Source organism: Brachypodium distachyon, chromosome 4 (assembly GCF_000005505.3).
Source record: "Brachypodium distachyon strain Bd21 chromosome 4, Brachypodium_distachyon_v3.0, whole genome shotgun sequence".
NCBI lineage: Eukaryota > Viridiplantae > Streptophyta > Magnoliopsida > Poales > Poaceae > Brachypodium > Brachypodium distachyon.
In genome coordinates, this window is record NC_016134.3 from 27,827,784 (window position 1) to 27,899,872 (window position 72,089).

The window sequence follows — 72,089 nt, forward strand, 5'->3', positions numbered from 1 at the left end:
AACAATTATTAAGGTTTAAAACTGTAACGACATGACATGCCACTAAACCAGTAGCACGCAGATCCCCGACATATTACAAGTGACGTGAAGTTTCGCAAGTAATATACCGGTCAGAGTAGTAAACATAAACAATTGCAGTGGATTCGATATGCATAAATAATTGGAATTACCTTTACAAGTAAAATACAACCTAACAATTACAAGAAACACGGGAAGTTATGGCCTAACTGTCTCACTATTGTATAGACACTTGATGACATATTCCTGAAATGCATCTCCTTCGACGAGATACCTCGTCTCCATCTTGACGATCAGCGGAACATCTCTTATGTCTTAAAGAGTTAGTCACCTAAACAAAGGAGGTTTACATAGGGGATGAGTACAAAAGGTACTCAACAAGTCCAGGATAGCAACATATGTTTGAATGCACTATGATCTACTAGGACACTTGGTCCCCAAATAAGCAATGATTTTCGAAAACAATTCTGAGGAAAGAGTCAAGTTTTATTATAGAAATCTATGATCTCCTTGTCTCATGGGTTGTTAGAATCCCCTGTGGATTCCTTTCCCGCCGCGATCGCAGTTCCTACCCGGAACAGGGAGTGACAAGCCACGGTTCAATACACTTTGCAGAGGTGCGTTACTTTACCCACAGACGCCCATAGTCGTGCATCGAGGGGATCAGCCTTAGATAACACAACCATGAACACAAAGCCTTTTCACCCATCCCATCTGCCGTTACCTCAAAGCGTAGCTGGCCGGCGAACATAGACACCAGCTACCCACCATGACAAGCTGGTAGCCTACAGTAGAGGTCAAACTCCAACTGTCATTCATTCTATCGCAATTGGTCGCCTACAGTAGAGGTCGCCCCAACTGCTCCTAGGGAGGTAGGACATTAAGATGGCATTACTTCAGCTCAGCCCCGCCCATACAGGGTCATGTGGTCAACGCGGTCGCTACGGCGCTCGAGTACAAGTAGTCAATTGTTGATTAAGCCTTAAGGTGATATCCTTTGTAGTCGAACCCACCTTCCGCGGCATGAAAGCCAGGCTTGACAGCCTCCAAACAGGGTCCGAACTGCCAGCCATAATAGTTCACCGATGAGCAGTCGATCAACCAGATCCATGTCATATTATTTCAAAAATAAACTTTCTTTTGATGCAAGTGATACCAATAGAATACATTGCAAAGCTTTGATAGAAAATAATCATCAGATATGAACAAGAACTAGACTTGCCTGAGATACCTGGAAGATCAATTAGAAGACATCAAAGATTCGACTCAACAATAAGTCCAAGGCAGATTCAATCTGGGAAGGTACAAATGAAGTCCAATGAGGACTAACACCAAAATGCACATACCAAACAGGATGCAGAAGCTTTAAGCAAAGATACTTTACTCAATTCTATCAAGATTACTTAGTTATCCTGCATGTCATCATTTCAGGCAATATTGAAGAGATAAACAAGTTCTGGCAAGTTTATTCTACCCATTCAAGCAGGCTATCTAAGTCACATATTATTGAAGTACTAGATGGAGTTAATTTAACAGCAGGTTCACCAAGATTGCCTATTTCTTTATAAATTATGAAGCACCAATCAAAACATCACAAATACCCCTCAAGGATAAAGGATCCTCATGGACAACTTGCAGTTTCAAGGCTGGACCATGTTGGTGCCAGTGCGGCTTGCTAAAGCATAGGATTCAGTTTTGATGCACTCATGATGATCTAATTGGATTCTCAGCTATCAAGGATATTGTGCTGAAGGGTGGTGTTCTGGAGTCACTCACTCAATTGGCTAATGGATTGTTTTATGCCTCATGTGACAGCTTATACTGTACAATTGTAATTTTGGTGGGATTCGGAATCCGGGAGCTACTAATTCAATAGCACGGTCAACTTAGTGATGAAGTTCCAGAGATGTCAATTTATGACATGAGAAATTTTACTCCTATACTACTAGATATTTGAGCAACTAATGTATGAATCAGGATAATGTTGATTCTAATGGTTCTGGTGTGAGAAGATTCAGTCTAAAATATCCTGATTTTAGTTTCGTTATGGCCTTAAAGATTCAGCTAACTAAATAAATGTGTACTCATATAAGTAATGCTTCCTGGACCTCAGCTCTTCTCTCTACTTCCTGAATTCTGGTATAAATGTACATGTTACTACTTCTCTATGTACTAATGGTCAGGTGGCTGCCCATGGTGATCTTGATTCTTTAAAGGTACCATGTTTCAGTTTAGTTCCTAGGAATTGTATAATCAGGGTCATGTGTATTGACCAATTTATTTGGCTAAGCATGCACGCAGCGCTTTCATGTAAAGATTAATGCCATGACAGTTCTAAACTCCTAGTATTCGGTCTTCACTGTAATTACAGAGATAAACTACTGGGAGTAATCACACAAGCATGCTAATAGGCTTTTATTTATATAGCAATTAGAATATCAGTTTTTTAGTCTATCAATGATTTGGGGTTCAATTGTACTATCCAATTCAGAGATGGGTATGTATATTCCTATACATAGGATGACAAACTCTAAATCTGATAATAGGGGATGTACGAAGTGCCTAAGATATTAATGATTAGCTTAAATAGATGTTCCCCGTTTTCCATTCCATTTGCTAATTTGGTACTTCTACCTTCATTCAGCAGATTAGCACCCAAGCAATCAAGAAATTAGTTCTAGTCAGATTCTTCGGTGCCATGATGATTAACTCACACAGATGTTCCCCTTTTCCCCTCCTAAATGTCAATCTTTCTGACCATGAAAACAATTCAGCAGCAATCAAACAAAGATTTCTTCCCATGAAAAATCCTATTTGTGGTGCTCCTGAACATAAGACTTTACCTTGAATACTTGGGGACGCCTGAACCTGGCCGGTTACTGTTCGTGGCATCCTAGACTCCTGCTACTTCTATCTTATGGTCAGCTGATCTGCTAATCGTCTCCTTCCTCTTTGCGCTATCTCTCGTGGGCGCCGCCGCCGCTTCGATCCGATGCCCAGAATGGCGCCGGCTCAATCCTCCTCCCCGCCTCCATCAACTCTCAATCACGCGCCGTCTCTTTTCTAGTGAGGCTTGGCCTGGTGCTTATCTCCCTAGGAGAGATCAGAGCCATGGCGCAAGCTTGGTTTTGGTGAGAAAATGCTACAGTCCATGGGGAAAGATAAGGTCTTATAGAACTTCTCCTTCCTCTATTGTTCAGTCGGTTCCTCTGTTGATCTTTTTACTCAGGGCAGGAGTGGCTAGCCCTGCAACGGTGGCACTCGCCTGGCTCGCCAGCTCCTGCTGAAAACCCAGGTGAGGTGAGGTGTCTAGTTCGATATCTACTAGAGAAAAATGTTCTTTTCCTTCAGTTCTTTACTGCTGCTACGGTGAATGGTTACAGGAAAACCAGGTATTTAGATTTATAAAGCGGTATCCTTTTAACTGGTGATTAATTTCGTGAGCTAGACCTATGGCGATAAAATCACTTATGCTCTAAAAAGAATTCTAACTAATGTGTTTTCCTTGTTTAATTTAATTCCGAACACTTATGCATGTATGCCTCGAATGGTTGTAATATATGATGCACAATTTGTACACAGACATGAGTAAAAGTGAAATGCATAAGACCTAATCCACACATATATGATTATCACTATGACCGTGGTTCGACGGACACTGCTCCCCAGCCGGTGTGATCAAACCAGTAGTATGGTTAAACCTTAAAACACTAATATAAACCTTACAAAAATATAAACGAAATTTTCTCAGTCATCTTTTTGCTAACTAAATATATCTCGAGTACTTAACTCGATAATTTAACTTTGTAAAAATCCGGGACTTTACATCCTACCCCCTCTTAAGAAAAATTCCGTCCTCGAAATTTGATGTTAAGGAGGTACGAATGGGCATTTAGTAGTGCAGTCTATGATCAACTGATAAAGACTGATACTATAATTAGGTGGAGTAAAGCAGGTATAATGAATACTTGACAAGGTATGTCAAGGTGAGAACCTCAGATGATCTAATGATGAAACTTTTCAAATATAACCATTACTTGATTCTTGCTGATTATTTCTTTTAGTGGCTTATCTCAGAAATAAACTAGATCAGAATCATGTAAAAAGATTTCTTAAACCAGTGATACCTTCAAGGTTTAGTTATGCATCATTGATATTAGCATTTTCTCTTTGTTGCTCGAATAAAAACGCATTCATGTTTTGATTATAAACATTATTCGTTTCTCCCTTGTTGATGCAAAGCTCACCAACCTATACCTAGTGCTTACAGAAATTTAATTATACAAGGCAATTAAAATTCATATACTCCCTATAAATCCTCACAGTTCGGTTCTTTAAAGCACTTCCTAAAATTCAGGTTATCCTTCACAGTTGACAAGATTCAGAGACTATTGTTAGTTCGACAAGTACAATATTCAAGGGTACAATGTTTTTAAGGTATTTATTCTAAACTTGTACTGTAGAGATCATGAACAGCACATTAACTCATAGGTAATAGGGTACTGCATCTTTCTCTGAAGATTAAAGGTCAAAATACTGTTATCAATTAAGTTTCAGATGGCAGTTCTGCTTTTGTTTATTTCTTATACTAATCCTATCCAGTAAATGATGCTTGCTTTTGTTTATTTCTTATACTTGGGGTAGTTACGATTCTAGTGGTCAGTTCTCTTACAGTTGAAGCACTCAGTATCTGGATTAGGTCGCAGATCAATGCCTAGTTCATTAGGAATCAAAATTCCAAGATGACCTAGGAGTTCGGTGTACCCAGACATTTTGGGCACCTGCTCGCTAACGGAGCTGTTCTTCCATCTTACAGTCAAAGAACTTTTCGGAGACCTTATACCTCTCCGCACGGGTTGGATTTGAAATATCACTTTCAGTTCCCCAATCATATCAAATGCTGTGCAGTGCTCAAAACGCTTTTGGAGCTCAGGTTCCAAAATGCACAAAATGGCGCACTTTACTACAGAGTGGTCCTCAGCACGAGTCTGCCAGACGTTCCTAACATCTTCAGGCTCATCTGAGTGGGGTTGATCACCAAGTGCTGCATCAAGAACATAATCCTTCTGAGCAGTAGTGAGGATAATCCTCAGATGGCAGAACCATTCCCCAAAGTTGATTCCATTGGACTTCAGTTTATCTTTCTCTAGGAACGCATTAAAATTGAAACTAGTGCGAGTCATTGATCTACAGCATATTTGCAAAGACAATTAGACTATGTTCATACTAAAATCAACATCTCTCAGGTTGTTCAGTGACACATGATCCAAACCCACTACACCAAGTTCGGTCATCACGTGAGATGGAGTAGCTTCAATGGTGAACATCATCATGTTGATCATATCATTCATATGACTCATGTTTAACCTTTCGATCCCTTGTGTTCCGAGGCCATGTCTATACATGCTAGGGTCGTCAAGTTAACCAAAGTATTTCTGCATGTGTAAAACTGGCTTACACCCGTTGTATGCGAACGTAGAGTTTATAACACCCGATCATTACGTGGTGTTTCAAAAAGACGAACTTTCGCAATGGTGCATACTAAGGGAGAACACATTATTATCTTGATATTAATAATGAGGATCATCTTATAATGCTACCGTTGTCAACTAAGCAAAATAAGATGCATAAAAAGGATAAACATCACATGCATACATAATGTGACATGATATGATCTTTTCTTCATGTGCCTTTGATCTCCATCTCCAAAGCACGTGCATGATCTCCATCATCACCAGCCTGTCGCCTAGGTCCTCAGGTGACAAGTATAGTTTCCTCCACCAGCTATCGCTACTACCATCGATAAAGTAAAGCAATTACATGGAGATTAAAACGTTGACACGAAGGTCATACAATAATTAATGAGACAACCATACGGCTCCTGCCGGTTGCCAAATTCATCGACATGCAAGTCTTGAAATATTACAAAACATGATCATCTTATACATCAAATATATCATATCATATCTTGGCCATACCACATCACATGCCCCTGCAAAAACAAATTAGACGCTTCTACTTTGTTGTTGCATGTTTTATGTGGCTTTAGGGGCTGCACTAAAAGAACCATTCTTACTTACGCAAAAAGCCACAACGATGATATACGTGCTGCTTATTAACCGTATGGGCCTCTCGTTGCAAATCAGATTTCAACTATAGTCGGAGAGACAGACACTCGCCAACCGCATATGCAATACAAGTTGCATGTCAATTTGAGGAACCGGTCTCTTGTGCGATCACAAGTAAGGTTGGTCCGAGCTGCTTCATCCCACTATCCCGCAAAATCCGAAGTACACAAAATAGGTAGCAACATGAACATCAACGCCCACAACCAAGTTATGTTTTACTCGTACAAAACATCTACGGATAGATCTAGCTCTGATACCATTGATGGGTTTGTTGCATGGAAAACAAAAAATTTCCTCCGAGAAGTGCGGAAGAAACCCAAGATCATATCTACTACATGTAAGTAACGAGAGGGATTATGAGCATCATACCTTCGTAGACCACAAAGCGTTACGATCACGGGATCGTTATTGGTGTAGTGGAACTTTCGGTGAGATCCTCAGTGCAGAACCGACGGCACCTCCTTGGTATCCACACGTTCAGCTTCACATCGTTATGATCACCCAGTTACGAGATGACGGTTGATATCCACAAAGTATTCTTCCAGTACTAGTGAGTGGCATGATCTCATGGTCTAAGGAAATGATACTTGACATAATAAAAGCATTAGCAACTTAAACGTAAGTGACACGATCAAAACCTATGCTTAGGTTTGGGTCTGTCCATCACATCATTCTCCTAATGATATGACCTCGTTATTAAATGAAAACACATGTCTATGGTTACGAAACCTTGACCATCTTTTAATCCACGAGCTAATTTAGTAGAGGCGTATTAGGAACACGGTATTTGTTTATTTATCCGCACATGTATTTAGTTTCCTGTTAATACAATTATAGCATGGATAATAAACCTTTATCAAGAACAATGAAATATGAATAATAACAAATTTATTATTGCCTCTAGGGCATATTTCCAACACCTGGCTCGTCCTTGACGAGGCGCAAAGTCTGCAGCGTGTGTGTGCTGCCGAGGAAGATCGGGAGGAGGCGCAGGAGGAACTACCAGACCGCTTCAGCCAGCAGCTGTGTCTGACCGGCGCCGGCGGCGGGGGCTCAAGGTGGGGCACGTTGCCGGTGACGATATGAACCCTCACCACCGGCAGAGTGTCGCCCGGCTCTCACTAGAAAGTTCGCCGTCTGACGATGTTGTTCCTCGCCGCCGGGACCTGGCCACGGCCCTCGTCCCGGGCTAGGTTGGCGACACGCTCGTCCTTGAACCATTGTGCCTAGGCCCTGCCGGTGTGGCGGTCCCACTCCGGCAACGTCCGCTCCTCCTTCGCATAGCCAGCGAACTAGTAGTTCATGATGGCGACCTGGCGGCATGGACCCCATGGCACTGGCGGCGGGGGATGCCGCTGAGGCCGAGCACCCAGCCGGTCGGGAGGCGGCAGTTCGGTGGCGCGTGGTAATTCGCCCTGTGGAGGGCTTCGGCCTCCTCCAAGGCGAGCCAGCGGCGGCCCCAACCGCTCGCGGGGGCACCATCATCTTGGATAGATGTCAATGAGCGGGCGAGAGAGAAGAGGGGTGAGAGGAGAAGACTGGCGAGGGCAAGAATGGCGAGCACCGCTTGGTTGGTGCTGCTTTTATAGGCGGGCGGTGTGAACATGGCGAGAAACGGGCGTTGAGAATGCGCGAGGGCGCACCGCGTGGCATCCGACCGGACAGGGCGGTGGTTTGACCCGGTGACCGCCATTAATCGTCTTGGAAGCCGACGGGAATCCGGTGAATATGATTAATGGACACTAACAGGGCGTACCCATCGAAATAATGCGTGAAGCCGGCGCCCCGCTCGCTTCCCATGGGTTGGGTTCGGTCAGGGAGCGCCGGCTATTTTATTGGGCCGTGTCGACACAAAACTTCAATTGGAGAAGCCGACGTTTTTTTTAGAGAGGAATTGGGGAAGCAGTGTGTCGGGTTTTTTTGCGCCAGCGTCCCAAGCCCGTTTTGGGTCTTTATAGACCTGGGCTGGAGATGCTCTAAACGGGTTGGGCCCGAAATCCCGAGCTGGGCTCGGCCTCGGGCTCCGCTTCATCACCACCACCATAAAAGCCAGACCGAGATCGTCCTCCGAACGATGGCATAAACCCCGTCCGCCGCCGCGACACAAGCCCGTCCGCCGCCGCCTCGACACAAGCCCGTCTGCCGCCGCCGTGTTGCGTGCGGCCCGAGCCGTCTGCACCGTCGAAGTCCGCCGCTGGAATCGGCTGGATACCTCAACCCCTGATCCCCAGTTAAAAACACCACGAGCCGTCCGCCGCCGCCGCGCTCCGCCTCGATCCATCTACCGCCGCGCCGCGACACCGTTGCCCAGCGCTCCGCCAGAAAGGGTTTAGTTTTGAGGTAAAAGATTACACCTGTATTATGCTTACTCTTCTTTGGTCAGGTTTTGGTGTCAGGATCTGCTCTTGGTTAGAAGGGATTGTTTCCATCGAGTCCTCGACACTCAGGTTCAAACTTTCCACCTCTCTTATTCCTCTTCGTTTTGGAATTTTATTACCTTACCATGGAATGATCATTTTGTCGGCCCCATTTTCTCATACTGTTGGTCTTTGATTGGTTTTTTTCCTTGCTTGCATAGTAGTATGAACTCGAAATAGGTGAACTCTGTTCTATTTAATCCCGTTCAGTGTTCTTCATCGGTGAGTTGATGCTAAGTTACCTGTTTTCTTATCCTTTGTGGATTACTTGAAATACAAGAAATTGATAATTTTGTAGGCAAAAGACAGGACTATAGCTGGCCGGTGATATCTTTGAATCCAATCTTTCCTTTTAAATAATTTAATTGGTTAGCATAATATCTAACAAATAGAAAATCGAATAGTGGATAATCTGTTATGAAAGAAAGGAAACATTATTTGAAGAATCAAGATTTGTGATTAATCATTGTCTTGTTTGTTGGATTAGGTCTAACTTTCTTGACTAAATTGCGAGCGTGGAACTTTACGAGATGAAATAGGGAAAGACAGAAGATAGAACTTCAAAGGATAATTGAAGCGACTCGTTTTCGAAAAAGGAATAAAAATAAAGTAAATTCAAGGAAGAGCTTTCTTTTTTATAAGGGCCCTTCAGGGGATAGTGGAATGCTTATCTTCTCCTCTTATTCCATATGGAATACAATCAGTTAAAATAAGAAGGAATAGCGGGAAATTCCACCTTTCACTCAAAAAAGAGGGTTAAATCCTAAAGAAATAATCCAAAATAGGAAGAAGTTTTTTTTTTCAAATTCAATTGTTTATTTCTTTTTTATTCCAAAATTCCCCTGAAAATCCAATTGAATTTTTCAACTGGCCGGTGATACTCCTTTTATGCTTCTATTTTTGGCATCCTCAAAAGGAGGATCATGGATTAGCTGGTCGACAAAGATGTCAAGTTTTCTTCTTTCAGATCAGCTTTCCGCTGGTTTAATGGCTTTCCTATTCTTTTTGTGGTGCGGTACATTAGCAGCTTGAGTGAGCATGTCATTCTCCATTCTACAAGCGGCAGGGAGTGAAAAACAAATAAGATAGAAATAGCACGTGTGCATTTGATGATGATTATGCAATGGTTTACTTCAGTTAGATAAACCTCTCACAATCTTGGTGAAGGTACTAAACAATGTTTCCTTACACAGGTAAAAATGCCTACATAGGTCTTTACATGGTTATTTGTGCATGTCATGTGCAGACTTCTCTTCATTTTGTTAGGTTGATTTTTGCATAACATAATATGGAGTTGAAGGTCTTCTTCTGGTACTTTCAATAAAGACGGGTGGGAAATTCTATAAACGCTCAATTGTTCATGAATTAACATGAGTTTTCTGGTCATTAAATCTGCCGGAGAGAAAATGTAACTGGGTGTTGATTTATGTTTTTCGGTCTGAACATTTCCATTGTGGAATGACATGTAAAAAGAGTAAACAAGTAATAAAACATCTTGTCTTCGTTCCACCTCTATCTACTGGTGAAAGGCACCATGCAGATTGTGCAAGAATGAACATGTGTATAACTTCACCTATTTTGGGAACACTTTCCTGATTCTTCTGTTGCAATCTTTCAATATTTTTTTGGCTTGCCATCAGTTATAGTGTTTGATAATACCTTTCTGTAATTCTTCTCTAACTGAATTATGCTTTGACAAATATATGAGTTATAGTGCTTGCGCCATTTGGAATTCTCAAGGGGAATGATGCTTTCAGAGCTTTGTGAGAGCACTCTCATTGTACTTTCTTGCTCATCATGTAAGAATTCGACATTAATTTGAACACAAAAAGCATGATCACCGTCTAATTGCGGTGAATATTCTTGTATTTTCTGTGATTAGTTATGACATATGACGGACAATAACCAGATACACTTTTCACGTGTTGTACCATGAAATCTGCAAGACTGACAGTTGCTTTGGTGCCTTGCCAAATCAGTTAACCAATGTATTGATATTACTTGTGCAAGAGTCTTATTGGAGATTAAAAGAAGTTGATCTTCGGGAAGGAAAACCGCGACCCTCTTTGTGAAAAATCTCAAGTTAAATATGGAGATCACGAAGATACAAAGTTCCATAGTTTACATCCATAAGACCTCGACTACACCACCTATTATCTTCAGCAAGCTGAAGAATGAAGCTCGCTATTGGGCGCTCGTGGGTGATAAGCTTCTGAGGAGTATTATGCCGGGATAGTAGGCCTTTGTTATTGTCCTTTTCTTTTCCTTTTCCTTTTCAACCTTGTTTGAACTCCTTATTTAATGAGATGAGGCAAAGCCTTTGCTTCCGTTTTAAAAAAATAAATAGTTTACACGGTGGAAAGTTCAAGTGCAAAAAATGTCTCTGCTGAACAAGGTAGTTATGCTCTGTCTATTATAGAATAATGCTTGGAAAAATATATGTCCGGTGCGCCAAGGACAAGACTTCCGTTGAATTAACACTGAGTTATAGTTAGACGAATTCTTCTTGTTTGTGACCTGGCTAGACTTTCACTGAATTTGCACTTAATTAAAGTTCAGCAATTAATAATTCTTAGGGAACAATATCTTCTTGTTGCTTGAGTATATTAAAATACATTTATCCACGTTTCTGATTCAACTAGACCGAATTAAACGCCTTAGAAAAAGATTAGTTCGACATGAACTTTGAAATCTTAGCCGTGTTGCTTTGTCCCCTCGGGAATTGCTTGTCTGTACATTCTCATTCTCTCGAATCGACCGTCTTTTCCTCGAAAAAAAATCTTAGCTGTGTAAAGTGTAAACTCCTTGTTGATCTTGATTCTGATTGAAAGCCCATGATATTAGATTATAATACTTTGATGGACAGATGATGGCGTTGCATTTTTTATATTGTTTTTAATTTATTTGAACCATCTACTTTTTCTTCCGTTGTAGAGTTATGGTGGATTTTGTACTATTAAATGTTTTTGTTTTACTCCAGAAGACATGAAATCAATACTTTTGATTAGCTGGGTTGCACCATTAGGCATACTCACAAGAATGATATTTTTGGTGCTTTGTGGCAGCGCTCTTATTGTACTTTCTTGCTTATCAGTTCAGAATTCGAACACAGACGACATGATCATGTTCCCATTGTGGTGAATATTCTTGCATACCTGTGATAGTTATGACATGACGTACAATAATCAGATATTATTATTGGATACTATTTACATTTTAGTGCTCTTTTCACGTCTTGCACCACAAAATCTGCAACACTGACGACAGTTACTTTGGTGCCTTGCCAAATCAGTTAATCACTGAATTGATATTACGTGTGCAGAGTCTTATTTGGAGATTAAAAGAAGTGTCTCTTCACGAAGGTAAACCATGTCCTCGATCTCTGTTAGACAACTGTTAAATTTGGAGATCATGAACATATGAAGTCCCATAGTTTACATGCATTCTGGAAAGTTTAATCCAAAAAATGTCTCTGCCGAACAAGGTAGTTATGCTTTGTCTATTATATAATAATGCTTTGAAAAATAAATGTCCAGTATGCCAAGGGCAGCACTTTCGTTGAATTAATTCTGAGTTATAGTTAACGAATCGGATTGAAGCATATTGTTTCTTACGTTTGTGCTTACATTAGATTTTGGTAAGATCTATGTAAATATATTAGTGCCATTTTCCATATAGGTTCTATTTTAGACTACACTTAATTCGTATTTACATTGAAAGTTTAATTATTTATCGATATCTTAACATGTGGGCAGATATGCATGTCTATGAGTTTATACATAGTATCCATTGAATAGCAAAATTAATAGACACCAAGTTTGGTTTCAAAATTTATAGTGCATGCTTCTCTATATATGATTATATTACTAAATCCACACTAACATCAGAGAAAATTAATGCATTCCACATATTTTTTCTGAATGTAACATGCCTGCTAATTCACCACAAGAAATCCGTCGGTCCATGACGGTTCACTCTCGACGGTCTCAAGATCGTCACCGACGGTACGAATCTGAAAACTAGAGGTTGAATATTTTCTGACTCACCCATACTTTGTCCAGTATATCATCACAAGGGATATGGTATATCGTGCCCGTGTTTGGCAAATTAAAGACTCCTGTATTCAATGAGTGGGTTGCGGTTATTGATATAGATGCGCTGGCTTCAGTCCTCCAACACTCACCAATTTTTGAAATCCTCACCCTTCAGCTTCATCAGAGTGAGGTTTGTATTCTGTATATACAATGCTAGTATTAGTATATCTTTAAATGTATGTTCAATTGATTTCACTGAAGTACTTTGTGTCCAATAGGACCTCGTAACCATGATAGTAGCTGAAGAAAACTATGATCCAAGAGAACAGCCATTTGCATGCACACACCTTGTGGTAGTCAACATTGAATGTCAATAGGCCGATGGGAAGGTTTGCAAAATTTTGAAGTTCTTCAGTACATGTGGCATACTCGCTGAGAAAACTAGCATCAAGAAGACCATAGGATTGTGGTCAGATTTTAAGCTAACTGTTAGTCACTTCATGCTTCATGTCTTGTGCAATGCAATTTCTGAGTTGTTTTCTTTCTGAGACAAAGAACTTCTGACTTCTACATTCTCAGATGTCAACATCAACTAGGGTGTATGACACACACCCTTTACCAATCCATACATATTGAACGTCCATTACCCTTTAATAGAGTTGGATTCCAACATGATGGAGTTCTTCTAGTTAATCTGTAGTTGCTGGTGACACTACAAGTCTATAACAGCTGGCGTAAATTGTCATTGACTCACGGTGCCTATAAAGCTGTAGTCATCCATGCAAAACCATTTGGTGGGTTTGATTCCCCTTTTTTCTTTAATTACTGGTCAAAATTATAACTGTTCTCATCTTCAATCGCAGTTTTTTTCTCCCATTTCTTTTACTCGAAATCTCCAATTATCGTGCTTTTTTTCTGTTTTAGTAATTTGAACTTTAGACCCTGGTGAGAGATTAATAAAATGTATCACTTCTCATCAATCCAGGAAGGATATAATGGTCCTGCACTTCTTTCTAGATAATGGTGCCTCATTATTTTGCTCTTCTCAACAGGGTTTGATAGCCATCCTAGCATCTCCCCTACTGACTAAAGCCTGAAACACACTTGATGCTTGGCTTCCAGAAAGAGTGATATATTTGGGCATCATCTGCTAATATTTTGAGAGGGTGTGGTTTATTTGCAATCTTTCTGAAGTTTTTAGGAAGTTCAGATCATTCGGGATTGCTTCCTAAAAAACAAAAGATCATTCGGGATTGGTATGCGTACACTTGACTCCACTTAGTCAAAAACAGGAACGTTAAGCAATAAACTGATAACAAAACTTCTTAAGATGGCGGTATGAGGCAGAGGCATCGCCGGACACCCGACAGAAAACACAAACGTCAGGGTTGATGTACTCGTAGATAATAGAATTACATTTTAAGATAGCAAAAGGCGACGAAAGCATTTTTCGGGGTGCGGAGCTAGAGGCGAAGCTGGATTCTTCATGTTTCTGTTTTCACCTATGAATGTCTATGATTCTCAAATGGTGTCGTGTCTCATCTTTGATAGTGAACAGAAAATGATTATTCAGTTCTTCATTTTTTGTGGAAAATTACATCTACTCTTTTGTGTAAACGGTTTTGTTACATCCAGGATATTAAACTAATTTTCTTTATCGTGCATGTACTAAATGTAAATAATACTTTTGATGGAGCCTGCCTCCCAATGTGCTAATAATCACATCACTTTAGGATAAAATACGAGCTACCATCGAATTAAACAGGAAGGTTATTCTGCATGTTCCTGATAGGTATTCTTTTTGAAAAAAATGCATTTCTGAGCTCATGGATCAAATGGACTGTGTCATACACTAATAGTGGTAGCATGTTTCCCCGAAATTGTTTGCTTGGTTGAGTTGCTAATTTCAGATTGGAATACTAATTATCTTGTCAAACGTGAAGCATACAACGAAGGGTTGGGCGTCATCATTGCTTAAGGTGTGGAAGCATTGAAAAATCTGGTAAAGGGCATGAAAGAGGTTTGTTGCAAATGCATATATAGATTTCTAATTGTGGATTCAATTCACATTATCTTCTTGTTATATTAGTTTGAAGCTGCAATTATTTACTTAAACTTAACTGTTTGGCGTCATTAATTGTAGATCTAAAAGATTTCATGTATGAACTGCATAGTGCATAAGCAGGTACCCTTGATGGATGATAGGTTTGATTCATTTTATTAGAATTGAAATGCATGTTACTATCATATCCGTAGCAAAAATTTCTTTTTATTAGTGTTTGCAAATTCATGTTTCCCTCCAATCCGTATCCGGATCAAAAAGAGGTTCCATACTTTTGATGCTATAAAGGGCCATGGAGGGGAATGAACTAGATGTTAGTTAAAGGAACTCCCCTCCCAACCACTCCCAACCCTAACCGAACTCCAAAGTGGTTTTCTTCCTTAACTGATGTGATCCCCTCTCACCTCTGCCGCTGGGATCTGATGTCGCCGGTCATTGCGTCTTGGAGAAACTCTCATTTTCCTCCACCACCTAGCTCAGGTTGTTCGCCTTCTTGGTGTCCAGTCGTAGTTGCTGTGTTGTCATCCAAGTTGGGAAATCCTTTATGTTTTAAGGAAAAAATGTTAAATGAAAACTAATTGAAAGCCTGTTCAGGACCTGTTTGATTCAAAGGATTTCCAAAGAATCCTTTGGATTTTTCCTATCTGCATCCTTTGGACAAAGGATTGCAAACCATAGAAAATTCCTTAGGATTTATTTCCATTTGATTACATAGGAAATTTTTCATCCACTCCAACGTCTTGGAAAGAATCTTATGTTTTTCCTATACACAATCAAACTGTTGGAACACACACTCAAGAACACAAGGAGACACAAGAGTGAGTTTGGCGTCAGGCTGCCTCACGCAGCACAACATTTCATCTCATCTTTTTCTCGTTAACTCTTAAACAAACCGGTTACAATGCTTTAAATAGACCACACGCACACACCTAGCCTGACCAACTAACTTCCTAGTTTTATGCCACTCAGGCATGCACCAATGACGCACTAACAAACTAACTAACCATGACCTCTTCTTTCTCCTAGAATCACTCTAGGATCAACACGTCCAGCCCACACATGCAGCTAGCACTCGAGATGGCCGGGCTTGTTCAGCAGCTTCACGTGACCGGCCGCATCGCACGGTACGACGGCATGTCGCCTTCGTGTTGCATCGCACAACACCTCTCGGCATCTCACCTTCACGCTCATCTAGCTAAAACTTCGCCGGACTCGTACGCATCGCACGTCGCTCGCCGGACGCCTAACTACATGCATAAACGAAAACTAAACATGCAAATACAAGAATCAAGATCATTGCTTTACACAAACATCATTTGGATCTTGCAGTATTCAAGATAGCATGACACTAGCTTTGTCCTGCATTTTCTTGTTCCCAAGAATCAAAAAGGCCCTAAGAAGGCCATCACATTTGATGAGGCCATATATCAACTCTTTTTCACACTAGTCAGTTGTGCAATTGGAGTAGTCTTTTGTCTGCCCACAGCTTCCGGTAGGCGAAGTTGTTGACTTCATTGTTTGTCGGAAACTCTGAATTTTCTTAAGACTCTACGAGTTTTCCTCTCCTTTCTTTGCTTGGTCATCTCATGACTCTCCTCTCCTTCATGTAGATACTCCATGCATGTTCGACATGATGGCTAAGGGGTGTAAGAACAAAACAGGAGCCCCGTGGAGTGGTAAGGACTGCATCTGCGTGCTTTGTCCTGACGAACTCTTGCATCAAGTGCTCTCCTTGTTGCCGGCAGATGAGGCCATGAGGACATTCATGCTCTCCCACCAGTGGCGCTACCTCTAGAGGTTCACGCCCAGCCTCCTCCTTAGATACGTCGGACCGGGGACATGGTTCAAGAGCCTAGAGAAATACAACAAGTGCGTCAATAACCTGATCTTTTTTTGTGAACTCTCACCTCTTATCGACTGCGAATTCAATCCGTATCCAGATGTGTCTCGTGAGTCATACCCATACATGGACGTGTGGATTCACTATACGTAATGTGCCAGGTTCAGGTGCTTGAAATCAATTGTTACAATGCTAGCGTTGACCGAATAAACATTGACATGCCTTTGCTGCCAAACATTTGAGGATATTAAAATAATCTTACTTTGTGAATTTCTCTATGGATTTCTCCAACTTGCCAGTATTGGAGGATCTAAATATGAAAGAATGCGGCATTTGGATGCAGGAGATGTCATCTATATCACTGCAGCGTATGAGCATTTCTACATGTTACGTAGATGATGAGATCCGCATTTTGATTTTTGCACCATGTCTTACTTCACTTCTTAGCCATTTTCAAAGCAGGCTTTCTTTGCTTGAAAATGTGCATTGCTAGAAACATCTTACGTTAGGCTGGACGTCGACAGTTTGGTTCATAGCCTTATGTAAGTTGTTTCTAGTAATGGCATTTTTTCAAGCAACGGAGTCCTTCCATGAAAATTGTCAAGCAGAAGTAAAGTAATATATGATGCAGAAATCAAAACGCGGATATCGTCATCTACATGACATGTAAAAATGCTCAGAGATGTAGCGATATGGATGACATCTCCTGCGTCCAAATGGATCCACCAATACCGGCAAGTCGGAGATATCCACAGAGAAATCAACAAACTGTAGAAAGATCCTCAAATGTTGGGACAAGAGAGGCATATCGAATTTTATTTTGTCACCAATACCATTGTAATAAATGATTTCAAGCAACTGAACATGTCTCATTACAAAGTATTGAATCCATATGTCCATGTGTGGGTATGCATCATGGGCCTCATTTGGATATGGAGTGATTTCGTAGTTCACAAGAGGTGAGAGCTCGCGAAGGAAGATCAGCTTGTTGACGAACTTGTTGTATTTCTCTAAACTCTTGAACCATGTTCTCGGTCCAGTGTAGTAGAGGATAGCACCATGTCTTACTTCACTTCTTCTTGACCATTTTTCAAGGCAGGTTTCCTTTGCTTGAAAACATGTCATGTATAGAAACATCTTACGTGAGGCTGAACAGGACGTCGACAGTTTAGTTTACAACCTAACATAAGTTGTTTCTAGCAATGGCATGTTTTCAAGCAAGGGAGTCTTGCCATGAAATCTTCAAGAAGTAAAGTAATACATGGTGTAGAAATCAAAAAGCGGATCTCATAATCTAGGTGACAGGTAGAAATGCTCAGCCAAAGTATTGATATGGATGACATCTCCTGCTTCCAAATGACGCATTCTTCTTGGGTCCAAACACGGATCTCATCATCTATGTGATCATTTAAAATGTGAAGTAAGACATGGTGCAGAAATCAATACCGGCAAGTTGAAGATATTCTCCTGACATGAGAAACATGAGAAGACCCAGTGAAAAAATGGAGAGTACATCCTGTTGGGACCAGAATTTTCAGACCACGGAGTGAAGGAAGTCAACAACTCCAACAGCCTGCGGGGCAGATGAAAGACTAAGTTGGTGGCTCAACTGACTGCCTGAAAAAGTCTCAATATATGGGCTAATAAAATCTCACTGACCTTGATAGACTTTTGACTCACATGATTCTTAAAACCCAGGAACAGGAAAAACAATTAGGATCAACGAGTCATATATGTCATCTTGAATACTACAAAATTCAAATTGTGTTTTATTGCACATAAGAAAAACATAATTCTGAAGTGGTTCGAATGGATGGAATTTTTCATATGAAATCTTGTGCAGATGAACCCTAAGGAAAAATTATATGTTTTGCAATCTTATGAATCAAAGGATGCATGTAGGAGAAAACTTGGAGGATTAGAATCGTCCATAAATCCTTTGGATCAAAGAGGCCCTAAATGGTTTCCGATTTCATTCCACTTAACATTTTTTTTCTTAAAACATAATAGCATGCAGAAGGGGTAACACCGTGGCAGCCGTGACAGGATGCCAATGACAGATGCCTTAGGTGGAGTGATCTCAGCCGGATCTCAGACAAAGTGCACGGGTGATGGAGGCAAAGCCGAGTCTGGCCAAAGTAGCGGCAATCGGTGACATGCAAATCCCAGCAAAGGCGAGAGAGGAGACCCTCCAATGAAGGAAGAAAACCTCTCGGAAATTCGGCGGTTAGGGTCGGGAGTGCTTGGTAGGGGAGTTCACTAAGGTCTAGGGAGGGGGTGTCTAGATTGACGGTCTTCGTGCGGAAGCCTGTGGCAGATGCCAGGTTATTTTTGGGGAAGATTGGCTGATGGTAAAAGAAAGAGGGTTGTTGGATCTAGATGGCAGGTCAATAAAACTGGTTGGAAAGGAAAAACTGTCTTGCGCATTATAGGTTATTTCTTTGTTTATCTATGCTACCAAAATGAGAAACTAGTACAAAGTACAATCTATAATAATAATGAGGACACTCTCCGCACAACGTACCTATAACGCACGTGACTGTTTTTTCTTTCCAATCAATTTCGTACCTTAAGTTTGATAAACAAGAGAGAGGTTTCCAATTTTGGTAGCATCTGAAAACTTAGGAACAACCTATTATGCACATGTCTTTTCATTCCAATCAAGTTTGTTCACCTTTGCATCTAGATCCAACAATCCTCCAATTTCTTTTACCCTCAACCAATCTTCCACATCTTCCCCAAGTATAACCTTGCATCTAAAGGTGCCTTCGGGACGAAGACCTTCAATCTAAACACCCCCTCTTGGACCTAACATCCGAGAGGTTATCTTCCTTGGTATGCTCTCCTCTCTCCCATCATTCGGGATCTGCATGTTGCAGGTCGCCGCGACTTGGGCCGGAGTCACATTTGCCACCACCACCATGCACGCATCCTCCGTGGATCCGCCTCAGATCCCTCCACCCGAGACTTTTTTGCTTGGCGTCCCATCGCGGCTGACATTGTTACCCCTCAAGGTCTGGCACTCAATTATATTTTCAGAAAAAATTGATGAGTGAAAACAAATTGGAAACCCGTTCCGGGCCTCTATGATCCAAAGGATTTTTGTTCGATTCTAGTCCTTTGAATTTTTCATAAGTGCATCGTTTGATTTATAAGATTGCAAACCATCGTTTGGTTCATCTGCAGGAAAAGTTCCATCCGTTCCGACCTCTTGGAAAGAATCCAACGTTTTTCTTATGCACAGCCAAACATCATTTGAATTTTGAAGCATTGACATGACACCTTGATCCTGCATTCTTTCTTTTCCTACGTTTCAAGAATCCTGCGAATGAAATGGCCCCCCTTAAAGGCCAGATAGCTTCTAGCTACCAGAGCTGTTATTGTGTTCACTTTGTGGTTCTGGATATTCTTAGAATCAATGGGGCCTCTCCTCCTTTTTTTCCGCTTGTTCTTCTCATGTTTCTCCTCTCTTGCATGGAGATCCTCCCTATTCGACCGAATGCATAAGGGTGTAACAACAAGAGAGGAGCTTAGTAGAGTGGCGAGGACCGCATTAGCACCCTTCCCAATGAGCTGAAGCAGAAGTTGCTCTCCTTGTTGCCCCCAAATGGTGTTGTGTGGAACTATATGTATTGTCCCGCCGGTGGTGCCACCTATGGAGGTCCACGCCCAGCCTTCTCTCTTACACCAGACCCAGGACATGGTTGAAGAGCCTTGAAAAATAAAAGAAGTTCCTCAACCATCTGATTTTCCATCGCGAACTGTCACCTCTTGTGCACTGCCAAATCAGTCCTTATCCAGATGCCGCCTGTCACGCATATCCATACATGGAAATGTTGATTTAGTTGCTTGAAATCAAAGTCTACAACGGTATTGGTGACAGAATAAAAGTAGACATGCCTCTAATGTCCCAACATTTGAGGATCTTAGATATTCATTTTGTTGATTTCTTTGTGGATATATACGTCCGATTTTCCTGTACTAAAAGATCTAAATTTGGAAGAATGTGGCATTTGTGACGTAGGACATGTTATACAAATCGCTACAGTGTTTGAGCATTTCTATGCCACGTAGATGATGAGATTCGGGTTTTGGTTCTTGCACCATGATATGTCCTATTACACTTCTATTTGACGAGTTTCTTGAAAACATGCCATTGCTAGAAACAGCTTACGTCCGGCTAGACATCAACAGTTCAGACCATGGATATTGTACGGACGAAAGCTGTGTTGGTTGTCCTGTTGGCGATTATCAAAGTGTGCTTCCCAATGGCTTGTCCAATGCTCCCTACAACCCATGTTACTTGTCTAAAATTTGCCCAAATATGGATGTATCTATGTTTAAAAAGCGTTTAGGTATATGTAATATTTCAACAAGTAATATGGGTCGTAGGGAGTAGCATATTTACTATTGTTTCCACTCCTATCATTGTTTGCTATTCACGGGTTAATTTTGTTTGTTGTTTGTATCACCATCCATTCCTAGAGATGCATAAACACATACTTTATTAAGTTTAGGGATTATAATAATAAATCGTTCTTAACATGTGGTTTGTACTTTTCAGACTTCTGAACGTCGTGTAATTTGAGAATTTAGGATTGATCAGTTACTATTAATTTCATCTAGGATTGGTGTGCGGTTGTGGACTTACATGTACGCACTAATTTCCATTCTCCAATAATGTCCTATCTTTGAGGAGCTCACACTTCAGTTTTATTATGTTGAGGTATATATGTTATGCGTGTGATGTTCTTCATATATCAATAATGGCACAATATATGCATGATTATGTTGATGACACTACATATTTAACCAGATCTTGGGCTCTTCGATCGCTGCATAATAACCAGTCCGCCGCCCATCAAATCTGTGGCTTTGCTCCCCACGACTGGATTTCTGTTGGACATGCAGATGCATCTGCACACGCACTGCGGACCAGAGCTTGGACGACGACCAGATCAACCACCTGTGTTTTTTCTCTGATCGATGAATCAATTTCCTCTTAACGGCATGCATGGATCAATCAGATGAATCATACGCGTCTGCACGGAAGAGCGGGGAAGATTTCAGACCAAGAGAAAAACGTACGTGGTGAAAAAAAGTCGATTGCATCTACTAAATTGTAAGTTGATTCTTTTCTAGGAATAACAATTTATTTTAGAAGAGCTATTGCATGTTCTATATCAGTGTTTTGGGTCAGAAATTACTATGTCAAAGATTGGCCTGTCAAAATAAATATACCTACTGTATGTGATCCACTACATGAAAAATCCAGCTATCAAATATTATTATCTTCACAACAAACCCTTGACAAATTTGATCGATTAGAAAGTGTGGAGTAGCAAGAAATTTGTGCAGCTGTGAATCCATCGATCCATGACTAATCATGGACATATATAAATTGAGCATGTGTCAATTATACATCAAAAGCACAATACGGAGCACTTTCAAGGCACGCCATGTTAATTAATTTGTTTCATCAAAATTATTCACAATTCCACGTATAAATTATGGCTAAAATTTAGCAAGAAATCAATAACACATATCCTGGGTCTTATCTATTGATGGAGTCTGGAATCTGTTGAACATGAAAGCAAAACCGAAAGTACATCAGACTCACATTTGTTATCTACTAGTCCTGGAGCAAACAAAAACACGGTGCCCAACATATATGGGATATGTTTATAGGAGCAGATGGAAGGTTTTCCTTAGTAATATGGCTATGTGTAACGTTGAGACCAATTTGCTAATACACAAATTTGTCCGCATGGTTAATTATCTTCCAGCTGGTGAAGGCAAGATTTATGCAGCCACCAGACATGTTAGAATCATCTCACATAAGCAAAAGCTTTTGTTTGTCACTTGTGATTAATTATTTTGTCTAATTGATAATCAAAGTTCCGTGATAGTTGAAGAAATTTTTCGTCTCATATATTGCGAAATGAACATTGTCAAGAACAGTTTTAAATAATTGCATTTCTATTCACCATGTCCATGAGAAAGAACAACAAGCAAAGTCTCGCGATGATATGGATAAAATAATTTACATTTGTTGCAGAGTGGATGTATCACATGGAGTACGGTTGGGGCTATCTTTATAGTTTTTCCTTAAATTTGGGAGTGCTTTTACTTCTACGGTGGTATTTAGATTTGTGGATAAAAAGTCATACCAGAAAGTTCCTTTTTATCAGTTTGTAACACTTAAACTATCACAGTAGAGTTAAGTTCACGGTTAGCTTAACCAAATCACCCGTCATAAAAAGAGTACTCATCCATTACAAAATAGTACTCATATAACACACAATTAGTGCCAAGCAAAAGAGGGAGATCAGGTGACTACATTGAGGTGGAGTCTCAGTGGCTGGCGGTTAATCAGTTACAAATCTGCTTGCACAAGGGAGAATGGTGACACATTTTGGCAAAAAACATGATGTTATGGACATATTGGTCAAACATCGGCATACTTTGACAACTAATAGGATAAATAATTATATTGTCAAGGTTTTAAAACTTAGACCACCGATAGTTTTGCAAAGGTTTGATTGGCTGTGTCAAAATCATATGGATAGATTTCTCAAATGCACTAATATACCAATTTAGTTTTTTATAACTATATTGTAGTCCCTTCATTCCAAATTACGAGGCATCATCATATCTCTTGATTTAACTATGATCGAGTCATCAAATAGACAAATAATATATGAGTTATTGACCATAAAAATTATACCATCGGATACTTCTTTTGAATCAATGGTCTGACATATAACCAATATTATTTTATTAGTCAAACTGAATATTCAAATGCATAAGTGTTTTATCGTTTGGAAACGAGATAGTAGCACAAACAGGGAGTCTATGTTTTCAGAACAGTTTGAACTCATTCGGTTTGAAGGATTCTCAAAGGATTTTTATAGTACATCAACACTTAAGATTTTTTTTTTCTCATGTGTTTCATAAGAATAGAGATGCTAGATTCGTAAGGATTGCGTTCAAACTGAGTTAATTCATATGGATTCCAAGCATTAGGCGAGACCTCATTGAAAAATCTTAAAGATTGAAATGTATGTGACATTACAGTCTTCTACTTTTCCTATTTCTATGATTTCCAAATCATGTGAACGTCCTAATAAGCCTTTTGTGTCCAGGCCCTGTTTGTGGCGGTATAGTTTTTATTCTATATCTCACATTGAAGATAAATCCCGAATTACATGGATGCTCACTAAACGTGGACTAAAAGATTATGTATTAACAAACACTTTTAGTCCATGCCCTCGCATTTGCGATGGCCACGGTGCTAGTTCCTTAAAAAAAATATTCTACTCTCTATCCAGACCACTAGCTAGCTCCTCTGTTTCTTTTTATGCTTGACGAATCGGAGCACTACCACAGCTCGACACAATTTAATACGTTAACATATTTGCTTCCTAGCTCGGTTCTGGCATTGTGCCTCCGCATGACATACGTCAATGACCGCTGGGGATGGAAAGGCAACGCGAGGAAAACCAAATCATGAGCTGAGAACGAGCCAGTGGCAGTTGCAATCTAGTCCTCAAGGATGTATGTTGGTGGTTATTCGCAACACACTTTTGAGATGCTTAGATCACTCTGCAACACTTGCACTTCATTCTTCCCGGTGTCTCCAATTCATACAGAATTATCCTCATCTAGTAGTGATTAGTGATAATTTAAATTTACTGGTTAAGTGCCCGTGCGTTGCAACGGACAAATAAGAAGAATGATGAAAGGATTAATGTGTAATCACTATTTATCACATAAAAAGTCATCGCTCTTATGTACATGTACACATTCCAATTCCTTGAGACAAGCTGGGAGAAAAACAAATAATACAATCAACATGAACAATCTAGGTATATGGATCTAACTTCGTAGGGCATGACCTGTTGCATGCTTGAAACTGCAATTTCCTCGACTTTTTGCTCGAATATAACTTGTTCGTGATGAGCGGGTTCCTGTAAAATCTTGGAAATGCTCTGCAATATACTGAGAAATCAAACTTTTATGCATATTAAAAAAATCAAATATGAGACTACACCAAAAAATGATATCAAAGCAAAAGCTAGCCTGCTGTCTTTCTAGCTTCAATGCTTAAAGGTACATGCACTCCCTTGAAACCTGCATCAGGGCTCTAGACCAAGGAACTCATATTCCAGCATGCTTGGCTACAATAAGCAAGTTGTAATAGCCACGGGTAACTATTTTCATGTTTTAATATACCTAATTTTTTGAACCAAATGCGCAGAGTTCTCGTGTTCAGAAGCTGCAGTATATTGCAGAGCTTGAGAGAGGTCCAACAACTACATGTGAGATCGTATTAACACATGTTTTTTTATTTCTGCCCAGCAAATCACTTTTGGCTGATCTGATATCTCCAAAATCTTCAGATCTTCAGGGAATGCCATTTAGAACGTGCGTGGTTTTAATTTCTTAGTGTCAATGCAGGTAAAGATGAGATAAAATATCATAAATGAACACTATCTTATTGGCAAGCTGATTGGATCAGACCTGGCATGGAAGAATGCATTCACCGGACAGAGTTAGCTAAATTTGACACTTTCAAGCAGAGAGATGCACCAACCTTCATCGATGTCCTTGTCATTACTGGCTCAATAGCAAAAACTGGAATACACCAACAGCCTCACAAGCACATGTCTTATCTGAACCTCAACAAATATCTACAACTGCATTGTCAGGTCCAAGGTCTAGCTTACACTTACATCTATAAGTAGTTCAACAGGCAGATTCTCCAACAGATGACAAGGACACAATGCAAACACCAGCGAAAATAATAGTTTGGGATATAAGTTTGTGTTATACCTGATTTGTCACAAAGTCTTTCATCATCTCCACAAAATCCAAGCTAATCTCAATATGAAATATTATATCTTCATTCATGTTGTTTTCCTGCATTTACAAAGAAGGTTATTTCCGGGAAGCCTCACATAATCCATGCCAAGAAACAAATTATAAACTTAATAATCAACATCAGAGCTATGTCCCTGGTGTCAAAAATCGAACATATGGTTTGATAACTTCTCGTGATCGATGTGACACGAACAGAGCAGCAACGGTATTACCATAAAATGTTGTAGGTATGAAAAGGACATCAAAGTGATCAACAACCGGGCCCATTGAACAACCAACAGGCTCTGGAGCGCTGAAACATATTGACAGAAGCATAATGATATTTTCTAGAAGTTTTCAAAATTATTGGCCTTGCAGCTTGCATGAGTAAAGTAACTAAAACAAATGCAAACTGCATAAGGTAAAGGGTGGTTATGATATACTACCTAGTTCATTAAATACACTACAAATATTGCATTTACGAACAAAAATAAAGGATTATATATAAAGGGTGCTGGGAAGGTAGCATTCCTTCGAAAATAAATCACACGTGAAATGAGAGGGCTACATCGTACTTTCTAAGGAGGAACAAACCTCAGTTGCTGCATACATAGATTGTTGAGACTTAAATCCAACGAAGTCATAGCAAAACCCATCAAACTGCATGAATAAGTCAGCAATCATATGATGCATGGAAACTAAAGCCATTTTTAACGGAAATCAAACGATCTGAACTCACACACAACCATTTTTAACAGTTGGCATTGAAAGGCAAGTTCTTCATAAAAATTGAATACCCTTGATATGCAGAAAAATGGTTTTGTTATACTATAATCTATTAAATTCAATAAAAAATTCAATTGTATAAATGTATTCAAGAAGAGACTATTGGCCCGAATATGATTCTGTAAGATGCAATAAAATAGCAAGTCATGTGACAACAACAGATTGGAGCATGCATACCATCGTATCAGGAAGCAAAGTACAGTCTAAAGAGATAAAAAAAATGTGGCGGAATAATTTTCTTTTGATCAGCAAGCTTAATTACCATATGAACTTAAAATGCTATGAGGGAGAATCACATTAAAGGTGATCAGTTTAGTTCAAAATCTTGAGGGAACAACTTTTAATAAAAACTTGATCAAATCTACTAAAATTGTCCATCAAATTCGAGCACAATTTATGTACAGTACACTAATACCAAATGAATAAACCTCAAATCCTTCTATGGTGTCCCTAAGGGTAAAAATTTGGACAAAACATAAATACTTGGTGATATTGTCCCTAAGAGTAGAACAATTTATGTGATATTGTGGTATGGTTTTATCACCGTTCACATGAAGCATCACTGTACAAAATAAAAATAAAAATGGAGTATCAAAGCTTGGATTTAACCATCCTACATATACAGAAGAATAGAAAATTAACACTCTCTAATATGCAATGCATATTGACTTGAAGAACTTACACGCCATATACAATATTTTCTCTGCATACATGCATTGTACATACATCCGTTCCGCTGTTAAAAAACATGATAGAAAATGATAGAAAATGTATTATTAGTAAGAGGCTCAGAGGAAAAATAAACTGAAAATTCAGATTACCCACAGGTTTGTGATAATAAAATCGTGGTGATATCTCCAATGCGGACATGGTTCAACCTTGCTATTCTCTATCTACACGACATCCCAGAAGCAGAAAAAACAGTCAGGTACTGCCGCTGTTGTCAAAGAAACCTTCAATCATTGCCGAGCCTACTCGCAGAAATCACAGGTTTACCTAATCCACCGATTGGCGGCCCGCGGCACTGGTATTGGCCGGAGTTCCCGCGGCGGGCGGTCCCTGACACGGACCATGGAGGCGGCTGATCCGGTCTCCGTGGCGGCTGGCGCAGGAGAGGAGAACGGCGGAGGCGGCCTTGGCGGGCGGAGGTGGCGGCCGCGGCGCGCAGGCTAAGGAGATTCGGGCGTTTGAGGTGCGTGAGAAAAGCTTTAGGTAGAGGTAATCACGGCAGGTGTAGGCGATCGGTATGATCTGGTGCAGGTAGAGGTAATCCCGGGACATTGTTCCGTGATAGCGGCCCGCAGAAATTCATTGATCGATGGATTTGTTGGGCGGCAATCCCAGTTTTTATTTTGGGCATGTGTGGTAGATAATTGCGGATTGATTGATTGGGTGGCAACGCGGGGTGGGAGGCAACGGACGGACGGTCGGACGGACGAACGTATGTACCAAACTCGAAATTAAATACTAGTAAAGATTTGTGTCATACTGTTGCGTGCACATGTCCCCCACCTATTTAACATAGTTAAATGTTGAAAACAAATAGTTGTGGCTTCAAAATGTGAAGTGTGGTGGATTAAGATGTGACCGAACTTATTTGATCGTCAACGGCGAGCTCGGCTCGTGTCCACCCTGGGAGTCAAGGTTTAGGAACGCCGATTATTTAAAGTTCGTGAGCCATCTGATCGTCCTCCGTGATCGCTGACCTCTCGTCCAATGCAAGATTGATCTCTATCCTTATGGAGGACTCGAAGAATACCCATACGTCCAAGCGGTCCAGATGTGGATCCATTACGCTCTAGCATGCCAGGTTCAGGTCCTCAATGTCACTGACGACTGTGGCCAGCAAAGATTGCTACTGAATGTGCCTTCCATCTCCCGGCACTTGACGACCTTACATCTTAAGAGTGTTAAGTTACAATGCTCTATGGATTTCACGAGCTGTCCAGAGATAGAGAACCTGGAGATGCAATTTTGCAGCATTTATGCGCCCAAGATGGCATCCAAATCACTAAAGCGTTTGTGCCTTGACAATTGTCGTTTCATGAATGAATTCCGCACTCGGATTTCTGTCCCCAGTCTTATTTCACCGCGACTAGATGACTGTGGCTACAGGACTCCTTTGCTTGAAAGTACACCATTACTAGAAACTGCATTTATTAGGCTGGACGATGAATGTGAGGATGAATGTGATTGTAGCTCCAACCTGATTTGTGGTCAACAAAGTTGTCACGGTTGTTATGGTTTTGGCGGTGATCAGTGTGTGCTTCTCAATGGTTTGTCCAATGCCACCAATTTGGAGATGATAGCTATACCTGAAAAGGTACACGACATACTGCCCTCTTTACTTACTGCTATCACTACTTGCATTATTATATGCTATCAACTATCTTTCCTGTAGCATTTCAGTCCATTGATTGATAGACATCCATAAACACATATGTTCACAAATTGTTTATTTCATTACCTACCACAGTTTGGTACTTCCTTTGTCATCGAATGTGGACCAACTGTCATGATATAGTTGGTGTGATGAATATGCTATGTTATCATTCTTACTACGCCATTATATGTCTGGAACATCTCAACCTGCAACTTGGAAATGTATCATTGAACTATACATGTTAGTTCTGCTGCAGTATTGAAAAAAACTTAACTTATATAACCAATATGTGGTAGTCTGCTTAAGAGCAGGCTGGCATGGCAGTTCCACATAGCCATGCTGAATGACTAGTTCTGTCAGCTAACAAGAAGCATGATGTTTGACGTGACACTTCCTTCTTGAGCTCGTGGAGAAGCAAGAAGATGGACCATGTCCACCTCCCACCAAATCAAGGAACGATGGCAGAAATACATCTATCGCCGATTGGAAAAGTAGGACACTTCGTTAAGTTGTTAGTGGAGGTGCTGCTTGTCAAATAATCTATTGGCGCTCAATAATTTTATAGGTTCAGCCTTAAGGTGTGGAAGTGACATTTGCCCACAGCGGAAGGTGTGTGGCAGTGTAGCAAATGTACATTGTAGACTTCTATGCAACAGAGTACACTGACAAATGAAAGCAACATAAGGTTACTGAAAGTTTGAAGCGAGGAACAGCGACGGCAAAAACAACTGAACAACACAAGTGGTGGTAACTTTTCTACACCCCCCAGGCTGGGGCTTCCTCCTTGGCACAAATGTGGTTGTGCGCCTTGGTTTGGACCATTTGTTCACCTACGTGCTGCCACCAAGCCACGGACCATCTAGCATGCAACCTCCCCTTCTCTCTTGTCACCGCCAGTAGGTGCACATATTGTTTCCGTTGCCAGTGCCATGTCCTTGACATAGGAATGAAAGACAGAAGTAACTATGGCAGTTGCCTATACTGGTGAATCACAAGGAGATAAGGCGAGGTAGTTTGATGTTTCAGTTAAAAAAATCGTAACAAATGGTCTTGATTCCACAAAATGAAATAATTCAGAGGCGTAAGGTGTGTTTTCCCCTTTCTTAATTACATTATACATTATAGTAGTATGTATAAAATATTTACCCAAAGGTCCTACTTACCGTGATTATTTCATCTTATAACCTGAAAATCTAGAGTTTGGCAATTTTTCCAGTTTATCTTCAGAAGGGATGTGGCATGGTGCCCCACATTTTGCAAGTTGAAGACTCTATTACTCAATGATTGGTGTGTGGCTTTTGACCTACATTCACTAGTTCGTGTTCTCAAATGCTCACCAGTTCTTGAGAAACTCACTCTTCAGCTTCTTAATGACAGGGTATGCGTTCTGCATGTATTTGCAGCTGTACTATTAAAGTTATAATGTTCGTCAATCTTACTAAGATGTTCTGTATCTTACAGGACGTTGTAAGCACAGTGGGAGTCGAAGGACACCATGATCCAGAACTATCATCTCTATGAGAAGGTTCACAAGGCTTGGAATATCTTGAGGACATGTGGCATAGTTCCAGAGAAAATCTGCATCAAAACTTGACAGTCAAGCTTGAACAAAAAGTTAACTATTGTCATTCTTCATGATTGGTATGTTTCTGCAGTGTGCAGTCCCCTATTCCTACTTGTTCTAATTCGAAGGAACCGTGTTCTAACATTTGTATTCTATAGCGTCTGTTGTAAGCACACATCAGCTAGACTGTGACACCCTTTTCATTACCCTTTAGTATAATGTAATTGCAAACTGGCTGACTGCAGAATGGCTGTTTTGTTTCACCAAAACTTATTTATACGTAGCCACACGGTGCCTATAAAGCTTTACCCATCCACGGCAAATCATCTGGCCGGGTTGTATATCCTAATAACCTTTTTACTGATTAAATCATTGATGAAAATAGTTGATCTTCTCATCTTCAAATCTACTTTAGCTCTGGTGTTGTAGTCCAATATGCTCAGGTTTCCATGTCTGTAAGAACCTATTGGTATGCATTTTTTTCTGTTGTAGTATGAACCCTAATGGATGATAGAATGCAGTCCTTCTAACCAGTCCATCAACGAGACGTTGGCTCTCTTATTATCTTTCTGGATACTTTCCTGTCTATGTTTTACTTTTGGAGTTTTGGTCGCAGCCCGTGATCAGTTTGCTGAGCAAGTCCTGTCCATATATATCAATGAGAATCTCAGAACAAAACTTGCTTTTCCTTTTTCATGCTTGTGCAGGCTTGAGATTTGGGAAGAATCCACGGTAGATGCTTCCGTCTAATGCGGAGATGCCACCATGCCTTCAGTTACTGATGGCGACTAAGCCATGCCTTTGGTTCGCATTGTTGCCTTAAGATTCTGTCTGTCTAAAGAACCTGAATGGCGGTGTGTTGAGCATTATCAGTACCTCTACTCTGGCTTTCGTATCCTTCTTTGATTATTACTGAAATTTAGGCTAAGTTTGCTGTTCGACACAACTGAGAACAACAATTGCTTTGATTTCAGTCAAGTGATAGTCGGATGGAAAATGTAACCATGACCCTATGTCAGTTCCATTTAATGGGATTAATGGACCTTAGAACTGTTAACAATAAGTAATTAGATATTGTTCTGCGTTATATATGTTGCAACTGAAGGCTCAGTTTGCTGTGTCTCTGTTGGGAAAAAAAACGAATTAAGTCCATGATTCGTTATGTTTCTATAATGTGTGGTCATATTTTTGCCAGAAACGGTTGAATCGGTACGTGGAACGACGGGGATTAATTTTCCGGTGTCGATTAGATTTGGAAAGAATTCGAAGAGACTGCGAGGGTTCATGGCTTCGCTGTGTCCATTCTTGATGAAGAACAGAGGAGAAAGCTGGTTTTAAATAGCACGCTATTTCCTCGCTATAGCGTCACTATGGCATATCTGAAGAGTGAAGACCCGGCGCTACGTTTAAGCAATTTTTCTCGCTATGATGTTATTCTCGCTATTAGCACGCTAAATGGCGCTAAACGCATTTGCTATAGCGTCGCTAAATAATTTAACGTCCAAAATCCAAATAGTATCATGCCGGCCTAAAGACTAGGGTCAAGATCTCTCGTCTCAGTCTCTCATACCTAAACGGCTCCACCATGAGGATGGAGACGGCAGATCCTACAGCTCGTGACTGGCAGCGGGGGCGACGACTCCTTTCTTCAGCTCGCAACAAGCCGCCTTTCTTCTAGCTCGTCACCAACGACGACATCTCTAGTGGTTCAATTATGCTTCAAATTTATGTTTATGTCATTGACTTGGTCTTGTAAATGATTGGAGAACTTTCTAATACGTTGTTGTGCTAAAATCTTTAATTTTGGTTATATTTGACTTTTATTTTTCTGCAAAACGTCATTTGAAATAGAGCGCGTTATACAGCGTCTGTAGCATCTGGAGGAGACCAGCGGTAAATGTCACAGCGCGCTATTTGAAACCATGAAACACGACGGCGCACGCAAGAATGGGCGAGGGAATAAGTCCAAGGTGAAAAGATCTTATTCCGCCTTCTGAAGGCAGAGCCGATGGAGGTTCGAGGAAGAGAATGCCGAGGATCTTCCTGTGCTGCTAGCGGCTTGCACATGAATGTTCTGTAAAGAAATAATCCTCATTAATCAAGGTCTTATTTGCCTGGGATTTGATTTCTTTCGTGAAGCACACGACCTCCAGAATAGATGCGATCATGCATTCATGCGAGTTAATGGAGGAAAGACAGGCAGCTATTGCATCGAGAGTGAGACAACAGCTACGGGGAGGGCTTGCTCTGCAAACACGGTGGGATCTCTCGTCCTCCGGCGCCACCCGCAGCTTCCGGCCTGCTCATAGCTGATGCTAGGTGGCATGATCCTCCGATCGTCAATCTTTTCACCTGGCTCTTTAGCTGAGCTTGATCTTCTCATATCGTGCCCTGCAGGTCCGGTGCCGGCTAACTGTTCGACGGAATGGCTGAGAGGACCGGAAACGAGGAATCAAAGGAAACATCTGAGGATCACATCAGCGCGCTCCCCGATGATCTCCTGCTGGATGTGCTGTCCTTGTTGACGGCGGACGAGGCCGTCCGGACGTGCGTGCTCGCCCGCGGTGGCGTGACCTCTGGATGCGCCTGCCCAGCTTGCGCCTTGTTGTAGAAAAGCCGTTTGCAGAGGCACCAACATTCAGGAGCACCGAGCGTTTCAACATCTTCGTGAACCGTCTCATCGAGCTCCGTGAGCCGTTGCCCCTCGTCGACTGCGAGATCGATCTTTGTCATGACGATACCGATGAGCTAAGCAGTGAGACATTCCCATATCCATATGTCATCCAATGGATCCAGTATGCTTTAGCAAGTCATGCTCGGTTGCTTCGAGTCATTGTCGACGAAGACTATTTTGACCAACAACTACGGCTCAATGTGCCTCTCGTCTCCCAGCACTTGATGACCTTACATCTTAACAGTGTTGACTTGCTCTGCTCCATGGATTTCTCGAGCTGTCCGGTGTTAGAGGATCTAAAGGTTTCCAACTGCGAGATTCACGCGCACGCGGTATCATCCAGATCACTCAAGCGTATGTGTTTCGACGGTTGCTGCTTCCCTACTGATTACCGCACTTTGTTATCTACACCAAGCCTTAATTCGTTGCAGCTTTATGATTGTGATGGCATGACTCCTTTGACTGAAAGCATGCCATTGCTAGAAACAGCATTTGTCAGGCTTGCATTTTCTTCCGATTGCTGTCCTACTCCAAAAACCTTGCAGTAGGGAATTGTGGTGATGAAAGCTGTGTTGGTTGTTTTGGTTACCCTGTCGGTGGTAATCAGAGTGTGCTTCTCAATGGTTTGTTCAACGCTATCAATTTGGTCTTGATAGCTAGACCTGAAGAGGTAAGCTTGCTATTTGTCATTTGGTAGCAATTAATTACTTCCATCTCTACTTGACATTTGTCACACGCGTTATTTCAATTTTAGTATGCATTTTTGAGCATGGATGCATATTCAACTTAAACAAGTTGCATATTTCAATTATGAAAGTTTGTGCCTTCGTCCTTGTTCACTGTGGACAGACCTTACCACTATAGTGACGTTTGTGATGATTGTGATATACTATTCACCATTTATACTTTTTGAACTTCTGAGGTCCAGCTAATCCAAAATGCAATTTTTTTTTCCTGCGGGAGGAGATATATCCAACCTGATGCAGAGAAGAGTTACAATTAGTTGATCACCTGACCAATTTCCTCCGGGTAGTTCCTTAGCCATCATGCAGTATGGGTAGAGGTAAACCCTTGGGTAGCAATTAAGTTGATGGCTTAGTAGAATGTTCTGATCACAAGTGTCATTCATAAACCTTAGTATCTCTCGCCCTCCAAGAAGTTCATGGATTCAACGGATCCGAGTCACAAAGCGTGATCTGTCTATGCAAGACTGAGCGTGAGCTTTTAAATTTCTTTAGGACTTAAGCTTGAGCCTGTATGCCTGATATACGTGGAATGCTTAGATGCAGAGAAACTTAGAAGAGAAAAACTATTAGATGGGTACCAACCTGATGACCTATCTTCTCTCTCGGTCTCTCCTTCTCTTCCTTTGTTGTTTACAGAGGAATGTTTCGAGCTTGCAAGGTAATAGCAAAGAGGAAGATGAACTCTACGCCTACGCCGCCCCCATTACCGTGCCTTGATCCTCTGGATAGTTCTGCCGTGGGGAAACAGCCTTGCTTAAGTAGTTGGCTCTCCTTGTGTTGCCAGCTGCTGGACCCAGTCCTGGCCGGCATACCTGCTCTTGGGCCCTTCGTGCGCGAGGCAGCCTTCCCGAGCGCACACTCTCTTCCATGTTGTTGACGTGTGGGTCCACCTTGTCAGGGATGTTGACATAATTTAGCCTGGCCAGGGTAGGGTGTCAGGGAGGGTAATGGCTGCACTGCCACCTATGTTTTGCTTTACCTTTTTAGAATTTGTAATCTCCAGGACGGTCCCTATTAATTTAAATTATTTAATCTTGTAATCTGCAAAACTAGAGTTTGAGTATTTTCTGACTCACCGGCTCACCCATAATTTTTCCAGTATATCTTCAGAAGGGATTTGGCATCATGCCCCGTGTTTAGCAAATTAAAGACTCTTGTACTCAATGGGTGGGTTGCGATTATTGATCTTGATGCACTAGCTTCAGTTCTCCAACACTCGCCAGTTCTTGAAATACTCACCCTAGAGCTCAAAGACAATGAGGTTTGTGTTCTATATGTACAATGCTAATATATATTTAAAGGTATGTTTAATTGATTTCACAGAAGTACTTTGTGTCCACTAGGACCTCGTAAGCGTGATAGGACCTGAAGAAAACTATGATCCAAGAGAACAACCATTTGCATGCACACACCTTAAGGTAGTCAACATTGAATGTGAACAGGACAATGAGATGGTTCGCAAAATTTTGAAGTTCTTGACTACATGTGGCATACTCGCTGAGCAAATTAGCGTCAAGAAGATCTTAGGGTTGTGGTTAAATTGTAAGTTAACTGTTTGCCATTCTTCATGCTTCATATGTCTGCAATTTCCCTGAGTTATTCTATTTCCGGAAGAAAGAACCATGTTCTAACTTCTACATTCTAAGATGTCTGCTGTAATTAACATCAACTATATAGGGTGTACGGCACCCTTTACGAATCCATACATATAGAAAGTCCATTATCCTTGAGTATAGATGGATTAATTACTGGTCAAAAATATAACTGTTCTCATCTTCACATGCAGTTTATTTCTCCCATTTCTTTTACTCGGAATCTCTAATTGTTGTGCTTTTGTCAGTTGTAGTAATTTGGTCTTCAGACCCTTGCTAGATATTAAAAAATGTATCACTTGTCATTCATCCAGTAAGGATATAATGACCATAATTCTTTCTAGATAATGGTGCCTCATTATTTTGCTCTTCTCAACAGGGTTTCATGCTGCCATCCCCCCCTGGCCCCCTACTGACCAAGCCTGAAACACACTTGATGCTTGGCTGTGAACATGCAATCAGAATTTTTGGCTTAACTCTGGGTTAGAAACTTTTGTCAAGATGCATGTTAAATACTACCAATATTTCATAATGCAAGCTGAAATTTCTGGTATCGACTAAACTTATTGTGACTTCTCATGTTCTTGAAGCTTCACTTTTGAGAGGTTTCCGAAGGAGCTGGTTTCATCTACGCCAGCGAGATGTCAAACCTTCAACCACTGATGGCGACTAAGATGTGTGCCTGGTCATGATATTGTTCCAAACCTCGTCTGGAGTCAGTGTCAATTATCTCTCTGTTTGGTTTTCAAACTTTCCTTTATTAGTTTTTCCGATAAACTCTGCAAACTAGTATCCCTTTTGCCGAACGAACGGCCAGGATACTGTAGCCGGTCAGAACGCTGTCATGGGTTCAATGATTTATGTTGCCACTTCTGGAGATTATCCAAGAAAAATCTAATCTACAATCCCAAAGGCTAGGAAGTGCGGCTGCACTTTTTCATTGAAGCGAGCGCACGCTCCACGCACCGTCCGAACGAGCGAACCGCCCGACCAGGCTGGCTTCCCTCCATCGAACCGCCTGCCCTGACCAGGTTCGTTTTCTCTCCCCCCGTAGGCGTGGGCCCCACCCCCCCGAGACACAAGTTTGAATCTCGGGGAACGAGCCGTTTCTCTCATCCCATTTTCTCTCTTCTCTCTTCTCTGCCTCGCCCTCTATCCCCAACCCCCACGCAAATCTCGCGTTCTACCTCCCATTTTCTTCGCGATTTCGCGTCCAGCAACCGCCGCGCGACCGGGGCGGAAGCGAGGGAGAGGGAGAGGGTTCCGCGGCAGGGCACTCCTCCTGTCCGTCGCCAGGGATTCCGCGGCGCGTCGGGGACCTGCGAGTTCGTGCGGAGGCACCGGCGGACTAAACCTAGCTGGCGACAAGCACCACACGGTTGGGAGGCGGCGGCGCTTCAACGGCGACCTGAGCGAGCGAGGTGTGACCCCCTCCTTCCCCATCCCCCTCCCTCCCCTTCCGTATGCATTCTCACGGGCATTGTCTGACCCCCCCAAAATGGCGACGGGTTTGAAGGTAGGCGCCGGGATGTGTGTGTGTGTTAGGCCGGCGTAGCGCCCGTGTAGTTCTCCCCCCCATAGTTGTCCCCGTTCATCGCCTCCCCCGCGCCATCCCGTTGTTATCCCCTAGCCCAGGAGGAGCTGAGCTGTTGGGGGGTTTTGGGGGCGCTCGCATGCAGCGGGATGCGGATTTTTGTCCTTTTTTTTAGCCCTTTTTTGAGATGAGATGGGTTGTTTTTGCATGAAGCAGCGTTGGGGCGTTTAGTTTGATGATTTTGCAAGGGGGGAGATCATCCATGGGGGCTTCGAATTGATTTTGGGTTGATTTTAGGTTGACTAGGTTGATTTTTGCAGGGTCGAATCGATTAGGTTGTCAAAAGGGCTTCGAAATTGCTAGCTTGACTTGGCAGCTTCGAATATGGTTGCTCAGATGGATTATGGGGGTTGCCTAGTTTTGTAGGTTAGTTGCAAAGTTTTATACGGGTTGCAAAATCCCCAATCCTAAGATGCTATATGTGGTTGCTCAATGTAACATAGAGTTGCCTAGTTTTGTAGGGTTAGTTGCAAAATAATTCTATATGGGTTGCAAAACACCCAATCATAAGATGATATATGTGGTTGCTTAGATTGAACATAAACTTGCCTAGTTTTGTAGGTTAGTTGCAAAATAGTTCTGTATGGGTTGCAAAATACTCAGCCCTAAGATGATATACATATTTGCTGAGATGGAACATAGAGTTACCTAGTCCTGTGGGTTAGTTGCAAATTTGTTCTGTATGGATTGCAAGACACCCAATCATAAGATGATATATGTGGTTGCTCAGATTGAACATAGACTTGCCTAGTTTTGTAGGTTAGTTGCAAAATAGTTCTGTATGGGTTGCAAAATACCCAGCCCTCAGATGACATACATAGTTGCTGAGATGGAACATAGAGTTGCCTAGTCCTGTGGGTTAGTTGCAAATTTGTTCTGTATGGGTTGCAAGAATAACCTAGCCCTAAATTGATATACATAGTTGCTCAGATGGATCATGGGGGGTTGCCTAGTTTTTGTGGGTTAGTTGCAAACAGTTATATATGGGTTGCAAGAATACCCAGTTCTAAGATGATATACATAGTTGCTCAGATGGATCATGGGGTGTTGCCTAGTTTTGTGGGCTAGTTGCAAAACAGTTCTATATGTGTTGCAAGAATACCCAGTCCTAAGATGATATACATAGTTGCCTAATAGTTGTGGAGGGTAGTTGCAAAAATAGTTCTGCATGGGGTTGCAAAATAGTACTAAGATGCTATATATGGTTGCTCAGATTGAACATAGAGTTGCAAAATAGCTCTGTATGGGTTGCCTAGTTTTGTGGGTTAGTTGCAAAATACCAGAGTTGCTATATGGTTTCTTTTTTTCTTCATCTGACATGTGAATCACACATTCATCCTGCTTATTTTTTTCCCATCAACGACAAGGATCTGTTCTGCACTGGAGGGGGGGGGGAGGATAGGTTATGTTCGAACATGTTATTGTGTTTTTCCTACAACCAATGGCTTCCGGTGACGACAACACGGACACTGTTGGCGAAAATGATGGCGGAGGGAGCCGCACTCAACCAGCTGTTGAGACTGCACAGGTACATTTTTTTTCTTGATCTAGCAACTTTCTTTTTGTGTTTTTTGAGCCAACAACTTTAATAGATAGATTGTTTTCATTTTCAGAACTGCAAGAACTAAACCAGCATTTTTGTCATTGTGCCATTTCCTTTTCCGGCAATCCTATCTGCAAATGCTAATTCTCTCAATTTTTTTTTGTCTTTTTTACAGCCCACGGCTCCCGGGGACGATAATATGGACACCGGCGGTGAAGGTGACGCTGGAGGCAGCAGAACCAAGCTGGCTGTGAAGACAGCACGTGCTCATGCTCGAAATCCGGTAAGCGCGGGTAGCAATTTCCACATTCTTAGGGTCAGGGGCTCTAGCTCTGGTTCCCTTCCCTTTTGCGGCTAACAAAAGATTGCAACTTCTCCACTCTAGAGTACACAGTTTTTTTTTCCTTTTATTGTGTGGTATGCAGTTCATGGTAAATAGCAGATGCCATACTTCTCCTTTTCATGTTCCCAGAACAGTGGGGGTTCATGATATATGGCACCTTTGCAAAAAAAGGTCAGGCCACTTGTGTTGCTATCTAGTTTGCATACATTTTTTCCCTTTTTTTCCTTGCAACTCTTAAATGTGACGCAGCAACTAGCCATTTGTGGAGTAGCAACTTCTCCACTATAGGTAGCCTCCCCCGCAACTTTCAATAGAGCTTGCAACATGATGCACTCTGATGGGTTTTTTTTTTTTCACGCAACTTTATTGAAGAACGCAGTAACTTAGCACAATACACTATGACTGGGAACTATCAACGTTAAGAGCGGGAACTTTCTTAGCAAACCCAAAAATTGAGCCCAAAATAGAGCTAGCTAGTATCTCTTTTTCTTGGGGGAACTTGATTTTTTTCTCATCCAGGCAACTAATCAGAACAGAGCTAGCAACCCACGAGACCAGACATGCAACTTCCTGCAACTTTACAAGATGGCAAACAAGAGGGGAGAAAACAAGATCGTGCTGCTTTGGGTAGGACAGAAGAAGGGACACACCTTTTACGGACAGTTTCTGCAGGTTTTTTAGCGCTGGAAGTTGGCCGCCATTGCCAGATCTCGCATAGGGCGGTCCTTGTTACTTTTCGTAGGGAAGAAGAAAGAAAGAGAAGCAGGGAGGGGGCACGTGACAGAACCAGGAGGGGCGCGGTCGGATGCGCGTGTGGGTTGTTTCCCTTTTCGTCGTGCGGGGGCGGGGGGTTTACCGTATATGGCCGTTGGCTGGCCTGGCTTAACCAGCCAACGGCCGCCCACTAGTCACACCCAAATTTATAATGAGCGAATGTTCGCTATTTAGTCTCCTGAAACGAACCTCTGCTGATCCTCCGACCGGGAAGAACATGGCTGCCTATCCGTTCCCAAAAATAGAGTTCCTCGCTTTTTCTCACTGCCAACGGTTACATATCTGACGGTGTGTCATCACATCAAAGAGAAGAAAACAATTAAATCGATGCACTCTTGTGCTGCGTGGTGACCGTGCTTTCGTGCTCTCCAGCTCTTGCCTTATGCCTCTCTTTTTTGCTGCGACATCAACCTCGCAGACCAAAGTACAATACTGATTTCTTGCAGAAAATTAAACAAGGATTAAAATGAACAGCCACAGGCGGCAAAGAACTGGCATGAAAGGCCTCAGCGATCGTCAAGCGAAAGCGCTAGAACGTTCTGGAGCTTGGAACGCAGCTCCTGCTCCATTGTACAATAGGTTCATTTTCTTGACAGTTTTCAGAATAAGCCACTAAACCTGTTTTATATCAGACCATGGATGGTGATTAAAAATTCCAGAGACTCCACAATACAGATGCACAAATAGAGTTTGATTAAAGAAGGAGACATAAACTTCCAAACTGATTTAGCAACAACATAATAAAAAAAAAAAGAGATGATGAATATTAAAGGAGACATAAACTTCCAAACTGATTTAGCAACAACATAATAAAAAAAAGGAGATGTTGAACAGATTCATCATCAGTGAAGAAGACACAATCTTCAGGTTTCTTAATGTTTCTCTTCTTCGGATTAATTGTCTCTAGTCAATGACTCTGTTAGGGCTTCCACAATGTGACAAAAGTCAAATTTGCCTGCTCATCATTATTTGGCATCAATGTCAAATTGCTATTTTCACTCCAACGTGCCAAAAGCCAAATACCATTTACACAGGACCCACAAAGCTAAAACAATGATAAATTTATGTTCTCCCTGCTCTTTACCATCCTTGTCCGCAGCCTTTCTCCTCCCTTCTCTGCTTCTCTTCTTCCCTACAGCAAAGAAATCACTCTCTCAAATCGGCTCAAGTATCCACAATCTCCTTATGCATGTCATAAAAATGGATTCACCATTTGAGAAACTAACCACATGAAAAGCTCGATTCTAGGGGAGCAACTACCGACCAAACAGCAGGATGTTTACGGGCATCACCCCTCCAAAATCAATAATTTTATGAAGAGTGCTAGTTAAGTAAGTTCGAGAAGAAGAGAATTGCCAGATTAAATCATCAGGCTCATCTGTGAAAACCACCTGCTGGACAATCTGCTCAAGCTCATGCCATTGTTCCATGAGTTGGTCGGAAAGAATCCTTCTGAAAGTAAGTTTTAGATACTGACCATCCCAAACAAAATCAAATGTAAAAAATTGTTCATTGCTAATAATGCAGGTAGGCCAGAACTGAATAGACAAAAGGGAGAACCCAAACCAGGTTACCTCTCGGAACCTGATTTTAACCCCATTTCAACATGGCATCGATAGCCAAATTTGATGGATTAGGCATCCCACATGACACCTTCCAAAAATCTGGACACACCTCCTCAGTTTTACTACTTCTCAGATCCATATTATTTGTCACAACTTTGTCTAAATATGTATATGTATGTGAGCTCTCGCTACAGTATCCCGAAATTAATTTGGACCGTTCAAGTTTTCTAATCTAAGGGTCCAGATTAGTTGATACTCTTTGATACTTCAATTCATACGTATGGAGCATTACCTCAAAACGGACATAGTAATAGAAAATCAGGGGTAAAAATGTCTAACAGTTTGTTTCTTTATTCCCGTCGCGGGAGTACTCGGAGGACCCTGGTGCTGCGGGCTCAGGGCCGGGCCGATGGGAATGCGGCCGGGGCGATCGCACAGGCCCCAGATTAGGGAGGGCCTAATTTTTTGAGTTGTTAGTATGCAACCATGAGCGTCTTCTTCAAAATCTGCTCACCTGGACGCACTGCAGCAGGCAAAGGAGAAAGTAGTCGGGTTGTGCGCTTGGACCCGTGAGAACGATCCGTAGAAAAAGGCCCGCCTCTCGGGAGTGTCGCCCGATGTGTCACACGCAGGAATTTCGTGGGTTTCTTTTCGTCTGCATTTTATATTCCCGGGATAGAGATGATTTTGTTGTATGTACATGTTATTCCTTTTTGAAAAAAAATGTACATATTATTCAAATATCAAAATAGTGAACTTAAATAACTTTCAAATGGTGCATCTGAATTACGCATGGTTTTCACCTTTGTTTTTCTCGCATCGAGATCGTTGAAACTAGATTTATATTCATAGTGTTTTAATGAACTTTTTTTCTAATAAAAAAAACTAGTATACTCGCACAGTTCATTAAATCTTAGAGCAGCATCATAGCTGTTTGATCAGGACACGAGGTGGGTTACCCGGTCTACCTAATCAAGGAAATTTCCAATTTTGATTATTCATATTTTGTATCTAGTGTTTCAAGAATCAAGTCATCATGACAAAACATGAATCTAATGCACAAAAGGGCAACGGGAAATAAAGAGAACAAGATTTAATTGTATGTGAAAAAAAGGGCACAAGGGCATTTTACATTATAATTGTCATTAGTTTGTTTATGTGAGACAGGGCCCAATTTAAAGTTTCGGGCCACGGATTTTGCCGGCCCGGCCCTGTACGGGCTGTGATACTGATACCGCCGGCGGCGCGACGCGGGAGGACGTACGGTGGCCGCTCGGCGCTGGAAGGGCGACGACGACGGCCGCAGGCTGTGATACCGGGCTACTGGCGGCGGCGCGACGCGGGAGGACGTACGGCGGCCGCTCGGGGCTGGAAGGGCAACGGCGGAAGGCGCGCGGTGCTGGCAGGGCGGACGGTGGTGGCGCGCTGCGGGCGGATGCGGTGCGGTGCTTGGAGGGCGGCAGCAGCTTGCCGGGCCGGCGGCGGTGACTCGCTGGGCTGGCGGTGGCTGCCTGGAATCGGGAACGGGGAGACGGGAGATAGACGGAGACACTCTGCAGTTTTTTTTATTACTGAGATAAAAATGCGAAATGTCAAAAATGCTCTTCGCTAATGCTCCATTTTGTATTGGGTACTGTAAAATCTGTCATGTACGTATATCCAGATACTTGCGTATATACACAAAACTGTGATAAGTCTCGGAAGGAGTAGTAAAATGTATTTGGGTTGTTATTAGCATATTTAGGATCAACAGTAGATTTCCAGAGTTTACCCTCATCTCGGATATTTCTCTTGATCCAGGACTTTAAAAGGTCAAAGATTGACATCTTGAAGACAAGGGGTGCCAAGCCCACCAAACTCTTTTCTAGTACAAATCAAATGCCAATTAGCAAGGTGAATTTTTCTCTCCCCTTCAGAACCACTCCAATGACAGTGGACCCTTTGGATGTTAATTACAACAATTTCCTCCTCCAGCTAACAACTTCCCCCTCAGCATAATGAAGACAAACCACCCCCAAGACAATGATTGGGGCTAAGACCTTTAATAAGATTATGTGTTGTAGCTTTAATAAGCATTTTGGTTAATACATCAATAACAAGATAAAAACGTAGAGGGGAGAAAGGGTCGCCTTGCCTAAGACCTTTACCAGTGAGGAAAAATATCCTCTCGATCCGATTAATTTTTACCCCAATAGAACCATTATGTGAGATTTTTTTAATCCAAGAAATCTGCCTCTGACAAAACCCTCTTTTATCAAGTAATTCATAAAGGCATTCTAAATTAACTTTGTCAAAAGCTTTTTCATAACCAAGCTCTGCTCATGAGACTGGTGGACATCATGCAAGACCTCATGTGCATTGACAAAACTTTCTAAATATCCTAGTCCTACCTCTGATAAAGATAGATTATTTGAACAAAAAAGCTGTCGTCGCACGGGGCTCCGACACCAGGGATGCGCGGGCACCCCCTTTTAGGTTCGGCAGTGGGCGATGGGGACCGCTCCGGCGATCGCCGGCAAGGCCAATGCAAAGCGTAAGAATGCAATGAACATGAGAACGTTTTTACCCAGGTTCGGGCCACCTTGCGGTGTAAAACTCTACGTCCTACTTGTCTGAGCTTGTATTATCGTAAGACTGAGGGTTTACAAGTTGTCGGGGAAGGGTCCCTGTGTGCTCTTTTTTTGGCTAAGTGCTCCTTACTATTCTGAGCTAGTGGTAGTGAACTGTGACTTAGTCCACTGAACAACGAACCCTTTGACCGTTAGCGGGGTCCTCCTTTTATAGACAAGGGGATACCACAAGTGCCACGGTGCATGGATTACAAGTGGCGAGCAAAGAGCTTGGGCAGCTCCTCCTCGGTGCGCTGGCATGCATGCAAGAGCGCCAACCCCGCGGCTAGGGGTCTAAGGCCTAAAACTAGCCTTGGGCAGCCACTGTTTGCCTGACTAAATGGATAACCCCCCTCCTGTCGACTCATTAAATGCATCGTGCGCCTCACTCCTCGTCCTGGCGATCCTGCACACCGGGCGCCTGTTGCGCGCCCACGTGGCGCTGCTGCTCTGTTCGCTCGGCCCCGCCCTCGCGGCAGGAACCTGTGCCCGGGAACGCCTCCTCCCGGCAAGTGCCTTCCCGGGAGGTGCCCAGGCAAGATTTTCGCCGAAGCCCCGCTAGCCTTGCCGGGCTGGGAGCTTGCCGGGCAGCCTGGACGCTGCCGCCGGGGTGTGATCCTCCCAGGAACCAAGCGATGCGACCCACGCGTCGTGCACTGGTGGCGCCGCGGGTGGAACGGGCACGCCTCACATGTGTTCACCAGCTGCTCCGTTCAGCGAGGGCCGTGGGCCAGTAAAAACCGTGCTGAAACGCCTTGCCGGCCAGCGCCCGAGAGGCCACATGGTGGGAGCATGTGCCTCGATGTATCTCCTCCAACAGTGCGCGCCCTTCGTCTTGGGGCACGCTGATGAGCTTGACTCCATTTGCACGCCTGCGGTAGAGGTTCCCATCCACCACGGCGTACATTTTGGCTTGCCGGGCCACTTGCTCCGCGGCGACGTTGTCTTCCGGGAGGGCTTCTCCCTTTAGGTAACGGGCGATTTCTACTGCTAGGGAGGGGTCTCCCTGCCAACGCATGCCGCTATGTGAGCGGCATGGACCTCCGCTGTTGTGGGGTTTCCTTCAGTTGTCGGAGAGGCTTCCCCGGCAACCGGCTTGGGGGCGACTGAAGGTGCCGCCTGCTTGTGGCCGAACACCCCCGCCGGAGGCTTCCGACATTCTGCCGCCATCTTGGACAGCTCGTCAGCCGCGAAGTTGTCCTTCCGCTTGACGTGCTCGAAACGCAAGCCCTTGAACTTGCGTTCTAGCTTGCGGACTTCCTCCACGTACGGTGCCATCTGCGGGCAGTCGTAGTCCTTGTTAACCTGGTTGATCACGAGCTGGGAGTCCCCGCGAACGACCAGGCGGTCGATATCCAGGGCGATGGCCGTCCGCAACCCGGCAAGCAAACCCTCGTACTTCGCCGTGTTGTTAGTGGAGTTCGGGAAATCGAGTTGGATAGCAAACCTCAACTGATCCCCCGTCGGTGACTCAATGACGACCCCAGCGCCAGCCCCCTAGAGGCTGAACGCGCCATCAAAGTAGAGGATCTAGTGGCCTTCGTCCAGCTTGCTTGGCAAGCTCGTCTCCGGCTCCTCCTCTTCTACACCCGTCGACGTCCACTCTGCGACGAAGTCCGCCAGGGCCGCGCTCTTGATGCTCTTGGAGTTGGTGAAGTGCAGACCGAACTCCGACAGCTCCATCCTCCACTCGGCCACCCTCCCGGTGGCTTCACGGTTGGTGAGGCCTTGCTCAAGGCAGAATCCCGACACCAGGTGCGGTGCGCCTGGAAGTAGTGGCGCAGCTTGCGAGACGCGAGCAGAATCCCCAAGAGGAGCTTCTGCACCTGCAGGTATCTCGTACGGGCATCGCGCAGCACCGTGCTGACGAAGTACACCGGATGCTGCACGAGCCGCTTGCACGGTCCCGACGCTACCGACTCGGGGGTGGTCCCTGGGTCCGAGGCGGTTGCCGAGGGCCGTTCAGCCCCCTGCCCCGCAGCCTCAGTTCCCGGAACTTCTTCCTCCCTCTCGGCAACCAGCACCGAGCTGACCACCTGGTCAGTCGCCGCTAGGTAAAGTAGCAGCGGCTCGCCCGGCTTGGGGGCGACGAGGACGGGCGGCGACTTCAGGTATTGCTTGAGATCCTGAAACGCCGCCTCGGCCTCGGGGATCCAATCAATCGGACCCTTCTTCTTCATCACCTTGAAGAAAGGCAGGGCGCGTTCAGCCAGCCTTGAGATGAAGCGGCCCAGCGCGGCAACGTAGCCGTTGAGGCGCTGGACGTCCTTCACCTTGCGAGGAGCCTCCATTTTCTTGATAGCTTCTATCTTCCGTGGGTTGGCCTGTATCCCCCTGTGCGAAACCAAGAAACCCAGAAGCTGGCCCGAGTCCACACCAAAGGTGCACTTCTCAGGGTTCAGCTTGAGTTTGATCCAGCGGAGGTTATCAAACGTTTCCTGCAGGTCATCAGTCAGCGAGTCCCCGCGCTTCGACTTGATGACGATATCGTCCATGTAGGCCTCCACGTTCCGGCCTAGCTGGGGTCCCAAACACTCGCGCAACGCGCGCTGGAATGTTGAGCCCGAGTTCTTCAACCCGAAAGGCATGCACGTGTAGCAGTAGCAACCGACCGGGGTGATGAACGTTGTTTTCTCCTCGTCTTCGACCGCCATCTTAAATTTGTTGGTAGCCAGAAAATGCATCCAAAAAGCTCAGCAAGTCACAACCAGCAGTGGAATCAACTATTTGATCGATACGGGGTACAGGGAAAGGATCCTTGGGGCAAGCACGGTTAAGATCAGTAAAATCTACACACATGCGAAGCTTATTCCCCGCCTTGGGTACTACTACAGGGTTAGCTAACCAAGTGGGGTACAGAACTTCCCTGATAGCCCCTGCAGCCTTGAGCTTGTCCACCTCTTGCTTGATGAAATCCTTGCGCTCCTGTGCTTGCCGGCGAATCTTCTGCTTGATAGGGCGGGCGTCCGGGCGCACCGCGAGTCGATGCTCGATCACCTCCCTAGGGACTCCGGGAAGGTCTGACGGCTCCCAAGCGAACAGGTCGGCATTCTCCCGGAGGAAAGTGATGAGGGCGTTTTCCTATTCGGCAGTAATGTTCGCACCGACGGTGATGGTGCGCTCGTTGTTGCCGGCTTGGAGGGGCAGCTTCTTCACCTTGGCGGCCTCCTCCCGGAGCTTCTGGCCCTTGTCGGGGCACGAGCTCGAGCCTGCGCTTCCCCCGGCAAGCTCTTGCGGGGCAGCGCGGGCTTTCTTCGTTGCCGGGTCATCGCCCGGCGAGCCTTCGCCTCCGGCAACGTCCTCGTCACCGGCGTCAGCTGCGGTGGCGGCCCTGACGACCTCGCCCACGCACCAGGTCGTGTTCTTCAGGTCACACCTGATGGAGAGAACTCCGTACACGCACGGCATCTTCATCACGCCGTAGGCACATTGGGTCGCCGCCATGAACTTGATCAGGGCCGGCCGACCAAGGATCCCGTTGCAGGGCAGCGAGGTGTGCGCCACGTCGAACACTATGTGCTCGGTTCTGAACGCTTCCCGGGACCCGAAGGTCACCGGTAGCGTGATGCGCCCTAGGGGGCGTACAATCCTAGGGTTCACTCCCCGGAACGGGTCAGTGGGCTTCAGCTGCTCCACCGGCAACTGGAGTTCCTCCACCAACCTGGCGGACAGGAGGTTCAGCCCCGCTCCGTTGTTCACCAGCACCTTGGTCGCCGTCATGTTGTTGATGATCGGTGAGACCATGAAGGGTATGACCCCTGAACCCAGCTGCCACGTTGGGTGATCGTCGGCGCTGTAGGTGACCGGCACGTGCGACCACCTCAGCGGCTGTTGCAGCTCCACGTCCGGCAACCGCGCGCACACGTTGCGAGTGAGGCGCTTCACCGCGGCATGCGATGGGAGAGCGTAAGCTCCCCCATGGATGCAAGCGACGCCGCGGGGCTCCTGGAAGCCTGGCTTGTCGCCGCCAGTGCAATCGGACTCTCGCTGCTGCTCAGCACGAGCCCTGTCCCGTCCCCGGGGAGGGCGCTCCCTGCCAGCACGGCCCTGGCCGCGTTCCCCCGGGCTTCCTCCCCATCGGCGTGGCCGCCGGCAGGCTTCGGCCCTGCTCTGGGGTCGTTCGGGCAATCTCGGGAGAGATGCCCGATGTCGCCGCAGTTGAAGCAGGCGCCGACCGCTCGGCGCTCCTCGTGGCGCTGCTCGCGCCCTGCTTGATACTCTGCAGGATGCGGCGGTCCTACGCGTCATGGGTAGAATTGGCGTGGATGGGGCAGCGGGACGCGTTGCCCTGCTTGCCGCCAGATCCGCCACCGGGCAAGGCCTTCTTCGCGGGCCTCGCAGTAGCCCCCGACTCTGCAGCGAGGACTTGCTTCCCGCTGCGCTTGCGGGAACTCTTCTTCTGCGAACCCTCTCCTGGGCTCGCGACAGCTTTAGCTGCAAGTTCGGGTGCTAAGTGCCCTTCCTCGGCCATGGCACACTTGTGTGCCAAGGCGTACAGATCCTGTGTCGTCCGGATCCGATGCGTGCTCAGCTTCTCGCGCATCTTGGGGTCGCGGACGTTGATGGCGAAGGTGTTGACGATGGCGGCAGCCTCCGCCTGCGGGATGGAGTAGGAGAGACTGGAGAAGCTGTTGACGAAGCTCTGCAGCATCTCTCCCGGCTTCTGCACTATGGTGTGCAGCTCTGCCATGGTTCCCGAACGCTTGTAGCCGCCCTGGAATGCGCTCACGAACTGCTTGCGCAGGTCCGCCCAAGTGGCGATGGACCTAGCGGGCAGGTGGAGCAGCCAGGTTCTCGCTGATCCTTTCAGGACCATCGGGAACCAGTTGGTTCTGACCTTGTCATTGGCGCTGATGGCATGCATCTCCAACGTGTAGGTCAGGAGGAAATCCTTGGGATTCACGGTCCCATTGTACGCACCGAGCGCGGGCGCTTGAAACTTACGGGGCCATGTCACCCGCCGCAGCTCGCGTGTGAACGCAGTGCAGCCGTCCTCGGGGCCCATAGGAGCATCCTCCTGCTCCTGCGGGCGTTGGTGCTCTACCTCGCGCGGGCGCCGGTGCTCCAAGCGCTGACGCAGATCCTCCTGCTGGCGGGCATTCAAGATGCCGCGCGCGTCACCTCGCGTGATGGTAGGTGACGAGTCCGAGGACCCCTCCGGGTCCCCGCCTCCCGAGCCTCCCTGCGGGGGAGGGTTTTCCCCTTGTCGCGAGGCGCGGGGCGCGTCTCCGTGCCCCGGGTTCTGCCCGCGGCCTGAGCCTGCCGGGGCGCCCTCTCCCTGTGGCTGTTGGGCGGCGAGCGCGAGGAGCGCATCCAACTCCGCGCCCCACGCCTTGTGTGCCGGCGTGCCCTGCTGCGGCTCGTATCGCACCATGACCCGCGCGGCGATGATGGCTTCCGCCAGGGTTTGGGCCGGGGGTAAACGATTCTCCGACCGGGTACCCTCCGCCCGATCCCCAAGCGCATCCGGGTTCACAGGGTGCGACCCTGTCGGCGTCGCTCGCGACGCGGCGTGCTCGTGGCGCAGCTGACGCTGCGCGTCTTCGGCCCGCGATTCGACTCGCTGGCCGGCGCGGGTGGCACCATGGCCGCGCGCCCGACTGGCCCCGGCACTGGGAGCCGCCGGCCCTCTCAGCCAGTTGTCTGCCGACGGCCAAGGAGGGGGGGGGGCTGGCAGCTGTGATTGCTGCGCTCGTGAGGGTTCAGGGTTTTCCTGAACCCATGACGCGGGCTGCGCGTCGTGCGATCGCGTGTGCGTCGCTGGTGCTTCACGCGGATCGATCCGTGGGTCACCAGCCCGCATGGGAGGCATGGCGGTTGGCTCTGGCGTCGAGGAAGACGAGGCCGATGTTGGTGTAGACGTCGTCGCCGACGGTCACCGGCGAGCTCTCCTCACGTGCCCCCTACCTGGCGCGCCAGATGTCATCGCACGGGGCTCCGACACCGGGGATGCGCGGGCACCCCCTTTAAGGTTCGGCAGTGGGCGACGGGGATCGCTCCGGCGATCGCCGGCGAGGCCAATGCAAAGCGTAAGAATGCAATGAACATGAGAACGTTTTTACCCAGGTTGGGGCCACCTTGCGGTGTAAAACCCTACGTCCAGCTTGCCTGAGCTTGTATTATCGTAAGACTGAGGGTTTACAAGTTGCCGGGGAAGGGTCCCCGGGTGCTCTCTTTTTGGCTAAGTGCTCCTTACTATTCTGGGCTAGTGGTAGTGAACTATGACTTAGTCCACTGAACAACGAACCCTTTGACCGTTTGCGGGGTCCTCCTTTTATAGCCAAGGGATACCACAGGTGCCACGGTGCATGGATTACAAGTGGCGAGCAAGGAGCTTGGGCAGCTCCTCCTCGGTGCGCTGGCATGCATGCAAGAGCGCCAACCCCACGGCTAGGGATCTAAGGCCTAAAAACTAGCCCTGGGCAGCCATTGTTTGCCTGACTAGATGGATAACCCCCCTCCTGTCGGCTCATTAAATGCATCGTGCGCCTCACTCCTCGTCCTGGCGATCCTGCACACCGGGCGCCTGCTGCGTGCCCACGTGGCGCTGCTGCTCTGTTCGCTCGGTCCCGACCTCGCGGCAGGATTCTGTGCCCGGGAACGCCTCCTCTCGGCAAGTGCCTTCCCGGTAGGTGCCCAGGCAGGATTTTTCCCCGAAGCCCCGCTAGCCTTGCCGGGCTGAGAGCTTGCCGGGCAGCCGGGACGCTGCCGCCCGGGGTGCGATCCTCCCGGGAACCAAGCGATGCGACCCACGCGTCGTGCACCGGTGGCGACCTGGGTGCCACGGGTGCAACAAAAACCCATCAAAAGAGCTAACTTATTGCTTAAGACCTTGGTGAAAATCTGTAAAATATTGTTTTAGAGGCAAATAGGCCTAAACTTTTTCATGGTAGAAGCATCTTGTTCTTCTGGGTTTAGAGCAAGGATGGCAAAGTTGAAACAAAAAATATAAAGCTTTCCATCGTAGAAATCTGCAGAAAAAACAAGGACGTCGTCCCTGATGAGATTTAGAGATATCATTTTTCTTTTTGAAAAACATGATTGAAAAACCATCAGGGCCAGGAGTACCGTCTAAATAAGAATCAAAGACAACTTTCGTAATATATTCCTCAATAAAAGGGAGGGTAAGGAGTAAATTTTGATCAGGAGAAATTTTCTCATGAGGGAGAAAGAAACCATCCTGCAAAGAGAAACCATTTCTTTCTTCAAAACTAAAGAGTTGCTTATGAAAGTCAGAAGCAATAGAAAGCATTAATTTTGCTGCTATTAGAGGTGATAATAGACGGGCCCTTAAGAGAAGAAGTTTTTTTTCTCCTTTGATTGGCAACTGCATGAAATTAAGGAGTTTTTTTGTCACCCTCAAGAATATGTCTATCCCCTAGAGATTTGCTTTGCTTTAGTTTCTTCTTTAATCCAAATAGAAGACATTTCAGCATGGATTTCTTCCATCCTCTTTTAATTTGATCAAACTCAGAGAGGGGTGGGTGGGCTGGTTCAGCTTCAATGTATAGAACATCCTACTTTTCCATCAAGTCCTTTGGGGACCTAAGGGCAGCCTCAATGTTCCTACAACCCTTGGTATAGCTACTCTTCCATCAACCCTTGGTATAGCCTCAATGTATAGAGGTTGATACATTTATTAGATTTTGTAAATGCATGTTACTATCATATACAAAAAGGTAAAAAAAAAGGTAGGTTGCAAGTGGGTATACAAAACTAAGCATGACTTCATTGGGAATGTCTAAAGGTTCAAAGCAATGCTTGTAGCAAAAGGCTTGTCACAAAGTGAAGGGATTTACCGTATTGAAATCATTTCATCGGTCTTAACGAAATATTACTTAAGAATTGTCATGACAGAAGCAGCTCATTATGTTTGGAGCTACATCGCATGGGTGTTAAAATGACGTTCCTTAATGGTGACTGAATGAAGATGTATTAAATGGCTCAACCAGAAGGACTCGTTTCTCAAAGGTCAGGCATAAAACCCGTTATCCGATCCCCGAACCCGAAAAGCACCCAAAGCCCGTAGTCTGATGTTTTTCGTCAGGTAATAGATTTGAAAACCTGATATTAGTTCAGGTAATTCGGGATTTAACTCCTAGTACTCAAAAATCCTGAATAGCCCCAAAACCCAGCAGCCCAATGGATTAATTCTCACTTTTAGGTTCAACTCCACCCAACAAACTAAACTAGCCCACAGACTCTGGTGTCTCAGACAAACCCAAACCACTGCATCCTTCGGACCCTTCCCAGTCCCATTCGCATCGCACCGCCTCAACCCTAGACGCTACTCCTAAGTCCGGACTTAGCAACTGCCATGTCGCCGCCTTGCCGCGGCTCAACGTCGTCGTGACCAACTGCCTCTCATCACCATCCACACCGGGCGCCCGCAACGCACAAGCCGGCGACGACACGACCCCTCCCAACACTACTAGAAATCACAGTTTTCCCTAGTGCCAAATACTCTAGGTGAAAGCATAAAAACCTTAGGTAAAGGCTTCACCTAGGGACTGCTCTAGGGAAAGAACCCTAGGTATAGTATGGTGGGTAAAGAGAACTTTACCTAGGGGCATGTTGACAACTCTAGGGGAACATTTCTTTACCTAGGGGTTAGAACTCTAGGGAAAGATATCACATGGGTGTTGCATATGGCACATCATCATCTTCCCCTAGAGGACTTTACCCACTAGAATCTGAAATACACCCTAGAGAACCATATTGAAATTTGTATTGACCATACATGAATTCATATTGGCCGTATTTGAATTCATAATGACAATAGTTCAAATATATTCAAACGGAGCCAGAAATATTAACCAGTAGACATTGCACAAAACACAAATTGTTTCAATCAATCCCACTCTTCACTCAAATAACACGTTCGTGATGTACAGCCATAACAAATCAGTGAATGGTTAGAATTTGCTATGAAAAAAACATGACTCAACATGTCAACTGTTGTCATGATGAGAAAGCAAATGCTCCTATTCTAGACTTGTTGAAGAAACCTCAAACAACCCATTCTTAATTTGCAGCAGGCTAGTGGACAAACATTTGAGCCGAAATTGTGTTCCTGAAAATAAGATCAAAATCATTTTAGGAGTTGGATGAATATATGTGGTAGCGTCAATATATATAAATTGATGGTAATAAACAATATCTCATCAGCAAACCAGTAAGTGTGTACTGTTAAGCTAAAAGAAAATCTACATGTGCTCCCTCTGTTCATATATGAAATATGCACGAAATGATAATTACAGTTAGCTCTCCATGATTTAATTAGGCTGAGAAGATAAACTCATCAAGGCTTTGCATATGACAACCAAATTAAACTCCCAGTGGCTTTATTTCTAATTTTACAATGAACATACAGAGAAACACCATGGAATAAAAAATGAAGCTAGACAGTTCAAACATGTGGCATGCTGCATGACTTCAGAAAGGAAGCTAGACAGTTCAAAAATTTAAAAAAGAGAAACTAGCAGTCGGTTCATTTTAAAAGAATTGGCTGCATCCATGTACATTTACGAGTATGGATAGGGATGTACAGAGCTGGTGAGGTGGTCAACATACAATGGAATAGATTATCAGACTAAGAATGTCATTAATTATCAACACACACGACGCACGCACGCATACACCTTGCATACACCTCTCATTACAGTAGTAGAAATATTGCTACAATATATAGATGTCCATGGATTCAACCACAACATTGTTTTCATAATGTAGAGTATTGCAGTGCATACTAAGACACAAATACGAATGAGTACAGATTAATGAAACTCACAGGGAATCGACAAATTAAAGCATGGGATGAAGCTCCAGTAGTCGTTTTGAATTCCTCCCCTGAAACTTGAGATGATTATCACCAAGGGTAAGGATAAGCATAGAGATAGAATTATGCTCTAATAGATCACGTCAGACTACATATTCTAAGTGGGGCTGTCGAATGACCTACAGAATACTTGTTTTTTCTTCAAGAAAATAATCAGAGTACTTATTCATATACAATATACCCAACGTAATTGTGCTTGCGCAGGTAAAGCTCCAATGGCCTCAATTAAACATCTAGAAACCTAATCAAGCCAATATAAACCTCCTTCCCTGTTTCATTTTATGCCTCATTAGCGACCTCCATGGAGCGCATGCTTGGGCACCTTGTCATCGGCTTCTGCAAGTGCAGACATGGATAAACACATTTTCAGAACTTACATCTATCTAGACAATGAAGCTACATGGGTTTCTATACAACTCACATCTACCTTGGAATATATAAAAAGATAGAGATTTGATATTACAGAAATTATATCTTCCTGTAAAGCTACATCCGACAAGGCATGTGTAAATCCTAGTTCATCCACTAAGTGCATAAAACTCTGGAAAGATGTAGGTCAGGATGTCGTCATGAGCACCACAAGAAATAAGCACCTCCAACAAATGAACAAACTCTGCCCGGAGAAAGAAAATCATAGTATTGACATTTGAGCTGGAAACTGGACTATAAAATTGGAGATTGCAAAATAGTAAATTTGCTGATAGAATTTAGTACATGATAACATGAGTGGTCATCACCGCCAGGGCATTCAGATTGTTTGCATGTAATTTTCTCTACAACTATACATGAAATTCCATAGATGGTGTGGTAATACTTCAAGGAATTGATTCATTATGGAATGACAAAACTAACTACCTCCAATATAACAGGTATAGGTAATCCCAGCAGTAAATGATGACATTAGAGACAACAAATAATGCTACATGTAATATTAGTTATCTGAATATACCCAAAAGAAGAACCTAAAATTAGCACAAACAGTAGCCAATAGTTTCACTTCAGAACTTGGAATAAAAAATCTAATCAAAATGATGAAGGCAGTTGATGATAATATATCACTTACACTTGCTCAATTAGAGGCCTCACAACACATAACTCAGCTAAGCACTCATCCATTTCTCCCAATTAATTTCACCTAGAGCGCTAATTTCTCTTCCTGCTCCATGTTATATTTGAAGTTTGCTATAAACATGATTCTGCCTCACCTCAATACACCCTCTCTATCATGATACTACCGAGACATCTTGATGAACATGCTAAGGATGGCAACCATGCAATAGAATCAAGTAATAAATCCGCTGCATGCGGAGAAGTATTGCAGAGAAGTGTTGTTTGATTACTAAGGGGGATTTTAGGTGCTGCAGCAGAGAAGGGGGGAAGGGGAGATGGGCTCACCACGGTTGAATGCCGGGATGGGTGATGGCGCGACGTGCGCGGTGCGCGTGATTGTTGGTGTTGCTCCTGCTCTTGCGGAAGGAGGTGAACTGCGGGCGGCGGCCTTCGGAGCAGTGGATGTTGGACCGCGACCCCAACCGCTTCGGAGCAGGAGAACGGCCAGATCCACCGGCGCCTTGCGTCCGGCCTCCTTGAGAAGTAGGGGAAGGCGGGGCCACGGCCCGCCTCCCTTGCCGCCCGTCCGCCGGATCCGGACCCGGGATGGCCGGATCTGGTGGAGAGGAAGGGGGTTGGATCCCCCGTACCGCTGATCTGGGGATGACGGCAGCGCGAGCAGGCCGGGGAGCAGTAGGAGGAAGAAGAGAAGGGGGAGAGAAGGGAGAGGTGCATCGATACGGAGAAAAAACGGGGAGAGAAGGGAGGTCGGTAGGGTGGCGATCCTCATGCGATAGGTAGCGGCGGCGGTGGGCACGGAGGCGGTGGGGCGGTGTGGAGGCGACTAGAGGAGAAAGGAGACAAGATTTGTTTTTTATTGAGATGGGAGGGGAGGATATTTTGTTCTCTCCCGTGGGCCGTGGTGCATCGCTGCTTCCGCCACTGTCAACTGGCCCGAGCAAGTGAGCACGTGGAATAAAAGAAAAATCGAGCGCCAGCGAAGCGTTCTTTACCTAGGGATCAAATTAACTCTAGGATTAGTTTACTTCACATTTATTTTTGGATGCAAACTTTCTTTAACTAGAGTTACACCGTTTGCAACTTTACTTTACCTAGGAAAGAGAAATGAACTGTAAGTAAAGTTTTTTGTCCTAAGAAAAATTGTGATATCTAGTAGTGCGAATCCGACTCCCAACTTGTCCGTCTTCTCGCGCCCGGCACCCGGAACGCAGGTGGAGGGGGCAATCCACACGGCCGTGACAACTGAAGGACGGCACCAACTACAGAAGAAACGTGCAATGTATGTCCTGTCCTATTTCTATTTCCTCATATGGTACTTATATTTGCCTGATCTGGTGTTAATTTCCTGGTCAGTTATTTTCTTGCTATAATTTTGGGTGCTAGTTTTGGAAATCCATTTTTTTACCCAAATTACCGGACCCAAATTTTGGGGTTAACCGGAAGTCCCAGCCTGAGTTTGCTTATTTTGGTAGTATATACCTGAAAACACAAGAACAACCTATAACGCACACGCAAGCTTTTTTCTTCCAATCAAATTTCTTGATCTTTGCATCTAGATAAGGGTGCAAACGGGATCCCGCGAAAGTCTCGTTTCTAGTTCAATTCTCAAATCTTCTATTCAAATTCTGAACAAAATTTTGAATATAAGATTTGAAAAATGAACTAGAAGCAGAACTTTCGCGGTATCCCGTTTGCATCCCTACATCTAGATCCAACAACCCTCCTCTTTCTCTTATCCCCAGCCAAATCTTCCTCAAGTATAACCTCGCATCTGCGGTCGCTGCCACTGCCACCTTCAGCACGAAGACCTTTCCTCTAAGCAGACTGTCCCTAGACCCTGGCGAGAACTCACCTCCCAACCACTCCCAACCCTAACCAAAGTTCAAAGTGGTTTCTTCTTTAATTGGTGTGGTTTCACCGCTACTAGGATCTGAGGTCGTTGGTCGTTGCAGCTTGGGCCAGACTCGCCTTTTACTCCACCACCTAGCATAGATCGTTCATGGATCCGCATCACATTATTCTTCCAAGGCTTCCTTTCTTAGCGTCCTGTCGCGGCTACCGTGTTGTCACCACTTCCACCTCAATGTTGGGCATCGTTTATGTTAGAAAAATGTTGAATGAACACAAATGGGAAGCCCGTTCAAGGCCTGTTTGTTTCAGAGGATTTTAAATAGACTTATTTGCCTTTCCCTTACATACATAGGGTCCATATTTTTTTGACAGTACATAGGGGTTTTCATCTAAATCAAAGTAAATTCCTTATACCTAGAAAATGTATTTTTCTCTTTTCGCCAGGTTTTGAGGAAATGCACATGCATGTACAATGTAATATAGCCTTTTTGGTACAACCGGGAGTAATTACCTCTCCTAAGGGCATGTACAATAGTTGATAAGACCGCCTTCTCTTATGCGTTCCACGTCATTTATTTAGATAAGACAATAAAACATGTTGTACAATAGGTCATCTTTTAGTGCTAATCACCTGCATCCTTTGTTTCACGGGATTGCAAACCATAGAAAAATTTCCGTATGATTCATTTAATTTGAATTAAATTTCATAGGAAAAATTTCATCGACTCCAACCTCTTAGAAAGAATACTTACTTTTTCCTGTGCACCATCAAACATCATTTGAATCATGTAGTATTCAAGATAACATGAGACTCTGATCCTATAGTTTTCCTGTTCCTGCGAATCAAAGCGGCCCTAGAAGGCCAGCACGTTTTCATGAGGCCATATATTGACCCATTTTCACGCTAGTCAGTCATGCCATGGGAGTAGTCTTTCGTCTCCCCCCGAGCTTCCAACAGTCAAAGCTGTTGACTAGCTTTACTTCATTGCATGAAACTCTGAATTTTCATAGACTCTATGAGTTTTCCTCTCCTTTTTTGCTTGGTCTTCTCATGTTTCTCCTCTCCCGCATGCAGTTCCTGCCTGTTTGACATAAAGGCTAAGGAGTGTAAGAGCAAAAGAGGACCCTTGTGGAGCGGTGAGGACCGCATCAGCGCCCTTCCTGACGAGCTCTTGCAGAAAATGTTATCCTTGTTGCCGGCAGATGGGGCCGTGAGGACATGTGTGCTCTCCCGTCGGTGGCGCCACCTATGAAGGTCCACTCCCAGCCTGCTCCTCTACTACACCGGACCGGGGACATGGTTCAAGAGTGTAGAGAAATACAACAAGTTCGTCAACAATCTGATCTGCTTTCGCGAACTCTCACCTCTTGTGAACTGCGAAATCAGTCCATATCCAGACGAGGCCCATGACGCATACCCATATATGGACTTTTGGATTGACTACTTTGTAATGAGCCAGGTTCAGGTGCTTGAAATCAATGGTGACAAAATAAATTTCGACACGCCTCTCGTGTCCCAACATTTGAGGATCTTAAATCTACAGTTTGTTGATTTCTCTGTGGATATCTCGGACTTGCCGGTATTGGTGGATCTAAATTTGAAAAAAAAAATGCGGCATTTGGACTCAGGAGATGTCATCCATATCGTTATAGCGTCTGAGCATTCAACATGTCGTGTAGATGACGAGATCTGCGTTTGTATTTCTGCACCATGTCTTACTTCACTTCTGCTTGACGGTGTTCAAGGCAGGACTCCGTTGCTTGAAGACATGCCATTGCTAGAAACAGCTTATATTAGGCTGGGCTTTGGCAGTTTGGATTACTGCGACTATTATTATGACGACCCTGGGTATTGTCCACATGAAAGCTGTGTTCGTTGTTATGTTGGAGATTATCAGAGCGTGCTTCTCAATGGCTCGTCGAATGCTAGCCATCTGGAGTTGATATCTCATCCCAAAATTGTAAGCATACTAACTACTGTTTCCACTCCTATCATTGTTTGTTATTCACTGGTTATTTGGTTAATTTTGTTTGTTGTATATATCACCATCCATTCCGAGACATGCATAAACACATAATTTATCAACTTTAGGGATTATGACAAAAATCATTCTTAACTGTGTCCTTTGTACTTTTCAAACTTCTGAACGTAGTATAATTTGGGAATTTAAGATTGACCGGCTACTGTATATTAATTTCATTAGGGCTAGTGAGTTGAGTGCCTGTCCTGTACGGGCAGTATATCCAGATGCAGAGGAGCTTCAACATGCACCACGAGTTATGAACAGTTCTTGTTACTACTTTTTACTAAATACAACCTACACTTTAAGACAGCAAAGTATTTCATGTACTTTGTCCAATCAAGCCATTATTTCTATTTCTATTCCAGCGCAAAAAGAGCCATTATTTCTATTGGAGTTAGCAATGATCCATTTTCTGTTTTTCTGATGTCCTGACCCATGCTATACACTGTCTTCCCATATACAAGTGGCATAAACAATCCTTTGATGAACTTTCTGGTTACCATATAATCTATAGTTATTGATATGCTTGTTTCTTCAATTTTTCTGATCGCATGTTAATAGCTAGTCTACGAGTTTTTTTAGTTCTTGTGCAATTTCTTTAGTATATCTATGAAAGGATTTGGAATATCGCCCCTTGTTTGCCAAATTGAAGACTCTGTTACTCAACGAATGGTGTGCGGTTCTGAACCTACATGGACTAGTTTCCATTCTCACACAATGTCCTATCCTTGAGGAGCTCACGCTTCAGTTTTATAATATTGAGGTATATATGTTTGGCTTGTGAGTTCTCTTTATATATCAACAATGACACAATATATGCATGGTTATGTTGATGACACTACATATATGATTGATCTGAATTCATATAGGACTTTATCTTTGACACAATAGAACGAAGTGAGTATCCAATAGAGCAATCATTTTTTGCAAGTGCGCAACTTAAGTTAGTTACCATTGAATATGAAGAGATCGATGAGAGGGTTTCAAACACATTCAAGCTCTTGAGTACCTGTGGGGGCATACCTAAGGAGCACATTAACTTGAAGCCCAGGCGTTCATGCTTTTATTGTAAGTTAACTATATCCCCCTCTCCATGCTTCGCACTTTCAATTCCTTTATTCTAGTTATAAGAGCAAAGCTAGGCACGGCCGCACGGCATATTCTAACATTTAATTGTAAGACGATGTCTGCTGTAAGTATACATCAATTCTGAGTGTTCAAAAGTCTATCCGTGTTCAACCCTTTTGTAGCATGGATATGGATTGTAAGCGAGTTATGAACGTCTGTTCAGCTTCACCTAACTAAACTAATTACCATGTAATTAATTGTTGGTTACAAATCCACCATTCGGGCCAGGTACTGTGATCCGATTATGCAAACAATAGTGCTTCTCATGCATCCTTAGACAACTTTACATGTCCACTTGCCGGTTTACATCTGACCAAGAATCTCCAGCTGGTGGTCTATTTTTACTTTCACTGGATCCGGTAATTACCATTCGGGAATTGTAACGGGCGAACGTCCGCTCGCTGGCACCGTTGCGCGCCCGAACGCTGGACGTTCGATGCACGACAGAACGCTGGTCTTCATGCACGTGCAGCTTTAAGGCCACATGCGTTAGTCCTAGGATTAATTGGTAGATACGAAAATTGTGCATGACCTTACCCACAAGAGTACTGCTATGCATGCGATTATTTTCATACTCGGACGATCATGCTCCATCCCAGCTTTTGATCGATTGGCATGTGTGGGGCCAGAGCAAAGTAGATGACACCATTCACTGCCGTAACAAAACGTAGAACACAAAATTCATACGCACAGTGACTTCATGTATTGTTTGGATGTAATTTTTAAGTTATAAAAAATAGGATGGCAACTTCGTATATTACTGGATGGTAATTTTTAAGCCATAAAAAGTTATCGACGTGGTAACTTGATACAAAATAGGATGACAACTTCATATATTATTGGATAATAATTTTAAGCCATCAAAAAATTGTTGGCGTGGTAACTTCATACAAATTAGTGTGGCAACTTGATATATTATTGGATGGTCATTTTTAATCTATGAATAGGTTGTGGACATGGTAACTTGATAAAAATAGGATGTCAACTTCATATATTATTAGATGGTAATTTTAAGCCATCAAAAAAATATTGGCGTGGTAACTTCATACAAAATAGTATGGCAACTTGATATATTATTGATGGTAATTTGTGGACATGGTACTTGATACAAAATAAGATGTCAACTTCATATATAGGGTTTTTTATTTCTGTGCCCCTCTTTCCTTATATGTATTTAGGAATATCCGAGGCCAGAAACAGTGCTCGCTTCTAGACTGGTTCGTTTCGCGATTCCTCGCAAATGCCCTCACGGAGCACCTGCTAACGGTCAAGCCCCTTTGACCGTTTGCTTCCGACAGGTGGGCCACAGGAAGTGCTGACAGGTGGACCCGGAGCCGCGTTTCTGGCGTGTGGGGCTGCGAGGAGAGAGTGCAAGAGGGCAGGTCTTAACGGGTCTGGTTACCTTACATATGGGCCACATCCTGACAGGTGGGGTTGGTCCACTTAACTTACATGTGGGGCTCCAAAAAAAATTGATAGGTGGGTCCGTTGCCTATCTCTCTCACCCCTTTCACAAATACGCCGCCGCCCCCGCCAAATACACCGCTGTGCTCGCCCTGGCTACAACGCCGCCAGATACACCTACGTGGGCTCGCCGGCGAGACTTGCGAAGGTAAGCCTATCTCTCTCATCCCTTTCCCAAATACGCCACCGCCCCGCCAAATATGCCTCCGTGCTCGCCCTGGCAACGATGCCGCCAGATACGCCTTCGTGGGCTCGCCGGCGAGACTTGCGAAGGGAAGCCTATCTCTCTCATCCCTTTCCAAATACGCCGGAGCGGTTTGACTTGCGGAGGCATGCGCGGCGGCCTTGCATGGGAAACCGTCGTGCGTGGGCAGTTGCAGGGACTTGCATGGGAAACTGATGTGTTCCCGCGCGCCCTCTGGCCTTCAATATTTCTTAATTAATAGGAAGCTTGACTTGCGGAGGCGTGCGGAAATCTCTCGAAAGAGCTCTATGCCTATATATTCCGTGCCATCATTACGGCCTTTCATCTAGCCTTCTTCCCTCATACCAAAGATCCATCGACATGGCGCGGTGGTCTGGGGACTCCTTCCAGTGCTCCTCCATTGAAGCACTGAATTGGGAACTCGACGGAGAGAGTCCGTACCGATGGACGGCATTCTTGACTTCATCGGACGAAAATGAAGTCTGTAGTAGGCGGCGCTGCACTGGCCGTCATGGTCATGGACGCCGCCGGTCTCCACCACGGCGTCGAACTCCGATGCCGCCGTTGCCTCCGCCTAAGTCTAGCGTCAAGCGAGGCAGCCGTAAAAGGAAGGCCGTGTCTCCATCGCCGGCCCAGCCTGCTCCTCCGCAGGTGGTACGTCAACCGACCCCGCAACCTACACCACAGCCACCGCCTCCTCCACCGCCGGCGCCTCCAGCAGCTCCTACGGCCCCGCCGTCGCGCCGTGCGTCGCCGCCCCTGCTGTCGCCAACGCCACCGCCACCCTCGGCGCCTCCGCCGCCGCCACCGACGGTACAAGTCTCTGTGGAAGTGCTCCGATCGTTGATCGGTACACTTGAGACATGCATGTACCAAGGCCTTGGAGAAAATCACCAAGAGCGTGGAATAAAATTCCATATGTATTTTTCCTTTTTTATATATTTCTATATGTAATGCTGGACAGATGAACTATATATATATATATGTATGTATGTATGTATTTTCAAGATCCATTTGAATTTCTATATGACCCGCAAGAATCGTTGATAATGCAAAAACAATGAAAATAATGATGTAACAAACACTGAAAATAATAATGTGAAAACACTGAAAATAATGATGCAACAAACACTGAAAAAAGTGAGTTTGATTACAAGAACCGGAAGGAGATCCTCTGACGTAGCCTCCCCTGACATAGAGTCACTGACATGTGGGGTTGTCAGGCATGAGGCCCACCTGCCAGTGACCAAACTGCAGGGTAACGTACGTCAGGGGATCCATGTTCAAACCGGCCATAATTGTCAGTGTCGGGTGGCTGGCTTACATCAATGGCAGGCTTTTCTTGATTCGCCACTGATAGAGTTTCATCCAATTTTCAAGTGTTGGGTCCAAAACGTTTGTAAATAAAGGTTTAGAACATATAAGAATTTTTGTGAATTTCTGGAGCAATTTTACTATATTTTGTCAATATTTTGGATTTTCAGCACATTTCGGCATTAAATGAAAAATCACTTTTTTCAATACATTTACGACAAGAAATTCATTTAAGAAGGGTCCATTGGACTTATTGTAACCTATTAGAATGCAAACACATAGGTTTCAATGAAAATTAGATGTTTTATACCTTGATTACTGTGATTTACACTTAACTCAATAGTATAATAATGTTAATAATATGAAATATTTGTCCGAAAATTATGATTTTCTGTAAGTGTCAATATTTAGTGATACATTCATCACGTAAAAAAAATTAGAGCATTATGTAAATTTCACAATGTACTTCATGTACATTGCACCACATCTTCCTAAGGTGTTTCTGAAACACCTCACGGAGATGTTGGAGAAATGAACTCATTTTGACATTTGGATTTAAAACTTTGTCCAAATCTTGTAAAATTTGGCACACTAAGCACATTTGGTATGTATTGCATGTATGCAAAAGCATTTTCAATTTGGACGTGTTTTCATATTTTTTGAATTTCAAATTCAGTTAAATTTGTTGTGTTTGGGCCAAAATGATACGACATACATGATTTGAAGTTGTGGAACAGCTATTGAAAGTATGCAAACATTGTTAGTACTTGACTCCTCGAAGAAAAGTTTAAAAAAACTTTTTACTTTTGTAGATTTCAATGGATTTGAGTGGATTTAAATCCTGGTCAACGCTAAGTCAATTTTCTCAAATGGGTTTGAAATTTCACCAGTGTTCTTAACTTTTCATGTACTTTCTATTGGTGCAATCAGAAAATAATTTGGAGAAGGTCGAATCTTGGGGGTTCTTCCAACTGCAGCCATTTTGGTGTGCTGGGACAGCCAAATGTCGCTATTTTTTCGCTGGTCAACTAAAGTCAACCTTCACAAAACAAGTTGAAATTTGGTCATCTTGCATAAATTTCCATTTGGATTCCATTTGTGCAGTCTGAAATCAATTTAGAGCAAGTTCACTTTCTAAGCTTCCTCCAAAATTGTCCATTTGGGTGGGCTGGGACAGCCAAATGTCGCTATCAATTACCTGGTCAAGAAAAGTCAACCTTCTCAAAACATATTGAAATTTGGTAATCTTGCATAACTTTCCATTCGCTATACATTTGTGCAGTCAGAAATCAATTTGAAGGAAGTAAAATTGCGAAAGAAATTCATAGGAAATGATAAGTGCCGATAACAGTACATGCCCAGGTTCAGATAAAAAGCAACAACCTGCACTTGATCAGTACAAATAGGTAGTTTTCGAACAACATCCATCAAAATCAACATGGATTAAACAGAACACAACATCAACATGGATTAACCCCTCCTTTTGGAGGACCTGAACCATCAACCTTTTGGAGAGTGAAGGGTTTTCCGCCCACGCCTTCATCCTCTTTTTATACCGCGCAGTTATGGGATGCACGTTTCCCGTGATATCCGCTTGGTGGCTAACGGGAAGATCGCGCATGATTGGGGCGGTTATGTCCATCAAGGCGTGCCCTCGGTTGTGGGAAACTGTCGCGATCCAACATCTTTCTATGCTGGACCGCAACAGCTTCGGGGACTAGTGTCAGGGGAATGACCCCGGGTAGGGTCATAACAACGGAACTCTAGCCAGGTTTACAGAGACAACTCTGGCCGAGATAACGGAGGCTAGGCCGGCTTGAATAAACATGCCGGCGCCCTCGACTATGACTAACGCTAAGCCGGCATACCCGGCGTATGGCGGCACAGCTATCTTATTTTGTAAAGCTTGCAGGATCAAGACGAGTACGAGAGTCTCGGCAGGAGCCGAGATCGCTCAACGGTCTTATCCTGACCACGCGGTGCGAAGTAAAGCGAAGCCATCATCACTCCGGAAAAGTAGTCAGCGCCTGCACCACGGTGTCAGGTGACCACGCGCTGGAAGCACCGAAAGGAGATTCCCTGACGGAAGCCGGCAGAGGATAGCAGTACCTGCTGCCGGCAGAGAGTAAAAGTAAAGTTGTCTTGTCCCCATAGTACTGCCCGGAGGGAGCAACGCCGCGTGCTCGGCAGGGCCCGTAGATGGTGACGTTGGACTCGGCCCACATGGCAGCGTACCATGTGGCGCCTATGAATAGACCCTTAACCCCTGCGGTAAGGAGAGACTCAGGATTCCAGGGTTTCACTTCCCTTCTTCTTCTTCCTCAAGAATACAGCTCAAGGAGTAGGAGTCTTACCTTTGCAAGAGGGCTCCTAACCTGGGTAGATCTGTGTGTTCTTGCGTTTTTTTCTTCACGTCCTCCCTCCTCCGGATCCACCATCGTCCATCGGCCCCAACTCAAGCCATCCTATGGCATCTGCCGTGACACCACCACGACACAAAGCGCCCACCCTGGGGCCAGCAGCGGCGCTGGCTGGAGTTTTCATCAGGACGGGAAGCTTCCTCGTCACCGGAGAGCGTGTGGTCTCCGGTTTGGTCCAAAGATTTGGCTCTCTGGGCTCAATCGACAACAACGGGGGCTGCTTCAACGGCGCGCCGCTCCCCTGCGCTGGCCACTTCATCGACTTCGGCATGCACGAGGTTTATGTGGCTACTGACCGCCCTTGCAGGTACCTGGAGCAGGTGGTGGTGGCCGAAGATCCCCCCGCTGTCTGCACGGTGCGCGGAAGGCATCGATGCTGGCAAGGGTACCACAGAGAGTGGCACGGTCCCAAGCAAATCCGGCAGAACGGCGAAGTTCCCCCTGGAGAAGCCGGATAATGTCGCTGCTCAAGCTGGCACGTCGGCTTTGCCACCAAAGCCGACTTAGCTCCAGGCCGCCATCGAGCGGCTGACCACGCCGGTAGTGTCGAACGCCAACCTGGCTCAGCTACAGGCAGATTTGGAGGTGGAAAGGCAAAGGCTGCTAAAGGAAGCAGTCGATGTCGCCAACGCCCGGCAGCAGCTCGAGATCTCGCTTCGTGAGTATGACAAAGCTCATGGTCTTAGTTCTACTGCATTTACTAACCCTAGCAGAGCCGGGGAGGTGCATAACCATGGCAAGAACTTGAATGCCGAGATGACAAGAGATGGCAGGGGTATGCCAACTGTGTCGGCAAGTTTTGCCTCGGCACTAAAGCCGAAATACAATACCCCTATCAAGAATCTCCGGGCGGCCGAGGCTGCAGCTAAGGAGTTGCCGAATCTCACGGGAGAGGCACTTCGGCAGCAGCAACTACGCGTGAAAGAGCTGCCCCAAGCGGCAAACGAGCAGAACGAGGCGTACATAAGGATGCACGGCAAAGCCGGCGCATTGCAGGTCATTCACTCGGCAGCAGACGCCGGCGGCCGGGCCGACAAACAAGCATCCTCACCTGGTGGCAAACGAGACAAGAGTGTCAACTCAGGCCGAGATAAACAGCTTGAATGTGGTCATCCAGCCTTAGCTGAGAAGCAAATAGTCAGGATAGTTGATGATAGCCAAAGCGGTTTGCGTCCCGGCCATAATCGTCGAGATCAGCAGGAGCGTTACTCGTTCGATCACAAACACCGACCTAGGGGTCCGGCACCCAATACTACTGCAAGACAGCTGGGTGTCGAGCGCAACCCACTATACTGAGATGAGGATCACCGATATGATCATCACGATGACGGATACTCGGCCTTGGCTGACGAGGGTTATATAAGGCGAGAACACGACAACCTCGGCCCGCTCGGAGGCAGAGTCGGCAACAGGCAGGTGTCACCTCTGGACGCTCGGCATCGACTTGATCGAATATATCTGTCCGAACTCTTGGAAGAGCAAGGTCCTCCGGGACCGCGTTGCTTTGCGAACCGAATCATGAGGGAAAGACCAATCCCGTGTTTCCAGCTGCCCAGGGGTACGAGAACGTATGACGGCAGTACTAAGCCGGAAGATTGGCTGAAATACTATGTCATGGCAGTAAGCGTGGCAGGTGGCAATCGTAGATGGGCAGTGCGTTACGTACCCCAGATGCTTGTAGGACTGGCAAGGATATGGCTGAACAACTTGCCGGAGAGCAGCAGCATCAACTGCTAGATTGACTTTGAGAAAGCCTTTGTCAGCAACTTCACCAACACATACAAGAGGCCGAATCGTCCTCAGCAGTTGTCCATGTGCAAGCAGAGAGACAACGAAACTGACCGGGATTACCTGACCAGGTGGAACAATCTCCGCAACTCCTGTGAAGGAATAGTGGAATCGCAGGCCATAGCATGGTTTGCCCAGGGATGTCGGCACGGCAGCATGCTGTGGCAGAAGCTGCAAAGAGAGATGCTGGCCACTCTATTTGAAATGATCAGGATAGCCGACATGTACGCGCTTGGATCCGACTCAGCCATCGCTGATGCCTGCAGAACCGCAAATGGAGCAGCCGGTGTACAATCCCGATGGGGCGTTCCGAAGGAACGATCATCAAGATCATCGCAACAAGAGAAGGGATGATAGGCCGGACTATCGATATGGCCAGCTCATGTCGCCGCAGTTCAGGATCAGCCCGATGCTGGCTTTAGTCAGCGTCAGAAGACAGGAAATCAGCAGTGGGCCAAGAAGGGAGAACAGCAGAAACCGTGGCAAGATAAGCCGAAGTATACTTTCGAAGTAATGTTGGATCAGCCTTGACGTTTTCACACGACCAACCCCAACAAGCCGACAAACCACACAACCCGGCAGTGCAGCTGGATGCAGCGGGCCGAGAAAGGTGAGGCAAGCCGTTTACCCCCACCTCCATCCCTCACAGGCGCAAACGCACAGGTCCAAGGACCTCCTCATGCAAACAATGCGGTCAACCAGGTGGAGGGACAGGAAATCCCAGGGTATGCCGAGAGAAACGAGTACAAGGAGCCTCACAAGAGCTACATGATTTTCATCACCGAGCCCACTGACAAGCAAAGTCAGCGCAGGCGAGAAATGGAAGTCAATGCTGTTATGCCGGCAGTTCCGAAATTCAAGTATTGGTCGGAGCAGGAGGTCAACTGGAACCGGGCAGACCATCCCAAGGTGATGCCCAACCCCGGTGGATATGCCCTGGTGGTTGATCCGACGCTCATTGGGCCCGACGTTAACGTCAAGTTCACTCGGGTTCTCATCGACAATGGGAGCAGCATCAATATCCTATATCGGGACACGATGTTTAAGCTCGGCATTACAGATAACATGCTCGAGCCCAGCCGGACTACCTTTCATGGTATCGTGCCGGGAGTGTCTTGTGACTCGGTAGGCAAGATCCGCGTGGATGTCTTGTTCGGCACCAGGGAGAACTATCGGGCCAAGAACCTAGTGTTCGAGGTGGTGGACCTTAGCAGCCCGTACCATGCACTGCTGGGTAGGCCGGCACTCACCAAGTTCATGGCTACTACTCACATTGGTTGTCTAAAGATGAAGATGCCGGGACCGAATGGTACCATAACTATCACGGGCAACTACAAACGCTCAATGGAATGCGCGGCGACTGAGTCTGCTTTGGCCGAGTCGTTGGTCATCGCTGGCGAGAAAAAGAAATTACAAGATGCGGTGGCAATGGCACAGGCGGCACAAGTTGGTCTGCCGGCAATGACCAATCCTCATGGAAGCATAGCTTTTCAGGCAGCCAGAGAGACAAAGAAGGTACAGGTCGACTGCGAGTTCCTGGACCGCATCGTCATCACTGGTGCCGGCCTGAGTGAGAAATAGGAAGGCGAGCTACATCTGGAGCTGGCTGAGCACTCATTACATGTCAGACCGGACGCGAGACCGGTGAAGCAGCCCCTTCGACGCTTCGCCGACGACAGAAGGAAAGTCATCTCGGAGGAGATATCCCGGCTTCTAGCTGCCGGCTTCATCATGGAAGTGTTACATCCCGACTGGCTGGCAAACTCGGTCATGGTCGAGAAAAAGAAAGATGACCCAACTGCTGCCAAGGTGTGGCGCATGTGTATCGACTATACCAGCCTCAACAAGGCGTGTCCTAAAGATCCTTTCCCGTTACCTCGGATAGATCAAGTGGTTGACTCTACTGCCGGGTGTGAGTTGTTGTCTTTTGTGGATGCGTATTCTGGTTTTTATCAGATACCACTGAACCCTAATGATTGAATAAAGACATCATTTATCACCCCGTTCGGGGCTTATTGCTATCGTACTATGCCATTCGGTTTGCGAAATGCAGGGGCTACCTAGCAGAGATGCATGCAGAAATGCTTGCACGATCAACTCGGCAAGAATGTACAGGTATATGTCGACGATGTCGTCATAAAAACCAAGGAAAGCGCTATGCTCCTGGACAATATCCGGGAAACATTTGCGAATCTGAGGAGGTTCCGAATGAAACTGAACCCTGCCAAGTGCACATTCGGTGTGCCGGCAGGGAAGTTGCTCGGTTTCCTGGTGTCAAGCCGGGGTATTGAAACAAATCATGGGAAAATCGCTACAATAGAAAAAATGAAATTACCAAAGTGCCTCAAAGATGTGCAGAAATTCACGGGATGCCTAGCATCGTTAAATCGCTTCCTTAGTCGGCTGGGCGAAAAGGCTATGCCCTTGTACCAGCTAATGAAGAAAACTGACAAATTTGTGTGGACACCACAGGCAGACCTAGCTTTCCAGGAGCTGAAGAAAATGATTGCCACGGCACCGATATTGGCCTCTCCAATGGAGAAAGAGCCGATGTTGCCATACATCGCGGCAACCAACCGAGTTGTTTACTTGAGCGAGGTGCTGTCATCGTCCAAGCAGAATTATCCCCATTATCAGAAGATGGCATATGGTGTTTATATGGCGGCAAAGAAATTGAAGCATTACTTTGATGCACATCAGATCCGAGTTATCTGTGAGGCGTCTGTCTCGGAAATCATGAGTAACAAAGACGCGAGTGGTTGGGTAGCAAAATGGGCAGTTGAACTAGCACCCTATACGCTACAATATGATAGACAAGATGCCGTGAAATCTCAAGCTTTGGCAGATTTTCTGGTGGATTGGGCCGAGATGGAGTATGAGCCGCCACCCCTGGAGACTAACTATTGGAAGATGCACTTTGATGGCTCCAAGATGAAAAGCGGGTTGGGTGCCGGCATAGTTCTAACCTCGCCTAAGCGTGATCAGCTCAAGTACATACTTCAGATTCATTTCGCAGCGTCCAACAATGTCACCGAGCATGAAGCACTGGTGCATGGACTGAAGATGGCAAAAGAAATAGGAGTTCGCCGGATTCAATGCTTTGGTGATTCCGATCTAGTCGTCCAGCAAGCTTCCGGCAACTGGGATGCATTGGATGCCAACATGGCACTGTACCGGTTTCATGTTCAGAAGATCAGTGACCATTTTGAAGAGTGTGAGTTCCACCACATACCTCGGGCAGAAAACGAAGCGGCCGATACATTGTCAAAACTAGGTTCGACACGACAGGCCAGCCTGGCTGGGGTAGCACTGGAGCATCTACGCAAGCCATCTATCAAGCCATCGCCAGAATCGGAGTCTATATTCATCCCGGCAAGTTGCGAGGCTGGCGCTACGCCTATGGACATTGACAGTGGCAACGGTTCCGGTAACCTGGGGACTGAGAGCCCTAGCTCGGCGGAGGCAATGGCGGTTGAGCCAATGGAGGTAGACGAACCGGATGAGCCAATCTTCACTACTCATCCTATGCCGGCATGGGCTCAGCCGATAATGTCTTACCTCAAAGACGGGAGTCTGCCAGAAGAGGAAGTGTCGGCAAGGCAGATCCAAAGAAGAGCAAAGGGATACACCATCATCAATGGTGAGCTTTACAAGAGGAGCATCACTAACGTCCTACAACTATGCGTTGAGCCGAAAGAAGGGCAGGAGATACTCTGGCATATCCACCAAGGAGAATGTGGCCATCACGCATCTTCGAGAACGCTAGTAGGCAAGGCTTTCCAGCATGGTTTCTATTGGCCGAGTGCATTGCAGGAAGCGGAAGATATAGTCAGGAAATGCAATGGCTGCCAGAGATATGCCAGCAAGATCCATATGCCAGCGTCCAAGCTTAAAACCATCCCAATTACTTGGCCGTTTGCCGTCTGGTGTTTGGTCATGGTAGGGCCATTTAAGCAGGCGCGGGGAGGCATGATGCATATCCTGGTCATGGTCGACAAGTTCACTAAGTGGATTGAAGTCAAGACGATAAAGAAGTGTGACGGCAAAGCTGCGGTATTGTTTCTCAAGGATATCCTCTTAAGATATGGATACCCACATAGTATCATCAAGGATAACGGAATGAACTTTGAGGAGGGGCGTTTCGCACGTTTCTGTGCCAAGAAGAAAATCCGACTAGACGTTGCCTCTGTAGCGCATCCTCAATCCAACGGGCAAGTGGAAAGAGCAAATGGCATGGTCTTGGCCCGCATAAAACCCCGGCTAATCGAACCACTGGAGCGCACTCTGGGATGCTGGCTGGACGAACTCCCGGCTGTGCTATGGAGTTTCCGGACAACTCCTAATCGCTCTACAGGCTACACGCCATTCTTCCTCGTATACGGGGCAGAAGCTGTCTTACCAGCCGACATTGAACATGACTCTCCACGAGTAACCATGTACACGGAGGCCGAGGTAAAAGAGGTCCGAGAAAATGATGTCGACCTGCTCGAAGAAGCATGGAAATTGGCTCTATCTCGGTCGGCCATCTATCAACAGAACCTAAGGCGTTATCACAGCCGAAAGGTCAACCCGCGAGTATTCCGGGAAGGAGATCTTGTCCTCCGGCTTGTGCAACGCACAGTCGGCATGCACAAATTGTCACCTCCATGGGAAGGACCCTTCATCATGAGCAAAGCACTCCACAACGATCCCTACTATCTTATAGATGCTCAGGATCCCAAGGCGAACAGGATAGATCGGTCGGGCGAGGAGACCAAGAGGCCATGGAATGTAGCGTTGCTCCGTCCATTCTATACTTAAAAGCTGAGTATTTGTATCGCTTTTTACTTATGTTGAATGTTATGATTAAGACAATGAAATTATCCGCCAAGTTCTTAAAAGAAACTCGGGGACTTCTATGTCATTTAAATGTTTTGCTGCAATTATTTTTTGTATGTCGGCATGGCTTAGTTGTGCAATCTTACGTCGATCTAGTACTGTGTCGGTCTTGACAACATCCCTCTATGACTTCGCTGTTGTCCGCAACCCGGCTTGATGGCAAGATAGAGATGGGTATAAGATAACCGAGCACACGAAAAACGACTAAGGAAATAAGCAAAGAGGCGATCCGAGATATGTTTTGTCTTAACTCGACATTTTATGTTAACTTGTCTGTTGCCGAGCAAGTTCTCCGAGTTATCTTTTTTCGAAAGGGGGGTTTTATGGCTTTGCGATTCATACGTCGAATGCCGACAAGGCAGACAAAAGAACTGAAGTTGTAACATTTCACTAAGAGAAAAAATATGCTCGGGGACTCGGTCGAGAATATGATAAAAAAAACAACTTGATTAAAATGAGAACTTGGTACTTAATAAACATGAGTATGTCTGTTACATTTGCACCCGGCATTCCGGGGATCTAACTATTCTAAAATTTCTTTTAAAGCACCCTACGACGATGCAGCCGGGTTGTT

The 72,089-nt window shown here is 44.9% G+C and overlaps 4 long non-coding RNA genes across 12 annotated transcripts in view; 3 read left to right on the top strand and 1 right to left on the bottom strand.

Annotated features, from left to right (window-relative positions):
• LOC106866631 overlaps positions 1-3,283 on the bottom strand; it is a 3,286-nt gene extending 3 nt beyond the window's left edge. The window contains exons 1-3 of the long non-coding RNA XR_001407574.2: positions 2,862-3,283; positions 1,250-1,312; positions 1-1,080 (exon numbers count right to left, since the gene is read on the bottom strand). The exon at positions 1-1,080 is cut by the window's left edge and continues 3 nt beyond it. This is a non-coding gene — a long non-coding RNA (uncharacterized LOC106866631). The remainder of the gene's footprint in view (positions 1,081-1,249; positions 1,313-2,861) is intronic.
• A 4,947-nt stretch (positions 3,284-8,230) lies between these two features.
• LOC106866593 lies at positions 8,231-24,067 on the top strand. Of its 9 annotated transcripts, XR_002960270.1 has the most exons (8): positions 8,231-11,925; positions 12,625-12,787; positions 12,876-13,085; positions 14,541-14,617; positions 16,270-16,456; positions 21,126-21,225; positions 21,316-21,621; positions 23,928-24,067. It is a non-coding gene; the product is annotated as an uncharacterized LOC106866593 (long non-coding RNA). The 9 variants fall into 9 exon arrangements; XR_002960269.1 differs by lacking the exon at positions 23,928-24,067 and having other exon boundaries at positions 21,316-21,792; XR_002960272.1 differs by lacking the exon at positions 23,928-24,067 and having other exon boundaries at positions 16,270-16,335; positions 21,316-21,792.
• Positions 24,068-29,797: 5,730 nt separating this feature from the next.
• On the top strand, positions 29,798-31,030 carry LOC112268799. The gene is made up of 3 exons (XR_002960277.1): positions 29,798-29,908; positions 29,992-30,171; positions 30,802-31,030. It is a non-coding gene; the product is annotated as an uncharacterized LOC112268799 (long non-coding RNA).
• Positions 31,031-32,064: 1,034 nt separating this feature from the next.
• Positions 32,065-35,922, top strand: LOC112268798. Its single transcript, XR_002960276.1, has 6 exons — positions 32,065-32,413; positions 32,492-33,438; positions 34,614-34,775; positions 34,858-35,056; positions 35,486-35,588; positions 35,697-35,922. It is a non-coding gene; the product is annotated as an uncharacterized LOC112268798 (long non-coding RNA).
• The last annotated feature ends 36,167 nt before the right edge of the window (positions 35,923-72,089 follow it).